The sequence below is a fragment of the Physcomitrium patens genome, chromosome 5 (genome assembly GCF_059467195.1).
Source record: "Physcomitrium patens ecotype Gransden chromosome 5, ASM5946719v1, whole genome shotgun sequence".
NCBI lineage: Eukaryota > Viridiplantae > Streptophyta > Bryopsida > Funariales > Funariaceae > Physcomitrium > Physcomitrium patens.
The window spans coordinates 12,968,914-13,041,002 of record NC_143414.1 but is presented as its reverse complement, the minus strand read 5'-3'; the positions used below and the strand labels follow the sequence as shown (position 1 = coordinate 13,041,002).

General features: G+C 35.4%; 2 protein-coding genes and 2 long non-coding RNA genes across 12 annotated transcripts; 2 read left to right on the top strand and 2 right to left on the bottom strand.

Annotated features, from left to right (window-relative positions):
- Positions 1–15,856: 15,856 nt before the first annotated feature.
- Positions 15,857–16,809, bottom strand: LOC112282617 (uncharacterized). The gene is made up of 2 exons (XR_002969933.3): positions 16,186–16,809; positions 15,857–16,056 (listed from the first exon to the last, which is right to left on the bottom strand). It is a non-coding gene; the product is annotated as an uncharacterized LOC112282617 (long non-coding RNA).
- A 50-nt stretch (positions 16,810–16,859) lies between these two features.
- LOC112282616 (putative acyl-[acyl-carrier-protein]--UDP-N-acetylglucosamine O-acyltransferase, mitochondrial) lies at positions 16,860–21,619 on the top strand. Of its 7 annotated transcripts, none has more exons than XM_024520445.3 (12): positions 16,860–17,129; positions 17,864–18,193; positions 18,436–18,508; positions 18,600–18,775; positions 19,131–19,255; positions 19,434–19,542; positions 19,782–19,874; positions 19,992–20,108; positions 20,430–20,513; positions 20,802–20,906; positions 21,024–21,110; positions 21,217–21,619. In XM_024520445.3, the coding sequence occupies exons 1-12, from the start codon at positions 17,109–17,111 to the stop codon at positions 21,337–21,339; spliced, it is 1,443 nt and encodes a 480-aa protein (XP_024376213.1). In that variant the 5' UTR covers positions 16,860–17,108; the 3' UTR covers positions 21,340–21,619. The 7 variants fall into 7 exon arrangements, with proteins under 7 accessions (XP_024376213.1, XP_024376214.1, XP_024376212.1 ...); XM_024520446.3 differs by having other exon boundaries at positions 16,866–17,714; XM_024520444.2 differs by having other exon boundaries at positions 16,882–17,276.
- Positions 21,620–23,344: 1,725 nt separating this feature from the next.
- LOC112282071 (uncharacterized) lies at positions 23,345–27,973 on the bottom strand. Of its 3 annotated transcripts, none has more exons than XR_016503018.1 (3): positions 27,332–27,842; positions 24,353–26,967; positions 23,345–24,092 (listed from the first exon to the last, which is right to left on the bottom strand). XR_016503018.1 is itself a non-coding variant. In XM_024519252.3 (3 exons), the coding sequence occupies exon 3, from the start codon at positions 26,885–26,887 to the stop codon at positions 24,488–24,490; it is 2,400 nt and encodes a 799-aa protein (XP_024375020.1). In that variant the 5' UTR covers positions 26,888–26,967; positions 27,332–27,408; positions 27,851–27,973; the 3' UTR covers positions 24,170–24,487. The 3 variants fall into 3 exon arrangements, 2 of the variants coding, with proteins under 2 accessions (XP_024375020.1, XP_090106702.1); XM_024519252.3 differs by lacking the exon at positions 23,345–24,092 and adding an exon at positions 27,851–27,973 and having other exon boundaries at positions 24,170–26,967; positions 27,332–27,408; XM_090250576.1 differs by lacking the exon at positions 23,345–24,092 and adding an exon at positions 27,851–27,957 and having other exon boundaries at positions 24,170–26,967; positions 27,332–27,463.
- Positions 27,974–66,640: 38,667 nt separating this feature from the next.
- On the top strand, positions 66,641–70,206 carry LOC149989291 (uncharacterized). The gene is made up of 2 exons (XR_016503017.1): positions 66,641–67,023; positions 67,152–70,206. It is a non-coding gene; the product is annotated as an uncharacterized LOC149989291 (long non-coding RNA).
- The last annotated feature ends 1,883 nt before the right edge of the window (positions 70,207–72,089 follow it).

Here is a 72,089-nt window from a genome sequence, read left to right as displayed (position 1 = left end):
CCATCTAGTAGCTTTCTATTCCAAAAATATTTTAGTAACCAAGAATAATTATGAGATCCATGACAAAGAGCTCCTTGCAATCATAGATTCATTTCAAGAATGGCGTCACTATTTAGAAGGCGCTACAAGTCCAGTCACTATATACATAGGTCATAAGAATCTCAGGTACTTCATATCAACACATGTTTTGAATTGTCATCAAGTCCATTGAAGCATGTCTTTATCCAGATTCAATTTTAAGATTATTTATCAATCCAAAAACCAACAAGGTCTATCAGACGCCCTTTCTAGACGTTCTTATCTTACACCAAAAAAAAGAGATGCATCTTTTGATCAACAAAGAATGATTCTTTTGAAGCTCAAGTATTTTCATCTTCAAGTAATAAAATCAATATTGTTTGTTGATTCAACCTTTGTCAAGTAAATTCAATGCAATATGTCTTTTGATTATTTTGTTTATGATATTAAGGATACTTCTTCTAAATCCTATGACAATTCAAAGTTTGAATTCAAGAACAACCTACTATATTTCAAAGATTGCTTATACATTTTAGAAGGCGAGAGATGATTACATGTCATTCAAACTCGTCATGATTTTCTAGCTGCCAAACATTTTGGATACAATAAGATTTTGGAGCTAATATTAAGAAATTTTTGGTGGTCTCAAATGTAGAAGGCAGTCAAAGACTTTATACAATCATGTGATACTTATTCAAGAACCAAAACTCCTCCCTATTAACCTCATGGACTTCTTCAACTATTACTAATTCTAAAACAATCATGGTCTTCAGTTTCTCTAGATTTTATCATGGATCTTCTAGTCTCAAGTTTATATGACTCTACATTTGTAATCATAAATTGCTTCACCAAAATGGCATATTTTGTATCATGTATAAAATCTATTTTAAGTGAAGAAACAACTAAATTTTTCATTGATAATATCTATTGCTATCATGGATTGTTAAAAGATATTATATTAGATAAGAAGACTCAATTTGTATCAAGATTTTAGAAAATCCTATTCAAGCTTCTAAAAGTAGATATAAAGCTCTCTTTAGCTTTTCATCCTCAAATTGATGGACAAACAAAATGGATGAATTAAGTTTTGGAGCAATATTTTAGGTGTACTATCAATTATCATCAAGTTGATTAGACATCTCTTTTGCTATTAGTAAAATTTAGATACAATAATTCAATATATTTTTCTATTCAATAAATATCTTTTTTTACTAATTATATTTATTATCCATATCTTAATGCTTTTAAATTTTTAAAAGTTGATAATCTTAGGATAGAAGTTTTAGCAAATTGTTTATCAGAGCTACATGCAACAATGAAGATACAATTAAAGAAAGTTCAAGAATGACAAAAGACCAACGTATATATCTATTGTAAGGAGCAACCACAATTCAATATATATGATAAGGTATAGTTACTTCATCGCAATATTAAAACTACTCATCCTTGTAATAAATTGGACTATCGTAGGCTAAGACCTTTTATTATTTGTGAACAAATCAATCATGTTGCTTATTAATTACATCTATTAAAATCTATGAAGATCCACCTTATATTTTATATATCCCTTCTTAAGCCATATAAAATAATGAATATCTTGGAAAGAAGACAAATGCCACATCTTCCTATAGAAGTAGACAATAATCAAGACTTTGAAGTGAATGAAGTCTAAGATTGAAGGCAGTGCCAAAATAGGTTAGAATATCTTATTTATTGGCGTAGATATGATATTAATCAAAGCACATAGGAACCATTAAAGAATCTTGTAAATACAGCAAAGAGAGTAGAAGCCTTTCATCAACGACATCCATCAAAATCAAGATGAAGAATTGTAAAGATCCATGAAAGATGATGACCACTCCTCGTAGAACTCATTTCTTAAAGGAGAGGTAATGTTACAAACATATACATTTATCTCAATAATTACTTATATGATTGGGTAGAAGTAGATAAATATAAATAAATTTCATAAAGTCTTTTAGAAAAGCTTCTTAGAAGCTTCATAGATGTGGTTTTGACTTTAGATGTATTTGTAGATTAGAAACTTGGTCAACAAGTTAACCACATGTTGATAGCTTGTGGAACAAGCTAACAATGTAGTGCATACATAGGTAACTTACCTTGCAAGTTAAGACATGTGGCTAGCAAAGTAAATACATGTTGAAAATCCTATAGAATATTGCCATAGAGTTCTTAGTTAGAAAATATATATAGAGGCAAGAGTGAAGCTTTCTTCACTCTTGTCAATGCCTTTTTAGTCGTAGTCATGTTTCAAGACTTTCTAGTCTTCTTAGCAATAGTCATTCTAGTTTAATATTACATCACTTTTTGAATGAATTTTTAGTTCTCTTCAATGATATAAGAGTGTATAGAGGATTTTTTTTCTTCGAGATTCATGTCTTTGACACAATAAATAAAAATTTGATATTTAAAAAATCTTATATACAAGGCTATACTAAAATAGAATAGCATATCTTGTACATTTATATGAATATGATAATAGTCAATGCATATGAGAGTCAATCAAGAATCTTATAAGTACACCAAAAAAAATTGAGGTTATTTCTCAATAACATCCATAAAAACTAATATAAAGAATTGGGTACTTTTTTTCAATAAAGAAAACAATATTTAGTGAAGTTTTCATTCTATTTGCTATCTTTGTTTGTAATTTCAATGTATTTATAGCGCTAAGGAGAAAAAAAAACTGACAAGGAATAAATTCAACTTAGGAGATATTGTTATTGACTGATCAAACAAAGTAATAAGATTATCACAACATTGTAGAAAATGAAATAAAGATTAAGATCCTCAAGAATAACATATTATTTCTTGAATAGATGGTGAGATTCAATGTGCTTGATATTATGACCTTGGAAGAAACTTTTAAGTTTTAGTAATAATATTAAAAGTAGAATCTATCTCTAATAATATTTTAAATGTTTCTAATCTACAAATACATCTAAAGTCCTTGAAGGAAGTTACAAAGACTTTTACAAAGATCAAATATTAGGATAAAATATTTTTATTATTTATACATATTTTAAAAATCTTGAAGTTTTTTTATAGTGCTGATACATACTTTTTTTAGATTAGAATTAGATGTAGTATAAATTAAATATAATTTTTATTTTTTATAGCTTGAAAGAATTTTTTTAAATTAAATAAAGCTTTTTGGTTCTTAAGATAATATAAATTGATATAATTTATTTTTAAATATACTAATAAATTTTTTATTGATTTGGCTTTATTATTATTTAAACATAATTTATCTTTGTGTAATCAAGGTATTTCATAATATCTAATTTAATAATAATAAAGAAATTAAGATTTAATTCATAAATAAATAAATTAAATTTATAAATTATATTATTTTTAAAATTTTTAAAATAATTATAAAAAATAAAAGAAATATTTATATGATAATGTATAATCATAAAAATAATTATTTCATAAAAAATCTAGCTATATGATTATAATAAAAAAAAGTTTTTTTGAACAAATTTTTATTTTATTATTACTCAATTTTTTTTATAGTTTCATTATTTTTTAAAAAATATTAAATAATGAGTTTGATACATACAATTATTTCATTTTATTTCATATTTTAGAAATTTTCATTCTACAGTATACATATGCACATCTTTCTCGTTTGATTATTGTGAGTTATTGTCACGGACACAAAATACAGACTTGAAATCTAACAAGAAGTTCAAGAAGAAGTGGCAGAACTAGATTAAACAGATGAGTACAAGAACAACACCAGAAAAGTGAGCTAGAACTCCAAGGGATGTGTTGTCGAGACTGAAGAACTCTTCAGCCTCGATCCCTATATATACTCCTACTTAGGAAGCTTCTCGAGCTACTTCTATTAACTAGGAAGCTTCTAGAAGATTCCAGAGGCTTCCTTTTTAGAAGGTTCTAGAAACTTCTCGAGCTACTTCTATTAACTAGGAAGCTTCTAGAAAGTTCCAAGGGATTCCTTTCTAGAAGCTTCTAGAAACTTCTCTTCTAGAAGGTTCCAGAGACTTTCTTTCTAGAAGCTTCTAGAAACTTCTCTCTAAAAGGTTCCAGAGGCTTCTCTTCTAGAAGGTTCCAGAGGCTTGTTTTCTAGAAGGTTCTAGAAACTTCTCTCTAGAAAGTTCTAAGGAATATGTCCCTAACATCACCCCCTCCTTTAGCTTCGAGGTCTCTGAGAAGCAATGTTGTTGATCAGTACCAACGTAAGAAAATGAAGATCTGTCGCATAACTTTTGCTATGAACTCCAACTGTTGTTCACGAGGCAAGTGGTTCATCGACCCTTGGAGCCAACGGTAGTAGCCTATGCCTTCGACTTCTGACCAAGCATGAACTTCCGTGTCCTCATTGTGAAATTGTCCTACAAACATGCCTTCTGGTTGACCATCGTAAGTAGGCTCGATCTCAAATACGATCACCAGTGATCGGTTACTCGGTATCCTCCGTCGTCGTTGTGGTACATGTAGTTCTTCATCTCGGAGTCGCCTTCGTGAACTACTCGGTTGCGATACTCTGACTAGCATAGTATCTATCTCTTGGCTATCCATATCAAAAGACCAAACTACGATCTATCTTAGAGAAAATAACTACATCAACTATGAATTTTGCTGGTGCTCTCCCCTTTTCTTATATTGTTGGGAAAACAAGCTTTAGAAAGAAGCTATCATCGAATTGATTTAGGTTTATCGGGATGTCGTTGATGAAACTCCTGTACCTTTCGTAGCGCATTCGCAAGATTTTCAGCTGGCTCCCACGTTCGCTCATTAATGTCATAGCCGCACCAATGAACAAGATATTCTAACTTTCCCTACTTTCACCGTGAATCCAATACCTTTTCAACTTCGTATTCTTCGTGGTTCTCGATTTCAATACTAGGTGGCGGATATTGCACTCTTCCAGAAAAAGATGACTCTCGATAAGGTTCCAACAGAGAAACATGAAAGACTGGATGTACCTTCATAGAAGCCGGTAACTCGAGCCAGTATGCCACTGGATTAATTTGCTTCTGGATGATAAATGGTCCCAATCTTCGATAGTCCAACTTATCACATGGTCGCTTGGTCTTGATATTTCATCGAAGAAGCCAGGCTTTGTCTCCAACTTTGAAAGTAGGTGCTGGATTCCAAAATCTATCTGCAGACGTCTTATAGGATTCTTGAGCGGATTGTAATTGAAGCTTCAACATAGTTTGAAGCTCTGATAGTTGCTTTGCAAATCCTTCAGCTGCTGGATTGTTCTTTGTTGACGGACTCAATAAATCAAGCTTCGGATGATACCCATATTTGGAAAAGAATGGTGTTTGTTGAGTCGACGCATGGAGGGTGTTGTTATATGCAAACTTAGCTAGCGATAGATATGTAGTCCAATCGTCTTGCTGATAGTTGATGCTGCATCGTAAGTACTGCTCCAAGACTTGGTTCATCCGTTCCATTTGGCCATCAGTTTGAGGATGAAAAGCTGAAGAAAGCTTGATATCCACCTTCAATATCCCAAAGAGAGATCTCCAAAACTTTGACACGAACTGAGTACCTCGATCTGATACGATATCATCTGGTAGTCTATGATATCGATACACATTATCGAGAAAGAGTCTTGCTGTGACTTCACTGGACGATGTCTTCTTACAAGAAACAAAGTGTGCCATCTTCGTAAGCCGATCTACCACGACAAAGATGCTGTCAAATGAGTTTGATGATGGCAAGTCCGTGATGAAGTCCATAGAAATTGAAGACCATAGTCGACGTGGAATTGGCAATGGCTGTAGAAGTCCATAAGGGCGATGCCGAGGATTCTTAGATCTTGAACAGATGTCACAAGAGAGGACAAAATCTTTCACATCCTTCCACATTTGGGGCCACCAAAAATCTCGGGAAATAAGCTCCAAGGTCTTGTTGAATCCAAAATGTCCCGCAGTTGGAAAATCATGGCGAGATTGAAGAACTCCGAGTCGTGCTAGTCCTTTTGGAATGTACAATCGCTCTTTAAAGTATAAAAGATCTCCCTCCACCTTGAACTTGTCGTCATTGGTACGTTGCTTGATATCAATGGCTATTGAATCTTTAATGGTCACAGCACGTACCTGGTTTAGGAAGTCAGCATCAAATGATACAATAGTAGTACAAAGTTGAAATCTCTCTGGCTTCAATAACGTTGTACATTGTTGATCAAACGCTGCTTCTCCAGCCTTTGGTGCAAGATACGATCTCCTTGATAAAGCATCGGATAGTCCTTGCTGTCTTCCAGATCGATAAGTGATAACAAAATCGAATCTAGATAGCAACATATTCCATCGAGCTTGACGCCGATTTAAAACTCGAGCTGTCATGAAATACTCCAAATTCTTGTGATCCGTATATACGGTTACTGGATGTGCAACTCCTTCAAGAAAGTGACGCCATTCTTCGAAAGAATCCACTATAGCAAGAAGTTCCTTATCGTGGATCTCATAATTGATTTCAGCAGTACAGAACTTTCGAGAATAGAATGCAACTGGATGGAGCTTCTTATCTTCACTCATTTGTGAAAGCACAGCTCCCAAAGCAAAATCTGAAGCATCAGTTTCTAAATAGAAGGCCTTTGTAAAGTCTAGATGTACCAAAATTGGAGCTGTAGTAAATACTGTCTTCAAATCTTGAAACGCCTTCTCCGCCAAAGGTCCCCATTCCAACTTATCCTTGCATGTTAATCGAGTGAGAGGAGCAACAACTTGAGAATAATTCTTGATGAAGATCCGATAGAAGTTAGAAAAACCAAGAAAGCATTGTACATCTCTAACCGTCTTCGGAACCTCCCAAGACATGATTGCTTCTACTTTCTTGGGGTCCATCTTCAAACCTTCTGTAGTCGCAATGAACCCCAAAAATTCCATCTCCGTCTGGTGAAATAAACACTTTTCTAATTTGGCATATAGTCCTCGCTTGCGTAGTTTCTCCAAGACCAAACGAACATGCTTGTCATGCTCTTCCTTGTTTTTAGAGAATATTAGAATATCGTCCAAGTAGATGACAACAAAATCGTCGAGGTGTTCTCGAAAGATGTCATTCATCATATGTTGGAAAACTGCTGGAGCATTGGTAAGACCAAAAGGCATGACATTATATTCGAAATGACCATACCTTGTACGGAATGCTGTCTTCCACTCATCTCCTTCCTTGATTCGTACGAGATTATAAGCTCCCCTTAGATCAATTTTTGTAAAGATCTTCACACGTCCAAGTTATTCTAAGAGACTAGAAATCAAGGGTAATGGGTAACGATTTTTCTTTGTTACCTTGTTGAGGCCTCAATAGTCCACACACATCCGTAATGATCCATCTTTCTTCTTCACAAATAAGATGGATGCTCCAGCTGATGATTTTGAATGACGAATGAAGTTCTTGGCTAGATTCTCGTCGATGTACTTTCGTAACTCTGCCAACTCCATTTGCGATAGATTGTAGATTGGGCCAAAAGGTGGTTGTGCTCCTTTTTGCAAGTCTATGGCACAATCATATGGTCGGTGTTCCGGTAGTATGTCGGCGTTCTTCTTTTGAAACACGTCTTCAAAATCTTTACATTGCTCTGGTATACTTGCTGTTGAGATCTTCTCCTCGGTAGTTGGAGCCGCATAAATGACAAATGGAGTGCCTTCCTTAGATGATCTTATAAACGCTCTTGCTCCAATGAATAAGGATTTCTTTTTTCGAGGTTTTTTACTAGGTTTTTTCTTGGGTGGTTTTGTGGGAAAAGTCATCTTCCGCAACCTCCAATCTATCAATGGATTATGTTTTTCCAACCAAGAAAGACCAAGAATAATAGGATTTGATGGGGTTCTAATAATATTAAAAATAATATGACTACTATGGTCTTTAAACGTTACTTCTATAGGTTTTGATTCATGGATGATACTACCAGACAATAAAGGTCGCCCATCTATGACCTCAACATGAACAGGTTTTGATTTTTGTACTAAAGGGATCTTATGACGCTTTGCAAATTCTTCGTCTAAAAAACAAGCAGATGCTCCTGAGTCTAGTAGTGCTAAGGTTCTCAGTTTTTAAGGGCCGATAAACAGAGGGATTGTAAAACAAAGTGCAGGTTGGGCAGAAAGAAAGGAACCTGATTGTTGTTGGGATATTTCATTGTCCAGCCGCATGGTTCCTACTGTGGCTGGGCATCCTCGTTTTCCTGAACAAATACTCCCCTAGTCTTGACTATGCCTCGATTTTGCTTTTTGGGGCAGTTTTCGACTTTGTGGCCTTCTCCACCGCAATACAAGCATAAATTTTCCTCCATACGTCGCTTTTTTTCTTCTATAGTAAGAGATTTGATATGTATCGCATCAATTTGCATGTCTTCCATCTCTGAATGCGAATTCACACCGCTTGCCGACATAGTTGGAGCATGGCAAATTGTATGTTGTCTTGAGCGTTGGTCTTGGCGACGTTGGAATAGGTGATTATCGCACTTCACAGCTTGACTAATGGCTTCATTGAGCGTTCGTGGATCAGTAAGAGTTAACAGCAAATCCTTCACATCATCTCTTAAACCCCAATAGAATTGACTCATCAACGCTTCTTCATCCCAATTGATGTCGCATACTAATTGCCTGAAATCCGAAGCATAGACTGATGTAGAAAGCATCCCTTGTCGTAGCGACCGAATCTTTGTTGTAGCCCATCGAACCTTATCGTGTTCACCAAATGCTTCCGCAAATGCTTCCAAAAAGGTTTCGAAGTTGTTTAATATGGATGATCGTTTCTCAAACAAATGAGCAAACCATGATAGAGCTTGTCCCGTAAGTAAGGTTCCAACAAGCCCAACACGTGACTCCTCCGTTGGATATCGTTCGGGCTGTAAAACTGTTATCAACCTGATTTGATTGACGAATCCTCGAAACTTAGAACGTGTTCCATCAAACTTATCTGGAAGGCTAACTCGAGGCTCCTTATGTTGTAGAACTAGTGGTTCTTGTCGAACCTGAGGTAAAGTTGTTTCTCCAAGTGCCGAAATTTGAGGCTGGTGTAGTTTAGATTGTGCTATCCCAGATACTCCATCATTATGAAGCCTTGCCACCACTCCTTCAATCTCTGCAGTTCTTTGTGATAACGTAGCGAGGGCATTCATAATAGCATCTAACTTAGACTCCGAACTTTCTGTCATACTAATGTCTTGACCTCCGGCCATTCTAAAAGAAGGACAAAAATGACCCTATAAGAGGCAATATTGGTTTATAGGAGGGTAATCCACAACCTATAAAATGCCTTAAGAATTTCAAGAAGAGGGGTAATCCACTCTCTCCAAGAAGAATAAGACTCCAATATTGTAACAGAAGAAGTATCAATTTAGAGGAGGGTAATCTGCAACCTCTAAAAAATGCTAGTATACCTTCAAGTAGAGGGGTAATCCACACTCTACTAAGAAAGAACTAGCTCTGATATCTCAAGTTAGTGTAGTCTCGACAAACTGTCACGGACACAAAATACAGACTTAAAATCTAACAAGAAGTTCAAGAAGAAGTGGCAGAACTAGATTAAACAGATGAGTACAAGAACAACATCAGAAAGGTGAGCTAGAACTTCAAGAGATGTGTTGTCGAGACTGAAGAACTCTTCAGCCTCGATCCCTATATATACTCCTACTTAGGAAGCTTCTCGAGCTACTTCTATTAACTAGGAAGCTTCTAGAAGGTTCCAGAGGCTTCCTTTCTAGAAGGTTCTAGAAACTTCTCAAGCTACTTCTATTAACTAGGAAGCTTCTAGAAAGTTCCAGGGGATTCCTTTCTAGAAGCTTCTAGAAACTTCTCTTCTAGAAGGTTCCAGAGACTTCATTTCTAAAAGCTTCTAGAAACTTCTCTCTAAAAGGTTCCAGAGGCTTCTCTTCTAAAAGGTTCCAGAGGCTTGTTTTCTAGAAGGTTCTAGAAACTTCTCTCTAGAAAGTTCTAAGGAATATGTCCCTAACAGTTATAGAAATGAATTGCTGGTGTATTTTAGTACAAAAAATACACTTATGGTGCTTAAAATCACTAATTTAGTGAGTTTGTCTAGGAATTTTGAGACAAATAATAAAATATATATATATTTAAATATTTATATAGTTATATACATATATATATATATATATATATATAATAAAATATTATAAGAATAGGTCTCCTATAGAATTTCCTTTGAGAAGAAATTTTAAATTAAATATCTTTTCTTTAGTTTAGCAATATAAATCATGATTTTATAATAGTGGTCTTATCGTCATTAAATGTTTAATTGGGCTAGAAGTTGAATGGAACCTTTAATCTAAGTCAATTCAAAAAAGAAAAAAAAAAAAAAAAAAAAAAATGTGAAGAAAGGTAGGCAAATATTAGGAGAGAGTTGGGAGAGAAAAGAAAAAAATAGAAGAAAAAAGAAGAAGAAGAAGAAGAAGAAGTAAAGAAAAGCACAAAAGGAGAAGAAGAGAAGGAAAGAATAGAAGAGGAGAAAAGAAAAAGTAAAGAAAAGAAAAAGAGAAAGAAAGTAGAAGAGAAGATGAGAAGGGCTAGAGGCTGCCCAAGAATGGCAGTAGCCTCGTCGTTGATAGGGGTCTGGGCCGCTCTGGATCCCTGCCCCTGTCTTGTTTTTTTTGTGTTCTATCGGCTCCAAGTGTTACGGTGCTTCCGGTGTATTTCCTTACGGTGTGTACTTCTTCATCAAGGGGCATTGTGTGTTTTTTTCACGTTCTCGTCGGTTACATGTAGCGTTTTGTTTTTTGGCCCTCATACGCCGTGGAGCACTTGGGGTACTCTCAGGCGGCGGTCCTCGTTTTTCTCTCAAACTGTGCATGCGGCGGCGTGGCTGTCCACATCTGATCAGTGGCTGCGTCCAGGTTTGGCGTAGTGTATGGCAACTAGAAAAGTGTGGTTGCCGTTGCTGTGAGATCGGGTAGCTGGATCTTAATAGGTCATGGTGCGTTCGGAATTTGGTGCAAGCGTAACGTCGTTGCAGTGCGTGTGCGGCTGCATCTTTTCCTTCTCTTGTGCCGTTGAGGTGCGGTAGCAAAATTTCGAGGTTTTCGCGTTCGGCGACGTTGACGTTGGCGCTAGAAGCTGCTCTGCTGCGGTGTTCCGATGTTTGAGGAAACGTCTGCTGTGATCGTCTTACTCATTGCCTCCATACCTTGGAAGTGCATTCGCAGTTGCAGAAGTTGTGAGGGATCGCTGTTATCAAAGAATTTGCGGATTTGAACGTCCGCTTGTATTTTTATTGAGGGATTATTCTTCAATGAGCACAATTGGGCACATCGATCGGGCGTAGGTGTTGTTGAAGATTGCAGCGAAGGCACATAACATTCTCATGCACCGCATGTGAAGCGATGCGGCGCTGATGGCGTTGCTTGTGTTGTAAACGCGGAGTTTCCTTCTATCGGCCAGTTGCAAGCATTGTACAGGCCCTCGTTGAAGTCATGACAAAATGATCATGGTGTTGAGGCTTCTTGAACCACATAGCGCGATGTTCCAGACAAAACGTAATATGCATAGTGGGAGGATTGGTTGAGTTAAATCTAGGTTGTGTACTAGTTACAATTGACGGAAAGGTGATGATCCAGCGGCGCGGCCAGTTATGGCGTTTTGTGGTTGGCTTGTGTTTTGTGGTTGGCTTTTGTTTAAATTCTTAGATTTTTAAAGAGCTAAAGATTCTAAGAATTAAATAATTAATTCACTTATTGTGAACTAGAATAAGCTTTCAACTAGTTGAGGTTTATTTTAGCTCACAATTATATAATTTAATAAAAATAAATGTTTATTTATCAACTATGGAAGCATGGAAATTTAATTATTAAATATTACAAATAGAATTGTAAAAGTTAAATTCTTAAATCAGATACATGTTCATTTGTTTATTTATTAATACACATATTAAAAAGTTTATTTAAAAAATTCTTTGCATTGTATTGTGTTATATTGAAAAAATTATATTAATTTGTTTAGCATGATTATATTTAATAATCATTGTTAGTTGTTAAAATTTTAAAGCATGTATAGATTCATTTGTTTTTGCAACATACAAATGATGATTACAAATTATAATAATCATATTATAATTTTTGTAAAATCCAATTTTTTTAAAAAAATTCTCATCTATTTTAAATCCTTTAAAAATCTTTTTTTTTTTAAATCTTTTCAAGTATTTAATCTTGATTTTCTTTGTGCTGGTTTATAAAGATGATGTATTGCAAATTTTTATTTACTTATTTATTCTGAAAATTTTAGTAAGATAAGTTTTACTTTTATTAAATTTTCTAAATGTAAAGAATTTAAGACAAATTAAATTTTTTTTTACATAATATAAATTTCTAAAAACAATATATATATATATATATATATATATATATATACATAATATTTATTTTTTTCATATTAATTTAAAAAAGAATACTTTGAAACTTCAAAAAAAAACTATTACTTTTAAGAAAAGAAATGGTCTATTTTACATTAATAATAATAATAATAATAATAATAATAAAAGCTTCAATATTTTATATTTTAATTTTATTATACTCACAAGGACATAATTCTAATAAGATGTATTTATATATATATATATATATATATTAAACTTATGTGTATATATATATATATATATATATATAATATCTATTTGTTAGACTAAAAAAGTACTAGAATAGTTATTTCTAAGAACAAAGAAATTAAAGAGACTTGAATGGTGTTTTGAATATAAAATAGGAATTGGTAAGACCAACAATTTCTTCGATCTTACTTCTATATATTTGCTATCAAGAAGATTATGTGGAAGTTTTTTTAAAGACTATAAGTTTTGCAAGTCAAGTACCTTAGTTTTAATAATGCTCCTATAATGAATATTTAGACCTTAGAAACTTTTGAAAGAAATATCCATAGTTTTGTAACAAACTCATGAATATTTTTGGATCCTATTTTCATTTATGAATTTATTTTTTTATTTTTTTATTAAAAAAAAGGATATTTATTTAACCCGATTTTAGCTATTATAACTTACATTGGTTTATTTTAATGATGTAAGTGACTATAAAATTATGTACAGATATATATATATATATATATATATATATATATATATATATTGGAATTTAATAAAAATAGTTTTGACAAACGGTGGAAAAAAATATATTAAAGTTATTAGTTATTGGTTAAATAGATTAAAGTCTTATTTGCAATTCTTTGATATTCATTATAGTCAATTTTTAAGAAACTTATCAAATTTTCATTTGAGATCACTTCTTTAGATCCAATTTTTAAAATACAACTAATATTATATTTTTGATACCTTACAAAAACTTGTGTAGGCTAAAGCTAATTACTATCATACAATATAACTCAGCACCAATAAGATTTTAAATATTTTTGTAAAACATTTAATACGATTTATTTATCATGTAAATATATTTATCATACAACTATGTAAATAAAGTAACTATTATATCTTAAGATATGTTAACCAATGCATACAATGTTGCTCTTTAGATTTACAAAGGAGTGTGTTCATCTAAAATGAGTTAGTATCCATGTATGTACTTACTAACTATTGTCTAAAGTGTGTCAATAAAGATTATTTGTTAAAAAATAATCATAAACCAACGAAATTCTAGTAAGTATACTGAAAGTATATTATTTTTTAAAATGTTTTCAAAAGATTATACAAGTTGAATTTTTCATATTCTTTTACAACAAAGCTTTAAATGCTTATTAAATATATATTTAATTTTTGTATTCATTATATAAATAATTTATTTTTGAAATAGATATTTCTTGTTATAATTTTTTGATGCATTTACATTGTATATATATATATATATATATAGAAATACACCTCTTTGTAAATTGGCAAAAAATTAGAACCATTGAATGTAGCTTGTACCATTTTTTACAGCAAAAATGTAAAAAAAAGATTACAAATAAATTCATCTATTTTTAGTTATATTTATATTGATATTAATTAAAAATTTAATGCAAAAATTTAACCAAAAATCAAGGTGTGCTCTATAAAGTTAATCATAATTTTTTTTAATGGGTGAATGTAATTATGTTCTCTTAAAAATTAAAATTATTGTTATGTTTTATAATATTAGCATCAAAAAAATTAATTAAGAATTTCTTGTTAGGACGTTAAAATACTTTTTGTTTTATAATGTGATCACTAATTACATAATATATTTAGAAGATCTATATTTAAAAAAAATTGAATTACATTTAAAAATTTCATCCATATTGTAGCATTAAATAAAAATATTTAATTTTTATTTGTTTTTCCATATCTATCATTTTAAGTGTCTCTAAAGAATAAATTGGTTATGTGTGATAACTTTAAAGATAAAAAAACAATTGAGTTTTTAGTCTAAAGTCAATCTGAGATAGTGAAACTTTGTTTAATTGCATTTATATTAAAAGAGGCTAAAAGAATACATATTACAACATTCAATATTATTTTGGCACTGTTGCTACACGAAAGTATTTCTTCATTAATGTAAATGTCAATATTATGTTGGGATTTGTGATTAAAATTTATTTTAAGTAGATAATCTTGTAATAATTTGTACTACTTTAGTCTTATTACTTAATTCCAGGTACTATTTGAGAGTTTATATACATATATTGGAATTAAAGAACTCACCACTGATTGTTTTTAGACAATATACGAAATTCTTTCATGTGTTTGCTACTTCATGATGTTCTTTTATTTATTTTGTGAGTAATTTTATTGTAAACCTAACTTGTACTACATTGATTTTTTATTTTAAAAAACTACTTTAATCTAAATATAAATATGTTTATTTATCTTGTATCTTTTAATATTAAATAAGTATTTTTTCTTACAATTAGTCCTATATCTACAAGATCAAAATCTAGATTTTGGTTTAGATTTTTCTTTAATAACATATACTTTCATTCATCACCTTTTCCTTTATATTTAAAAAAAAAAAAAAAAAAAAAAAAACCTAAAACAAGGAGAAGTCAACTAAACAAGGCATTGTTTTTGGAGGAATCCATGACTTTTAGACTCATCCTTCTTTCCCTCAATTCATATCCTTCCAAAATTATGTAATATCTTCCCCTATCCCACTAAAAATTTATTTAATCCTATAATTTCACTTCTATGTTGACATTCTCTCATTAGCTTCTCTATGAAACTTACACTTTACTCATTCTCATATTATAATGCTTCCTATTGAGTTCTCCTTCTTAGTTTTGTATCACCCTTGTTGTTCATTTGTGTTGCAATGTCTTCTTCTCCTTCAGTGCCCAATCAGTGCCCAAGTAACCAGACTATGGGAGTCCCAGAGCCTCATGCTTTTATTCCTTGGACTGTGTGTGTGAGGCCGTTGTTTGCTCTTTTTCTAACTTCCTGTATAACTTGCCATATTTTTTTTCTATGAAGCGAGGACCAATAATTTGACAAGATTGCTATAGCCCACCTTGACATTCGACAAAGTTTTGGTAAGGGGAACTTCCTAATGTTGACTAAACCCTAACCCTATTTTCAACGTCACCCTCAACCTGTTTTTTTATTACAAGTTTCTTACTTCAGAGGTATTGTGACTCGTACAATTGAATATGTAAAAGAAACTCGATGCTTGTTGGAAGAGTGCTCACAATCATAACGATTCAGTTATCATGTATTGCAAGATGATTCAGAAATATGGTTAAGAATAACCACAAAAGTTGACCATTTGAGCAGAGGCTGGATTTGATTGTGCTATGATAGTCATACAATCTTAAAAAACCTAAGCTGACTCTAAAGCAGACTGGAAGGCTCAACGTAAATCGTCATGGCTGATACCAGAGTTGCATCATGAAAGTCTGCAAGAAGGTTGTTGCAACGAGAAAAAATTCAAGCACATTCATTTGTTTTCCAGGTTTTTGGAGCACATCAAGCATCTTGAGAGATGGCGGCCCGTCAGCACGTCACTTCACATTCGAATTTTCGTCGAGCCTATCAAATCCTACAAATTTATCTTATGCGACAATCATTCCCAACTTGTGAAATCCTCGCACCTTTTTGCACTGCGAGACACTGCATTCACCAGGTGTTGAATTCAATCTGAAGAGAATTCTGGAAGTAGCACGTCGCAAATTTACAATTTCAATCAGACTTTGGGTCGAATAATACAAACTGTGACCTAACAGAGAGACTGTAAGACACCTTGGTTTCCTTGAGCTCTCCCGCATCAGAAGAAGTCATCGCAGCTCCGTTGCAACCCCAAAGAACATGATTGAGATGCTTGGCTTCCCTACACTCGCTGCAGTGCATCTACAGCGTCTGAAAGTCACCTTCAACAAGCCTTCATCACTGTATTCTCTAATCTTACTCCACCTAGACGCAATTTCTGAAGAACAGTAGATCCCTCAAGAACTGTTCCACTTGTCATTGATTCCAAACAGAAATGCATATGCATCTGCATTGTTCCTCTTTCAAAGATCACGTTTACAAACCACGATCCAAAACATTCGTAGCCACTGTTCTCTTCAAGTGTTTAATTCCGGAGAACTCTCTACCCAAATTCTGTACTAATCTAACAGTGCTTGCACACACAAAATTCGTCTACCAGATTTTCAGAAATTGCATCCGCTAACGTCACATAATGTGTGTGTGTGTGTGTGTTTATCTATATATATATATATATATATATATATATATTTAAATTTATTTATTTTTGTTATGGCTTATCAATCAAACTCTGCGCACAAGCAATGTGAAACTCAATCAGCACTTGGCTATTTACACAGGACGCCGAACCCCGTGATTCCTCACGCCCCTTGAGCGAAGTAAATTTTATATCAGGACCACGTTCACCTCACACTTCCTAGATCTAGATCTATTTAACCTAGGCCATCGTGCATCCCGTGCCCTTGTGTCATTGGCCTTCCATAAACCTTTATGGATAGCTTTTCGGACTTCGTTACGCATAGTTGCAGGTCATTACAGCTTACGTAGAAGTTGGGTTGCCGGCAAGCAAAGTGAGATGGTTGCTCGAAAATATTTTTCTTAGTTTAGAAATGTATCTATGGACAGTGGGGTATAGAACCAGCGTGAATGCCGAGGGATGACGAATCTTATGGCGAAAGATGCGTTACAAGTGTAGGAAGGTAAAGTTGAGTGGGTTAGGGTTTGGATAGAGCCAGTACGGTGCGTGGAAACTTTGATCCTTTGGGATTAGCTGGAAATGTTGGACAGCTATGCAGGTTGTGAAAAAAGCGATTGGAGGTAGTATACTTAGGAGACGCAAGCATGAGGTCCGTGTTGCTAGCATGGTCTCGAAGACTTGCAGTCTCCTTTCTGATGTAGGCAATGCAAAGTGGAAATAGTCTAGTTCGTGACGTGATGCAGTCGGAAGCTGGTGAATCTGCATTCATGATTCACTGTGTAAAGGATTTAAGGTTTGGGGGATGTGAACGTTAGCTCTAAATAGGGGCGTGTGTAATTGGGAGCTGAGGTTTCAGGGGGTATGCGAACTCTGTTTTATAGCATGAAGATTTTCATATGAGTGTTAGTTTCTTGTGGTGTTGCCTCATGACTGATTGCTGAAGGTCGTGGTGTTGCTTGCAAATTACAAGTGATGGTGTGGTCTTCAAAAGAGTCAGTCACCTGCCCAGTGATAATTGGAAGCGCTAATTAGTTGCTAGTTTGATCATACATAATTTGGAAGTTTTAAGGTCCTCCCAAACTATGCAGTGAGCCGCTCGAACCTATATGACGTTCAGTACAGTATTGCACGTTATTCTTGTGTATCTTTTTCAACGCTGCGAATCTTAGCAAATATTAAATGTGGGGGAATTATTTGACCAAGGGGTCCCAATAATCCAGTTCAACCTTCTTGCAGGTCTCCCAATTGCTTGAGGTTCAGTTTTGGGTATCGAGTATCTGGGGTATCGATTTCTGCGGCGCATTTAGTCAGGACTACCACTGGTCTGGTCGGAATCAATACCGCACCGCAAATATTACGGGTCTGGAAAATCCACCAGGAGCACATTGTTGTTTGCCTCACGTAGAAAATCTGCTGGACGCTCGTAGTCCCATGGCCGCCCAAGTATTTTTCAATGGCAGTTTGCTGGGAGGCATTAGTTGCACTTCAACACCCAGTTCACTTTCTGTGCCTCGATCTTCGCTGACACTACCTGTGCCAACTTCCTTGCGCAAGAGTCTTTACTCTGTATGTTATGCATTTCTCCAGCTGTTTTTCAGGGTTGATTCTTACTTAATTTGCAGTAATGGAACTGTTGCTTAGAGTAATGCTCATACAACTGATAAAATAGGAACACGAACTTTATGCAATTTGGGGTTTCACTCCTAGTAGGTAGAGTGTTTTCTCTGTTAGTCGTAGCAGTTTAGTATGTGCAGGCCTTGAGGCAGAATACTGAAATCCCACTGAGCGTGATTTGCCATGACTCGCAGATGGTAAGCTGGAAGGATTTGCTTTCTAGGCACCGTTCTTTTAAGAGGGGTATGAGGTCAAGCGCTTTAGCTGGTATGTTTTTCATTTAACTTTCTCCAAACAATTTGACAAGGTTTCGTTGGTTTGATAACTGTAATGATCTCCACTGAACTATGTCTTACAGATTCAGACTTTTCAGTGAAGAAAGATGAGATGCAAACGCAAAGTATGTTTCCAGCTGCAAGACGTGGCAAGGAGAATGCGGTTTCTACGACCACTGTGAACGCTACAAGTGTACTTCCGGAACGCAAAATCATTCATGAGACAGCGGTAGTTCATCCGGACGCCTTCATAGGTGAGGTGAGTGTCCATCTTATTTTGCCGCTAGTTGAATTCTATATCAAGTAGGTATGATGTTTATATTGTCCGTTTATAAGACTTAAGATTCCGAAACTTCTGGAAGAGGTTTATGATAGAAGTGGAAGTCTCCCACATCCAACGGCTGGATCGACAGTCGGCTGATCCCCTGTTATTTGTTTTCAGAACGCGGAGAAATATACCCTAGACATGCATGTGTAGCAGTGAAGCTCGTAGTGGGATCGTGTCGCGAACTATTCTATTGAAGGCCAAGTTGCCGTCATATTTTTGGAAGCTAAACGTAGTGCTTTAGGAAGCTATTGTACTCGCCTTTGAATGTTGATAATTCGTAATGCAGGGTGTTGTCATCAGCGCATTTTGTACAGTGGGACCTGGTGTTTCAATAGGAAATGGCTGCAAGTTACATCCTAGTAGTCACGTCTGTGGGAACACGGAACTTGGCGAAGGCTGTGAAATCATGAAGTATGTTCTCATCTTTTTATGCTGTTTCTTGCACTAAATCTCTTAATAATTTTTTGGTCCCAAGATAAGTAGGTGATGAACTGTGTATGGTATGATTAATCTTGTATCTCTTATAGATACGCCAGTTACTAAGTTAGCAATAATGTTCACATTAAGTCTGAGAAATGTCGGACAACAGTGGTGCAGTGGTTGGTTCAGATTTACCTGGGCGCACAGTTATTGGCAACCATAACACTATTGGTTATCATGCTGTTGTTGGGGTGAAGGCTCAGGACTTAAAATATAAGGTGTGATTCTATCACGTTAATTACATTCATGATTATCTTTGAGTGATTTGATCCAAAATAGTAATCCCAAACGACATTCTGGCTGCCTATGTTGGTCGGTATATTATTCAGGTTTTTTGGCTTAAAATTTTCCGCGACTGTTTTTATCTGATGGTTTGATGATGCAAAGTGGTCTTTCTGGAGTTATTGCATATTGAGAGGGCATCCTCTCACTCTCATGTTTGTGTAACATGCTGCAGGAGGGAGATGAATGTTTTCTTCACATTGGTAACAATAATGATATCCGGGAGTACGTTAGCATACATAGGTCCTCTAAACCAAACGATTGTACGGTATGTGATCAGTTTTCTCCTCATACCACTTAACATCAACTTTTTCTGTGACTCTGCTGATGGATTGTTTATAGTGATGATTGAATGCTCTTTTGAATTTTTTATTATTCCCTGCAGGTCATAGGCGATCATAATCTGTTCATGGCTACTTCTCATGTTGCACACGATTGCAAGTTGGGGAATCACAATATACTAGCCAATGGCACCCTCGTCGGAGGCCATGTCATAATTGGGGTAAATCTAACTTCTCATTAGAACTTATGTCTTTGGCAAATGTCTTTCTTGTTAAAGGTATAGTTTCTGGTAGAAAAGTGTCTGAAGCCAAATGTTCATGTGTTTTAATTAAATCAGATTGTTGTTGTAATTGTGATAAATACGAGACATATGAGTTGGTAAATGGCTAGCTTTATCAGCTCTGTCTGGTTTGTTATAGGTACTGCTATTACTAGCACAATTAAATGCACTAGGCGTCACAGGATATGAAATGTTCTGCCTTTGTAAAGCTACCTAGTATGCGATCTATTGTGATCGAATGATTTAATGTTCTCTATGCAGGACTACATACACACTGGTGGGGCGGTTGGAATACATCAATTTTGTCACATTGATTCTTACTCTTTTCTCGCCGCTGGTGCCATGGTACTCCATCCTTAAACATCATTTAACATTTCGTTAGTTTTGTTGTTGCCATGTTCATGCCTCGGTATCTACTCTCTCGTACTGCAAATGAATGAGGATTGGTAATCAATCATGTCGGAAAGATGATTGGTGTGTTATAATGCAACTAAATTCTGTAATGTAAAAATTTGCTCTCTTTTCCTTGAATATAAGACGGATACCTCTTTGAAACTTTATCAAATTGCTTACATGTTCCATCTCGGAGTTAATGAAAATGTAGTTTCACACTGAATGTCACATCTCCACCAGGTTACTAGGGACGTCCCCATGTACATTATGGTCTCAGGGAATCGTGCCGAATTGAGGGGATTGAATTTAGAGGGCATGCGGCGCCTCGGATTTTCTGATTTGGAGGTGATCTTCGACCAACTATTTTAAAGGCTTAGCAACTAATGCAGTTGACTTATTTATTGTTTCAATTTATGAATTTTGTCAACCCTCTCCTGGCTTAGACTCCAATGCCGTTTGCAGATTAAAAGTATTCGACGGGCATATCAAAAGCTGTTTATGAACAGAGATGTAGGAGCAGGGGGTCTTGAGGATCGCCTTGCTGACTTGGTATGTACTTACACTTGGCACAGTGGCCCTTGTTATTCGCATCGTCCTTGAGCGATCGTTGTCCTAACCTCTGAAATTCTTACGTAGATTACTCGTTCGTGTGCAGGAAGCTAATGAGGATTTGGCAAATGTTCCAGCTGCTGTGGCCTTGCTCCGGTCTGTGCGCAACTGCTTAGGGGAGAACCGTAGAGGAATTTGCACGTACAGACTGTGGAATAGTGGGAGTTGAGAGTTATAGAAAGAACCTTCTTTAAATTCAACTGCATCTTCGACGTGACCTTTTCTATAGCAAATATCAATACATGCCTGTCTAAAGTTCACCTGGGCATTCAAATAATGGTTTTACATTTCAAGGACAGAGAACTTGTGTGGGGCCAGATATAATCACTCCTCACCTGCAAATGAAGCAGTGGGAGCAAAGTAATGTCTATCAAATAGAGACAGTAGCCTCCAGAAAGGGCCTCTGTATTACGAGTTCTGAATTATGAGTCAGAATCACAAGTTTTGAATAGCTGGGTTCGGTCACTCATCCACCTACACAGATAGTACGCATTCATCTGCTCTTTTTGTGCCAATCTTTTTCAGAGATGCTGAATTTTCATCTATATTACAGTGTGCATTCCACTCGACTTCGTGGCCCTGAGGCAACTCATGGTTTCCAGTAGCAGTGGCTGTAAACAACGTGTTAAGACAGGATGTCTTGAAAGATGCATAAATTTGTCCTTCAAGTTTGTGTGGCAAAATCCTCCTCAAACGAATATGTTCATGATGTAAAACAATCTTCATCAAAGGCAGGCAGAACGTGTCACAGAAGTTTCAATTATCAGTTTGATTTAATTCTAGCTTTGTATACATACTTCGCCTAATTTTTCTTAAGTTAATAGACTGTCATCATCGTATGGCTTTAAATAGAATAAAATTCAAAACATAACTTCTAAAACGTGCATAAAGTTCTTATATAATTATCATTCAAGTAATAAAAAATATGTGTTTGAATGTTTGGGAAGAAATATTTTATAAATAATTATTTATGTATTTTGAATCAAATACGTCTACCATCTCATATGGTTATTAATTTCAGCAAGAGTAACAAGTTTTTATTTATTTATATTCTTCTTTATTATTTCCCAACAAAGAGCATTTTTTGTTTTGCACAGACACGCACCCCACCCCCACCCCCCCACACACACATTATATATTCTCCCGTGGATAGAAATGCTAACCATGAGGAAAATATATGACTTCCCCGTACTGACCATAAGACTCAATAGTGAAATTTGTAGCTGTTGAAATTTCTTAATTCAAACTTCGGATTGTTAGAAACACACAATCAACATTTCAAGAGAATAAGAAATAGAAAACATAATAATACAAGACCTCAGTTTGAAAAGGAAATCGAAGTTTTCAGATCTACTTCATGTGGACGTTTTTTGAAGACTTGAAATTTGGGTTCAATTGAGAAGCGCACAGAAAAGCATTAAATACTATGTTGTTGCCTCAGTGATGCATATATTCCGATCACGATTCAAGCAGGTCCTCGTTTCTCATATTTCTATGCGCATTTTCCAGGTTTTTCTGGGCAATGCTACTACAGAACTGATGAAATCATAGTGATCTGAGCCTCATCGTCATATCTTCGTACTCTGAAAAAAATATCAAACTGTTCCCTTAGCATTGTCTTAACACCAGAAGTAATGTTGAACTGCTTGTTCTTAACATCCTCAACTGCACCACTTGCCTCCTCTACATCTTGATCATCAAGACAAAAGTTGGAATGAGGAAGAATTTTGCCTGCTATTCATCAGAAAAGTCTAGTATCAGGTTCTGATGAGTAGGATCGTGTTACACAATGCGCGTAGCTTATAAATCAAGAATTGTTCAAAGAAATGGTGATGCTTACCATCACAGCCACCTTCACAGCACTATTTCTGTAGGTATGTGGTTGTATGAACGAAAAGCCATGTGCTTTCGTAGGCTTATGTGCTTCACCTGGTTGTGTTGGTAAAGTTTACCATCAGTTCCACTATCCGCATTTTCTAAGCGAGCATGTTGAGACGCCACTAGGTATGAGGTGACCCATTATATCATATGACAACCCCCTTTGATCTCCTTGATTGTAATTTCACCAAAACAGTTCTACAAGGACAAGGACTACGATTAGGATCGTGAAACAAACTAGACTGCACACTCAGCTGCTGGAGGAAGCAATAATATAAGATATGTCAACACGGCCATTTTTGAAGAAAATTCAATTATCGCTTGTGCCTATAATCATTAACACTGGGTACACCTTCTGAGACCTAAATTTTAGGGCAAAACGAGTTCCCTGTGATGGATGAGCGAGCCCTAGCTCCCACTTTGGCAGATGCAAAAACAGCAAGGATAAAAGTTGGCAATCGTGCAGACATAATGTACCCTCAGATGCAAGCCAGGGCTTGATTACAACCACTCCAAAGCTTCGGTAAGGTATTGCTTGCGGAAACCTATAAGTGGTTACTACAAGTTGATAATGCAAATGGTTGAAACACAGAACCCCAAAATGTCTACTTAACGTAACGAGTTCTGTGGAACCGAAGGTACTGATAGTCACGAGGCTGCATTTGCATGAAGATAGTCCAACCACGCAGTCAGAAACCTTCAGGTGAGGAGCGTGGTCTCAGGACCTTCGCCCCATCTCCACATGCGAACATCTTTGGTAGTGGAAAGAAATCCCCTCGCCACCATTTATGTCTTACGACGCTTCGCCCACCAGGGGGCAAAGCCTCTCTTAATAATGATAAATGAGGCCGCCTCCGGTCCTTGGGCCACCAATTATTACGATGGTTGAAACCATAGTCCTAGAGTGGCAGGACTGAAAGCGCCCTACTCTAGGTGTGGAATTTCAATAACGTGACAGTGGCAGCAGATGAGATGACATAGTTCTTCCAAGAGCAGAGCCTCAAGGTCCTCTAATGCTCGTGATTCGGGAGAGAATTTAACCCCCTGTTGCAGAAGAGGTTGAGCTAGGTTCTACTGTTTCCTCTTATCCAAGTGATGCAGATGTTTCCACGGCTTCAATATACAAATTCACTAGGAATGTATTCAAAGGCATTATACCAAGATACATGGATTAGGTAGCTACGGATCTACTCTAGATCGAAAAATACTGTTTGTTTGTGGCACATTTCAGTAAAGAAACTCTTACACACGGAATTAAAATGTGACAACAATGTACACTAGAAACACCTGCAATGATAAATTACCTTCAACACTTGCACTTCTGATCCCTCAACACCTCGCTAAGCATGGAATCTTGACAGCTTTTCTTTTTCACTTAAAACCTCGAGCTTGAATCTCCCTTGTCCGTACGTCAAACACGAGTGTACTTTCCCAAAACTTCAACATTTGAGCCATTTTTTGAAATGAGCCTCCATACTCTCTCTATGAGCAGCTCTTCCTACATTGACAGTAGCAAGAACCTTTTGAGGCCTCAAGAACTTAACAAATTCTTGAAGCTCTGAGTAGCTGGAATGTTCACTGTAAGGAACTCCGTAAATAGTGACAACTCCACTACGCTGGGGCTTTAGTTCTGATAAATTGGAACCTATTTTCTCTGAGTAAGTCCAACCTGTAGGCCGAAAAGCTAGTACTGCACTGTAAGTGGGATGTAAGGACTGCATGTAAGCCCTCAACTTTGTAGCATTCAAGTGTGAGATCGGTAGCACATGCAGTCTGCTACTGCTTGCATCTGAACATAACCTGTCAGTCAAATCAGGCCAATCAAGGGCTCGCAAAGTCCGTACACGACGTTTGTCTGCATAAATCCTTAAGCTAAGTGCCTTGGCTATCCCTAGATACACGCGCTCTTTGCCAATACTATATGCGCCAACTGTAACTAATGTCTTTGGATTTCGGGACAATGCTGCTGATGTCAGTTTAACAACATGATTGATCACATCTTCCTGGAGGGGGAAGTTATATTTAGGATTACAATAAGTGGTGTCTAAGTAGAGAGATGTGATGCGAGCACCAAGGAGCTCGGGGTAATCTTGCATACTTTTGCAAGCCCGAAAATCACCTGTGTGTAGGATAAGCTGCCCACAAGACGTTTGAAAAAGTATAAGCGCAGCGCCAGGGCAGTGATTTGCTTCCAGAAACTGTACCTTGACGCCTTCAACTATGGACACACAACCGAGCTTCATTGGACGCAGCCAATGTGAATCAACACCTAAATGCATCGACACAAGGCGGGCTGTAATTTCAGTGCAAAATATAGGGCCATGAGACCACGATCTGGTAAGTCCTCCGTAGTGATCGCTGTGAAAATGTGTGAGGAAGTAAGCTTTGCATCCCTCTACAGCTCCAAACTTAAACGCATCAACTGTAAAAGGTGTCCCTGGCATTTTCTTGTAAAATGGGCAATTCTTGACGGTCTCACGGTTACTTTTCCAGCCATTATTGCCCGTCCTTTGCCCATCCTCTATACTTGCTCGTCCAGGGGTTGGGAATCTTGGTCGTAACTTGGCAAAGAAGCTTGCTGCTGTAGAGGCCTGCTTCGCAAGGGGAGCCAATCCGAAGTACGTGCCTATATCTTGCTGATGGGTCTTCTTTTGAGGCACTTTCGCATCAACAGGTGATTTGCGCTTAAATCCTAGAAAGGATGAGAGGTCGCCTTGCTTAAGTTTTGAAGAACGACTCAAAAGATTAGCATTATTCTCTTCCTTGAAGCTCGGCCCTAACGATGTGATTTGAGATTTTACGGCCTCGGATATTGTTTCCGGTCTCACTATCTTACACTGTATCCTGCTGTCCACATTCATAAGTTTTTCAGCATCGATCGATGCGCAATCATGCTCAGAGCTCAATTGCGGACTACTTGCACATGGGAATCCATACTCGTCAACTTCATGCAGTGCACTCCAGTCAGTTCCCCCGGCGTAGAAAGCGTTCTTAAAGCTTAGATCTGCACTTCCCGAGATCTCACATGGTGTCTCATTCAATTGAGGATCTGACAGTTCATGTGTACCTAGCAATACGGCAATACTTGCACCCTTATTGTCCTCACATAAGAATAAATCGTCTCTGAAAGCTGAAGAATCATCAAAGGCGTCTTGAGTACTACTCGATCCACCTGAAATTGAACATGATCGATTCGCTTTACCGAACCCTGGTTTGCAGCCTTGAACCATTCTCCCTGAAACGTCACATTCCTCAAAACGAAAGTGCTTCCTGTCGATGGCACTCTCCGCATATGTGTATTTGGTATCCTCAAGCTCTTCTCTTAGTGCTGCAGATTCTTGTGGAACCACTTTAGTATCGAAGAAAGAACCAGAAGAGTTGTCGCTTTTGCTGCACGGTGCCAGGGGCCTGTCGTACTGACTTAGAACCTCTTCCAACACATCCAACGGCAACTCTTCTTCTGCATCACAAAATCCATCTAAAAGGGCTTGCTCAACCGTTGTGATCAAGTCTCTATCATTCTGCAATCCTTCGGAAATTCCTGATACAAGCTGTGTGTCCTCCTGAAGTGGGATTCTTTCATTACCATTCCTAGTGATTATGGTACAATCCTGATCGTCAAATTGCTCTATGTTGCTTCCCGTAGTCCCGCTGCCAAAATTTACCTGCTGAATGCTTATCTTCAAATCTCCTTCTGCACCAATATCTGCCAGAGTTTTCTGTGAACTTGCGTTCCTAGATGGCTGCTGCGGTACACCATGGCCTCGAAGCGATAATCTCTTTTTCTTTGCAAGAGGGAACTTGCACTTGATGTCCAAAGTGCAAGCCGCCTCCTCCATCGCTCTGGCGCTGAAAGACGGAAGCTCGATTTCACGACCACAATTGGCAGTTCATTACCCTCATGCTGCCAGAAATTGCCCTAATACGTACAAAGAGTATATCATTCTTTAAAAGCATTCGTCTTTCCAGTACAAGCTTTTGCAATTTGAAAACAATTGGTCAGAAACGAGGACTTCTTAAAAATGATACAAGAATCGTGTCGATGAGACGACTTGCAAAATTTTCACGAGACCAGTAGCAACAACTCGGTAGGCAAGGGGTCCGCTCCAACTTTCATAAGCTCTCAACAGACTCAGAACTTACGACAATTTGCAAGAGAACCACACTGCGGAGCGTATTAACATGAAATTTCCGGTGCCTTCACCTTATCAGAATCACTTCACAGTTGAATGATAACACATCCAAACTAAAATCCACGCTTATTGAACACTCACACACCATACCTGACATCCCTCGCAATCTCGTAACACCAAAGCCGCTCGGCAAAATTCCACTTCGAAGTCCCATTGCAAAAAATCTCCTGTTGAAACCCAATCTCATTTGAGACGCCGAATGAAATCATCATGTATTCAGGGCTTTGCAAGCTCCCCGAAGTCGCGCAAGCAGTAGAATGAGTTTCGTGAGAGACAGGTTGACATAGGGCAAAAGAGAAAAATCTATGGCATTATCCAGTTCATCCAGGCAGATCTGAAACACCTTGTAGTTCAACAAGACCACTACAATGGTTCATCTTCAAAAAATGGGTAATTGAAAAGGGAACCACACTGCGCATCAGAGGTAGATAAAAAAGCACACGGACTGGAAATAACAAACTCAACGCGCAACTCATCGCACGCACAAAGGCAACACAACGTAAGCACACAAACAAAGCGCAATGCGAGCTTCCGTGGCATGCAAACTTGCCGGAACCACCATCCCCTACCACGTGATACAACAACAGAGTACTGGGATAAACTACCCACCAAGAGACTCGGTGAGAAGCTCGTGCGGAGCACACAGATTCGCTTGTCCAAAACCTTGCTTCCTTCCTTCCATAGCTTCAAAGCTTCTTCGCGACGACGCTGGCAACGGAAGCGTCTCGTTACGTTTCAAAAACTGGCGGGTGAACTCCCCCATCCTTTCTCATCCACGAACTATTTTCTCGTTTGTTCGTCCGTTTTGTAAACATCGTTCATTATTCGCTGTTCGTTCGTTCGTCAAATTTTTTATCTGTTCGTTGTAAATTCGTTCGCTAGTTCGTCCATTGATTGGTTCGTTAGTTGGTTCACTTGTTCGTTCGTCTGTTGCCCCTTCATCGTTCGCTTGTCCCGACATCAATACAATAGTGACGCCAACTCATTGTGGGTCACTTTCGGCACCATCTCATACTAGTTTTTGTGATACTCTATGTTAATTATTTTTTTAAATTATTTTAAAAAATTACTCGAGTATGCTAGGAGGATGGGATATTGGGAGAAAATATCTCAAAGAATCTTAGATTAAGGAGAGGTCTATAGATTTGGATTTACAACTTCTAAAAACTTCTTTTTTTTGGGTGCATGCAAACATGGAGTCGTGCTGCAAAGTAGGGAACCCCTACAATGTCAAATCTTAATCTTATTCTTCTTCCCTATTTTCATTATTTTAAATAGTTTTTTACAATTTTTTCTTTTGTTTGTTATTGTAAATTTGAAGGTTCTTAGGTACCAAGTGGATACTACAAAAGAATAAACAGGTAGAGGATTTATATTCAAAACTTCTACATAGATGAGTCTAATCCTTTATGTAACAATTAAAAATAATAGAATCAGTTGCACTTGCATTTTGTGTTTGATTATTGGTCTATATTATGTTCTACTAGTTTTAGAATTTTTATATTTATAAATATATATAGGTATATACATATAAAAATATGCTAAAAATATGTGTATTTTAATCAATTATTTTGATTATTTTTTTAATCAATAATAATTGAGATATAAGATTGTTGAATAAATCTATGTTTAATATTTTATTTAAATAAATATTCGTATATAAAAATCAAAATAATCTAATTTAAAAAATGCATAAAATGCTTAGTAAAAATCATATGGGACACAGTGAGAATCCCATTAAGATTTGATAAGCATCTTAAATAAAGCATACAGATTTGCTTGTTCAAGTCATTCTTTCTTTTTGAAACCTTTAAAGCTACTTACAAAGTTTCTACAAGGACTACACTTTTTTTCTAGTATATAGAATAGAAGCCATTCTACCTATAAAATTATTGAAATTGTTTTAAAGAATATAAGAAGTAAACATTAATTACAACATGAATGTACTTAGTTATTTTTATAGTGGTCCTAAGCCAAATATATAGATTACTTCTAAACTTATGATATTGTAAGGTTGTGTCCAATGCATAGGCAACAAACTTTATTAAGTATTCTTTTATATAAGTCATTGTTGCTTCCATTGTGGCTAGTTGAATATGGCAAAGTTGTTATCAAATTATGTATCAAATAGTCTTTAGTTTGAATCTCAATACAAGTATAGATATTATCCAATATTAAACTAATAAACTAAATAGGAAGTTGCTACATGTAGAGACATATTGAGTTAAATCTAAAAAATTATTATTATTTATTTTTTAGTAACAATCTTAAAGTTCTTATGAATTCTTATGAATTCTAATAAATAATCAAATAAGAATTATAAGAATCTTATTAGAAAAAAAGTCATATAAATGGTGTCTTAATAAGTCTTTAAAGAAATTATCTTAGTTGGTTTAGTATTTTTTTAATGGTAAAAATTAGTACTTAGTTATTCAAACCAATATCTACATTGGTCTTCTATCAATATATACTATTTATTCAAAGCCTATAAATTTTAGTAAGTAGGTAGAAGAAGCATAAAAAAAAATCATATATTATTAATTATTTATTTTAAAAATAATATTTTTGGTTGATTTAAATTAATTCTATTATTATAAAAAACTAAAAAGATTTTTAAAAGTATCTTTTAATTGATATTAGCATTATAAAAATATTAAAAGTATTTTTATAATTTATTTATAATTTATTTACGAATTTTTAGAATATATTTTTAAAACTTTGATAAAAATAATTTTACCACCTTAGAATTCTATTGTAAAACATTTGAGTAAGGATTGAAGACATTATGAGTTTTGTTATTCAATACCATGGTGTAGTCAAATTGCATAAAAAGTGGTTTTACTAATAGAAAATAAGAAGACCAATAGTTAATGTAGTAGTTATAGGAAGGAAGGTACACATGTGTCATGTGGATTGTAGCACCTTAGATATAAATAAGAGTATAAGACTAAGGCTTTGTGGCATCTCTATAAGAAGTTTAAAATAGGATGCAAGATTTAGTGGTAGTATTAGACATGTATTTGATGGTCTAAAGTAAAGTAATATAACTATAATATTTCTGTTATAACTAGATAACTTTACATTTTAGTTTTGTATATTTAAATTTACATTTATTTCTTTGTATCCTTTTGACTTCATGTAACAATATTGTATCTTATGACTTTCTTTTTTATAATATAAATACAAGTTTTTACAACAATATTTGTTTGTTTGTTTGTTTGTTTATTTGTTTGTTTTTTTCTTGATATTAATCACTTGAATTGACTTGTATCAATTTTTGTACATTATAGTCTTAATAAATAATTTAAAAATATATATATTTGTTATCATCACTTCATTTGTTTCTCATTAATCATATCTTTGTTCTTAATATCTTTTAAAGAATTTATTATGCATGTAATGGCTTAAGCAATAAATTATTTTAATAATTTTTTATTTTTCTATAATTAATAATAAATATTTAAGACTAACTTTTAACTATATAAAAAATAATTGATAAGGACTTTATCATTTCAATCCACAATAGAAGCAAGATTTTAGACTTTGGCAATATTGCTATAAATTAATTAAGATTCTTATCGTAAAGATTGGAATTTTTAATTTTTCTATTTTTTTAAAAATATGGCCATAAATACTTCTTAGAATAAATTTTGATCGTATAAAAATTACAAATCTTTTTTTAATATAGTGTCAAGGATATACATATTTATTTAAATTTTAAAAATTAAATAGACATAAATAAAAGTATATAAATAATATCTTATTAGAAAAGCTTCTTAAAAGTTATATAGATTTGGATTTAAATTTATATATATTTATAGGTGATTATTAAATTGAAAACTTGACCAATAAGTTGGCCATGTATTGCACATGATGACAACTTATGATAAAAGGTGGGCATGTGGCGTTGTCATAGACATACATATTTATTTTAATATTTACTTATATTATTAAGTAAAAGTAGATAAAATTAGATTTATTTTATAATATTTTCTAAAAAAGCTACCTAAAAGCTTTATAAATATTGTTTTATTTTTATATGTATTTATAGTTGATTCGTAGGTTAGAAACTTGATCAACAAGTTAACTATGTGTTGATAGCTTATGAAACAAGCTAACTATGTGATGCACATATAGAAAACTTGCCTTGCAAGTTAAGATATGTGTCTTATAAAGTCAACACGTTTTGGAGGTCATATAGGACATTGCTACATAGCTCCTAATTAAGAATATTTATAGAGACAAGAGTGAAGTCTTCTTCACGCTTCTCAATGTATAATAAGGTATAAATAAAATATTTATATTATTTATACATAAGGATAGATAGTTAGAATCATGTTTGAAAAGTTATGGATGTTTTTAGAATTATGATTAGATTAGTGGACCAAGTAGGATCCATTGTGGAACATTCTAAAAAGAATTTAGGGTGTTTATTTAGGTAGGATCTACCATAGTAGCTTCTAAAAAAGACTTAGGGTAGTTATTTAAGTCAGGCCCACCATCGAACCTTCTAAAAGGAGTTTAAGGCGGTTATCAAAGTAGAGTCTATGATCTGAGAACATTCTAGAAAGTCTAGGGTGATAGAAAAAAGTATAAATAGGATTGATTAGGACCTTATGAGGAATCTAGTTAGATATGGCTTTGGACCTTCTCTCTTAATAAAGTTTAATTTTGCATCTTTCTATTCTATTTTATTTATTTTTATTTCCATTTGTACAATTTTGACTTTTATCTCTTATTTTGTTTAGTTATGTTAAGTTTTATTTTGATCTATTTTATTCTACCTTGTGATGAGATTTTATATTGTTGTTGGTTAGAAGAGTCTTAGGCTCTCTAGATAGACAGGTCCCATTTCATTGGTATCAGAGCAAGTGTTAGACTGTTCTTTGGTAGTCTGTCGATAGTCATTATTTAATCCAAAGGTCAATCGTTGTGGTTACAGCGGATATTATGTTGAAGCTACCACAAGCTACTCTTAAAAAGTCAACCGCAAGTGAAAAGGCATTACAATAGTCAAGTCTAGCAAAGAAATTACAACATGAGAGATATGACAGAGCAATTTCAAATAGAGGCTCAAATACAACACCTCTTAGATCATATAGCTATTTTACAAGGACAAATAAAAGCTTCGAGGACAAGAAACTTGACATCTGCTAGGTTGAAATTGAGTAAGCCTACTATATACTTTAAGTCTTAAAGATAAGAAGATGTATATCGATGATTCTTCAATATGCAACAATACCTCCAATTATGTGAGGCAAATATCATTGAAGAAATTATGTATGCAGCCAACTATTTGAAAGATGCAACAGCCATTTGATAGCAACATTGAGTACAAAACTATAAAACTTAAGGTAGATTTTGTTATTGGAAGGAATTTGAGACTGAGTTTAGGAATCAATTTCGGCCCATCAATGCAAAGAAGATAGTATACAATCACTTGATAAGTCTTATACAATTTAGATTGGTGCAAGATTATGTCTCTTAATTCAAGTCCCTTTGTCTCTAAATTAGTAATATTTTGGAAGTGGAGATGATGGATCAATTCCTATGAGGTTTGAAACCTAGGATCAAGCGAGAAGTAGATCTAAAGGATCCATAAACATTTGAAGAGGCAATTTGGATTGTAGAGAGAGTCAATGCTATAGATTTTAGAAATCATGGAGCACGATCTATAGCACAAAGTCCTATGCCGCTACCTATTATTATGATACAACAACTAACGTCAATGGAAATTAATGTCCTATAGTGATCATTGACATTACAAAGACAAAAAATATTGATACAAAAGGGATTATAATTCTATTGTCAAGAGCCAAGCTATTAGATTGGAGGTTCTTTGAAATGCTAAATTTCAAGCACCAATAAAACAAATCTAGTTTATAGTCTCAAAATTCATGAAGTTGATAATGAAACTGAGTAGGAAAATGGAGCTCATCAATAAAATTCCCGAGAATCAATATTGAAAATAGCTACTATCTCTCAAAGACAAATGGCATGGCCTCAAAAAACTATAAAAAGAGTTGATTGGCACATCTAATGAGACTACTAAGAGGACAATCATGTCAAATATTTATAGATTGTAGCTCTACAAAAAATTATATCTCAATTAAAATTGTTGATTGACTTGGAATTAAAACTAATGCAATCAAAGGAAGAAGTATATACGTTGGAGATGATTGAGAGAACATATTAAATGATACATGTGAAGAAGAAACCTTGAAGTTGATTTACACCTACATCTTAAGAAAGAGATTCAAGGTAACAAAAGTAGGGTATGATATTATCGTTGGTATGCTATGGCTAGAGATAAAAAATAAACAAGTTGATTGAATAGTGTAGATAATCTCCTTTACAAGTAGTAGAGACAAGGTGACTCTTTGTACCTTGGCATCAAGTGAAGAAGAAAGATAATTTACAACAAAAAACTTACTCATAGGAATGACCTTTAAGAAGAAGCAAATACAACATAAGCAACTGATATATATGATGGTTCCAAATCTTCCATTAGTGGTAGGAAAAATAATCGAAGGAGTACAACGTGTAGATCAATTCATACAAAAATATCAAATTGTCTTCCCAACCAACCTACCTAATGGTGTGCCTTGCAATCGAGGTATCTCTTTTCAAATAGAACTATTGCATAGAATCAAACTAGCAAGTTCATTAATTTATTGTCTAATACCAAAATAATTTAAACAACTATGGAAGGCAATGGATGAACTCTTAGAAAAACGCCTCATTTGAGAAAGCGCATCACTATTGGAAGCACCTATACTCTTTGAACCTAAGAAAGATGGTAGACTTTGCTTTTGCATCAACTATCAAGGCCTCAATAAGTAGACCATTAAAAATGCATATTTACTTTCATGCGTGGATGATCTTCTTGATCAAATTTAAGGTACAACAATCTTTAATAAACTAGATTTTTAGAGCACCTATTGGTAGACACCAATTGCAAGAGAGGATGTAGAAAAGATGGCATTTTGTACATGCTATGGAAATTTTGAATGGCTTATTTTATCTTTTGGCCTTACCAATGTTCCAGCCTCTTTCATGGGTCACATGAATAAATTATTTTGAGACCTTTAAGACAAATATGTAGTTGTCTTTAATAATAATATCCTTATATATAATAAAATCCTTGAAGAGCATGAGCAACACTTAGAAAAAGTGTTGCGTTAACTACAAGACAGTTGTTTCTATTGCAAGCAATCAAAATATGAACTTTGGAAGTCGAAAGTCACCTTTTTAGAGCATTTGGTGTCCTTTGAAGATGTGCATATGGAACAAGATAAGGTAAAAGCGGTAGAGGATTGGCCAACCTCCAAGGATGCTTCTAAAATTTTTTCATTTTTAGGCCTCTCTAGATATTATTGCTATTTTATTCGACAATTTGTACTTATTGCTGCCTCATCAATAAACCTATTGGAGAAGGATGTCCTATTTGAATGGAAACTAGAGAATCAAATTGCCTTTAATAGATTGAAAGAAGTACTCATTATTGCTCCAATATTGCAACCGTATGATCCCAATCTTCTTTATGCACTTAACATTGATGCTTTTGACTTTGCTATTTGAGCAGTCTTACAACAAAACTTTGGTAGGGACCTTCAATTTGTGGCATATAAATCATGCAAGTTGAAAAAGATAGAGTGCAATTACTCTATATGCAATGAAGAAGAATTAGCAATTGTATATGCCACAAAGGTATAGTAATACTATTTGTTGAAAAAGCTAATAGTTGTTTAGACTGACCATCAATCTTTGCTACATAATTTGTATTTAAAAAATATGAAATCATGACATCATCATTAGAAAGAATAGTTGGAGCTTTTTTATATCTAGCTTAAGTACAACCAAACGTAACAATATATTATACTAAATAATTTATTATGGAGATCAAACTTGAAGGATGAATTGAGACACAAGACAAAAATTACTACTATTAGTAGTGTCATTTCAAATCTAATTAAAGAGACAAAATAGAAAGAAGTATGTATCAAGATGCTTATTTTAGAATGATTAGCAATCAATTAAAGGTGGACAATATATTGTATTAAGATTACAACCTTAGTGATAGCTTGTTCTATTTCAAAAAGTGGATTTATGTACCTAATAGTGCTATACTATGGACATGTATATTTCAAGAAGCATATGACATCCTTATATCTAGACATCTAAAATGAAAAAGGACTCTAGAATAGATCTCAAGGACATAATTTTAGATAGGTTTGGATTGTGATGTTCAAGCTTTTATATGCTCGTGTGAATCATTTCAATGTAATAAAGCGTACAATACAGCATCTCTTGAACTATTGTAGCCAATTTTAGTACCTATTGCACATTAAAAATAAGTGACTATAGATCTTATTATGTGTTTGTCGTAGACACCTCATAATCATATTGTAGTTGCTGTCTTTGTAGATTGAGTTTTGAAGCAACTTTATTTGGTCACGATGTACTCGAATATTAATGTCTTAGCACTTGCATGAGTCTTCTTTGATACTATCTTTTATTACCATAGATTACCTCGTGTCATCATTTAGATTGAGATTCCCGCTTTACGAGAAGTTTTTGGGAAGCTTTGTATAAGCTATGAGGGATACGACTTGCCATGCCTATAGCCTTCAATCTTCAAATAGATGGATAAAAAAAGAATGAAAATTGGACCTTGGAAGATATGTTGCAAGCATTTGTAGTGGTTCATCATAATAATCGGGATGAATACTTGACATTTTTAGAATTTGCTTACAATGATAAAATTCAAGCAAATATTGGTCATTCACCATTTTTTTTTTAACATTGGTCAACATCCAATTACATTAGCAACTCTTCAACATCCCATCAATACAACAATCCAATAACATAGGAATTTATACAACAGCTTATAACAACCTTATAAGAGGCACGACAATGCCTCATTATCATACAAAATCAATAAAAGTAATATACAGATAACCACCAACAACATAAGACTTTTTGGGAGGATGAATAGGTATTACTTTCTAATGCCAACTTTCCACTTATTACATCAACTCAAATCCGTAAACTAGCACCTCGACAGCTTGAGCTTTTTTGCATTTTTACAATGATTTTTGATGTTACATATTGCCTCGAGCTTCTGCCACATATTTGAGTCTATCCAATCTTCCATGTTTGTAATTGAAGGAATTTCATACTAAACCAAAGCGCTTTTTGGATCAATATCAATCACCAATTATAATTGGTGCTTGTATCGACATTTTAGTTATTTAAAATTCATGTCCTTGATAGGCACACATGTAAAAAACTTGTCCTATAAGTTGCTTACATATTGGATGTTCTATAAAATATTAACATGTAACTTCTAATTAGATAGTATATATAGAAGCAAGAGTGAAGCCTTCTTTATTCTTGTTAATATCTTTTTTATTCTTTGTCATATTTCAAGAATCTCTAATCTACTTGTTTTTAGCAATAGCCATTTTAGTCTTAATATTATACCATCTTTAAGTGAATATCTATTTTTTTAGTAACACAAGAGTATATTGATCCTTTAATTTTTTGTAATTCATGTCTTGTACAATTTGGCAAGAGTGTTAATTTTCTATTCTTTTTTTGTTTTAAAAGTGGACAAATTATCTCATTTTTTTTCTTGTATATTGAAGGTTGCTAACTACACATATTTAAATTAATTTTTTTAATTTTTTTGATATTGATTCTTTTCTTAAAGAGAGTAGTCTACTCTTTTTTGTAGAAATTTTATTTAATATTAGAGATTGCAATATTTTTCTATTTTAGACTTATAAATTTGTCAAAGTTGTTTGTTATAAAGATGAAAGAATAAATTATGGACGCTATACTTAATAAAAATAAGAAAAAACTTACAACTATTGTAGATCTTTATGAGCTTGTTATATTTATTAAGATCAAAATTTCACATATTACCAATATTGATTATAAAAATATTATTTTTATAACTATTAAAGAATAAATATTAAAAAATAAAAAATATTAGTTTAAAAATAAATAGTCTACAATCTATAAAATATAACAATAAAAGTAGAATATTCTACTTACTTCTAAAAAAAATTATTATTCTTATTGAACTATTAATGATATAAATCACAAAAAAATCTAAAAATGATAATACACTCTTATATCACTAAAAAAAAAAAAAAGTAAATAACCAAAAGTCTAAAAAATCTTGAACTAAGATAGAGTATAAAAAATGTGATGATAAGAGTGAAAAAAGCTTCACATATATATATATATATATATATATATATATATATATATATAATATACTAAAGAATTATATGGAAATTTCCTATAGGCCATATAACATATGTTCAATTTATAGAATACATATGTAATTTGTAGGATGAATTTTTGATATGTATGCCACATATCCAATCTGTAAAACAAGTTACTAAATATGCAACATGAATCCAACATGTTAGCCAAATTACAAATCTACCAATTACTTATAACATGTGAAAAGTCTATAAAGCTTTTAGTAAGTATCTCAATAAGATTTAAATAATTTAACCTACTTCTATTTATTTCTACTTAATGCAACTTATTTAAGCAAACATATTAGTAAATATGGCTATCCTTTATACATCTCACCTTCATATAAATTAGCTATGAAAAATGTTTCGTAAAAGCTTCTTAGCAACCACAAGTTTTATTGCATAAGCGTCAAGTTATAGGTTACTTCTAATATAACTCTCTTAAAGTAAAAAAATTACAAAGAAGTTTTAATAGCCATATAGAAAATTTGTAAAAATCGAAATATCTAATCCATGTCTAAAAAAACTTCAACAAAGATTCTTAAATATTATATTATTTTTTCAGCATATTTCTATATACTTCTATTTTTTATATTTACTTTGATTTATTTAAGATATATAAATATTTATTATATTACCAACTCTTCCAAACAAAAATTTTCACAAAGAATGATCAAATTGCTTCATAATTTTTTAAATTCCAAGATTCAACAAATTGTATTAGCAACAAACTTTGATCTATATTTTAAATAAAGATGGTTACTATGTTCTTTTAATAATTTATTATTAATTGATTCTAAGGTAAATATTTTACACCACTTGAAAAATCAGATTAAGATCCATACCTTGCTATAATTTGTTGTCAAGGTTTAGAATTTATAATTGAAATTTGAAGTTGCAAAAGGATAAAAGTTACTGAGCAATTAAAATTTATATGTACTTGTGGTTATTAAGAAAGTATTTTTGATCACTTTACATTGGAATTAAAATATCTTAAGTTAAAAATTGATAATATTATTCTTGATTAGTCAAAACCTATTTAGATTCTTACATAGTTATAAAATTTAAGTTTACCTTCCATAGCCAAGTAGAATTTATTTTCAAAGAAGACAATACATAATATAAAAAAAAACTTAATAATGATTTAAAACACATATTAACATGAAATACTCAAGATTCTCATAAATAATATAAATTATAATTGGATTAAATGCATTTTTTATGCAATGATACTATTATTTTTATTGAATCTATAATAATAAAAATTCTTTGTTACAAATCTTATAATTAATGTCAATTGCTTAGTAATTTTTTAAATAAAAGAAAATAAAATATAGTCTATCATCTTCATTTATTTTTAATAAAATTATATTTAATAAAAAAATCTAGAATTTAATAAAAGAGCTTTAATATCTAAAGTTATTTAAATTTAAAATAATTGATTTTAAATTGTATCAAATATAGGTTTAAAATAAGTATATAAGTTTAAAAAAAGATCAAAGATTTGGTGGTAGTATGATACTTTTATTTGATATTTGAACTTTAAATTTATCTAACCATAAGGTCCCTATTATAATTGAATGTCTTTGCTTTTTGATTTTTTTATATTTGAACTTTTAATCTTTTTCTTAAATTTTTTTAAATTAATACAAAAGTTTTGTATTTTATGACTTTTTTTTTAAATATATATATATATTTTTACAATGACATTTTTTTTCTAATATCTATTGCATGAATTAAATTGCATCAATTTGTATTAATTTTTGCCTTAATAGATAGAATTTTGGGAACTTAAAAACTATTGGTATTATTTAACTTTTTTTTCTAAAAAGTATTATTTTTAAATCTTTCAAAGAATCTATTGATATATGTAATTATTGAATAATAAATTATTATAATTTTTTAATATTGTCAATAATAGATCTTTGATATTATTTTTTAAATCATATTAAAAGTAATTGATAAGAACCTTATTGTTATATTCTTTATTATAAACAAGTTATTAGAATATACTAAATATGACCTATGTTGAAAAGATTGGAATTTTTTTTAAACACTCTTTTTCTATGGCTACCTCCAAATATAGTTGTAATTACTTTCAAATTTAAATCTGGATTATACAAAAGTTATGAATTTTTTTCCATCAAAGATAAAAATTAAGTAAAAATAACTTCAATATAAAGTGTATCAATAAATCCTACTTAAGTAATTTTATCAAGATATTATAAAGAATATAATCTCAAAAAAATATTTACTTATTGTAAAAGTCTTTATAAATTAAAATTTACTTTATTAAAAAAATAGAATATTAATCTTTTATTTATTTATACTTGTAGTAATAATAAATATAGGATATGTAGAATAGATATTAATTCGTTTTTGAAAGTTATTAGTAAAATATATTAATAGTCCATATAATAGAAAATTTAGGAGGACGGATGAGTGATTTAATTATTAAAAGTGGTTAATTATAGAATTATGGTTAGAATCTGGAGAATCAGGGAAAAGTATATAGGAGTTGTAGAAGTTAATTAAGGTGCCATTGCTGTGATAGTTGTGAGCCAGGGTAAGCTTGGTGCTACCTCTTTTCTTTTGTTTGTTATTTTCTTTGAATAAGAGGATTGAGAGTTTTTGAATATTATGAAGTGAATTATGGAATGGAAATGTGATTGGTATTATTTGAAAAGAAGAAAGATTGAATGTTGAAATCTGATTGTAGTTCAGCAGAGAGAATGAGTCTGTGTTTGTATGAAACACCGTAATGTGAATGGCAGTTTTGTGTGAAGAATTCCAGTGATTGGAATGAGGGTAATTGTGTGCTGAAAGCTGTGAGGGCGCAGTATTACAGTTGGAGATTATGAGGGTGAATATATTGGTGGAAATAACAATTACTCAAACGATTGAATTGTTATAAGGAAGAGATCGATAAGGTGAAGGAGGAGATTATAGTTTCCTTGTGTGTTTAGATATTGGAAATAGAGACGATACATTTAGGAGATAATTGATTGTGTGACCCTAATGTGAATACTTAAGCAACTAGTCATTCTCAGTGTTCGAATCTCCTTATACAGGTTTATTCCCATTAGATTTATTTGAAATAAGTAAAACGAGCAATCACATTTTGGCACCGATGTCGGGGAGTGATAATAGCTTTGAATGTTAGGAATTAATTACCATACGTATCAAAAAATTGGCAATGGAAGACGATTTCAGTAGTGTTTGAAGCAAGATTATGGTTAATAAGAACGAGAGTATTGCATCGAAGAAAATAAATGAGTTGAGAGAAAGACAAAGAAGAGCGCAAGGAAGGAACTTGCTTAGAGAGGAGCAAGAACGTAATCTTAACAGGAAGCATCAACAAAATTGGATTAAACCATGGTTGTAAGCTTGTCGGTGCATCCAAACATATCAAGAACCGGATAGCCTATTAATTTTGCAGTTGTATGTACCATTAGAAAAACTGCCAAGAGTACTCGGGGGAAATTTTGTTAACATTCCAGTGGAAATCTTGAGGCCGTTAACTGAAAGAGAAGGAGGCATAGAAGAATTTGGTACTCCATTGGATATTTTTTCAGTAAGGGATACCGCTGAAACGAGCAATAGTAGTTCTTCAGATTGGCACAAATTGGTCGCCAATAAAGATAACTATATTGCATTTTAAAATCTAATATTTTCACTTGCAATTCAACCAATAAAAATATTTGCAAAAAATAGCAGTAAATTGAGGAGCACTGAGAGCTCAGAAATTAGAATAAGGGAAAGCAGAGATTATTTTAAAACAGAGTTTAATGGAACAAGAAATTTAATGGCGTTGTAGTGTTGTAGCACGAGTATACCGTGAAAATAAAAAGAAAGGGAAATTTTATTAATGTTTAGTTACCTCGAATATTGGGAGCAACGACCAACTCGAGTACAAATACTGAGAAGCCAGGTTCAGTCACCCCGTTACAGTCAGCCGGGGCATACTGAAATGCTCCGTTCGATTCCAATAACGGGAGTGAGCTGGAAGGGAAAGGACCAATTCACGCGATTGGTGAGCCTGGTTCGAAGAGCCAATTGGATCTAATTTCGAGAATCCAATCCGGGTCCTCTTACCCAATATGAGACCTGAATTGGTCGGGCGACCCAATGCAGTCTAATTACGGAAAAATCCAGGTCTTACCCCGGATCCTCTTATCCAATATGAGACCTGTATTGATCGGGCAACCCAATGCAGTCTGATTACGGGAAAATCCGGGTCTTAATACTAGAATCTTATCCAATATGAGACCTGAATTGGTCGAGCGACTCAATGTGGTCCCGATTACGGGGTTCGATTCTGTTTCAGGCTGTCCTATTCTCTGTTTCAGAGAACGTTGTTTTCGATAAATGGATCTTTTAAAGATAAAAATGGAGGAGAAAGCTTTGATGGCGAGAGCCAATTTCGAATCTAAGCTTTGACAGCGGGAGCCAATTCCGGATCCAAGATGGAAGATTAAAAAAATTCAGAGGATAAGGTTAGGAGGGAAATAAGATTTTGGGGTGGTTTTTTGTTTTCAGAGCAGAGAGGGGGGGGAGGGGGGGTGTTTTTGGATCAAGGAGCTAGTTTCAAGCTTTTTTCAAGGTTACTAGTTCGGTTTTCATTGGAGGTTTTTGGAGATTAAAGAGATTGAAGAGGAGCTTCATGCTTCGGATCGGGGAGGAAAAGACAGAGAATTGGATTTTTCTTCTTCATAGAGTTTTGAGAAGACTGAGGCAATTGTTGCTGAAGTCAGTATTGTAATGGTGAATCGGGATTTTTAATGAAGTGGATGTGATCACTCCTAACTGTTTTGTGAAATCGAGTTACGTCTGTGATTGAAGGATTTAAAGGGTGTCTATAGGATTGAGTATGTGGAGTGAATGAAATTTATTGGGTTAATCTAACAAGACAGTCAGTGGATACAAGATTGTAAGTACAAAGCGGTATCGGAGATTAGCAGATTGAGTTGTTCGGGGTTCTTTGTAACGTCTAGAGACCTACCGGCTGGGGCAAAAGGGACTTCAACAAGCAGTTGAAGGGCATCCGTATAGATTTACGGTGTATTCTTGTAGTCGTTTATATTCCAGCACTCAAAAACTAATAGACTGCTTGACTATTGGCGAATGTCCATACTACCTTCTACAGCCAGAGGCCCAGCGCGTTCTCGAGCAAGGAAGCATGTAATATGACAACGTCAGGAGGACCAGCCATTCCAATTGCAGTACAAATGGGTGTAGTAGGTGATCGTATGACTAGTGTCGCACCACTACTTACTTTTTGGGGATTTTTGAATATGGATCTCGATCAACATTTGTCTCAGTTTCTTATACCGTGTGTAGCTAATAATGGCAAAATTGAAGATATTTGGTTGCAATGGCTGCCAACGACCTTAAAAGATATGATGTTTGAATGGTACAATCGCCAACCAGTGGATCAATTTTTGAATTGGGAAGCATTGAAGAATACATTTTTATCTCATTTTCGGCCAATTGGTTTTGAAGACCACCTTCGAGAGAGGTTAATGAACAGCAAAATGATCCTAGGGGAGGCGGTGGAATCGTACTATGGTCGAGTGGCTAATATACTCAATAAGTGGCTAAATCACCAAATGCCAAAGGCATTTATCTTATCCATATTAATCAATGATTTGCACCCACTAGAGCTAAAAATGTTTGTAAAGGAAGCTCAAACCGTTACGATGGCTGCGTCCCTTAATAGAGCCAAGGTTTGGGAGAAATGCCATTATGATCAGTTTTTAACTACGAGAGCCACGATGATTCCAGTTCAAGGAAGATATCAAAATCCGACTTGAAACGAATCAGTGGATAGTTATCCACGGATATTAGAAACAGGGGCCAATTCCAATACCAATATTCAAGGGCCAGTTAATGTCACCCCATTGCAAGCTATACCATCAAACGTGACAATAACGTAAGCTCCATATTTTTCGTATCAACAACAAGCATTAAATACGGCAGAGATACCAATAATGCTAGTCCTAGAAGATTTCAATGAAACCTTGTTATTAAATTTGACGAAGAAAATGGAAGAAATGGCCATCAATATGGACAAAGATAAGGAGAAGAGGCAAAAGCCTACCAATACTAGGACCAATGTATGGTGCAGTAATTGTAAGGGTCACAGTCATTCTGTAATAGAATGCCCCTCACTCTCATAAATAATGGGTCAATGTACATTTTGCGGAGAAAAGCACCTAACAGCAAATTGTTGGAATTGGCAAAGACAACAACAACAATTTAGTAATCAGACCATGATCCCACCAACCTAGTGGAACGTCAATCAAGTACAAATGGAAAATATGTTTGGATGGAATGGAAATCGATTTAATCGATAAAATCAATAACTTTCAAAGTTCCAATTTTAATCAAGGATCTGCATCGAACCCCCAAAACTATGGTAAGGAGCAGTAGAGGTATCAACAATATGCTCCATCGATGTCATCAAATCAAATTTCCTCAATACCAATGGGACAACTAAGATCATTTTCTAACCCTACATGGAACAAACCTAATAGGTATATACCGGTGGAGATACCCAATATGCTTGATGGAGGTGTAAAAAGACCACTTCATTATTTCTATTGCAGACAGATTGATCATTATGCCAATGAATGTCCCAATTCCAGAGCCAGTAACAATTATGTGCCAGGTTGTGGAAATTGCAAGCAATCGGGGCATACATATCAGCAATATAATGCTCCGTTCAATTTCAATAATCGGGATCAACAGATTCAAAGCCAAGGAAAAATTGAGGAGATAAATCGAGGTCTTCAAGATTCTCTGATAAATCAGATAGAATGTGTCCAAGTCGTTCTTACCCATAGTCAGCAAAAGGGAAAAGGACCAATTCAATATTTGGATAATCCCAATGTGAAAGACCAATTTGACCCAATTAGGAGACCATCCAATCTAAGTTCTGTTACGGGCCTTGTATCCAGTATGAGACCTGACTGAGTGGTACAACTCAATGAAGTCCCAATTATGGAGGCTTCGATTCCGTTCCAAGCAGTTTCGATCTCTACGCAATTCCAAGAAATGTCCTATCCGTTGAAAGATCATCTTGGAGGCGAGAATTCCAAGGAAGCCTCGGCTGCTCTTTCAATTTCGAGTCCAAGGCGGAAGAATATCTTACCTCACGGAGTTAAACTCAAACTAATGAAAAGAAAGAGGGCATTAGAAATTATCCTAAATATGAAATCCTATGATATTTTGAAGGATTTGGATGCTATTTGGCCTTCTATTTCTATGAAGCAACTTCTCGCGGTCGTACCAGAGTGTCGTTCTACATTAAATTCATTGTTAACACGATATAGGCACTGTAATAAAGAAGTTTGTGAAGTCAGTTTGAATTGTGACCTATGTGCACCAACCATCGATGTTTCGATTAATAATGTTATGATCTCGAGTGTTCAGGTAGATGGTGGTTCCAGCGTCAATTTAATGAACACTGATGCAATGGATGCTTTAGATTTGGAACACTTAGTACCCACGACATTGGTATTACGGATGGCAGATCATAACCGGGTTAAACCAATGGGTATCTTACGGAGTGTTCAAATTATGATTGCCGGTATTGCATATGAAATCAACTATATCATCTTTTGGTTACAACGTTCAACTTTATCATATCCAATTTTATTGAGACGACACTGGCTTTATCAAGCAAAGGCCAAGAACGATTGGAGTCGAGGTACTTTGACAATTGGCAAGAGCGGAGACAAAATGGTGTTACAAATGTATCCAATACACTATCACGAGGAGTCTCAATTGCCAGCATCTAAATTAACGTCGAACAATGAGCTTAGTTTTGATGACGACGCAGTAGCACCAATTACGAAGGCGCCCATGGAGGCAGCACTACATCCTGGAGTGGTGTACCAATGTGGAGGTCCAAGAGAGTACTTGATATACCCGAGGGACTCAAAAAACTCGAATTATGTTAGTACTAATTCGATGCCAAGTATGATGTGCACCATATTAGTGCCCTTGACACAGGATTTAGTACTTCGTACATGTCAAACTTACTGATTGACTTTAAACCAGCACGAGAGTTGAAACAGAACATCACCATTGTACCTTTATGTCAAACTATCAACTTGGCGACCACAACAGAACCTTAGATAATTAAGGTCTATAAAGGTATTAAGGAACAAGAGTTGACCTGCTGGACCAAATTTTTCTTACATCATAAATCTTCTTTTGCTTGGACTTATGATGATTTAAAAGGTATTTTTGCTGAAGTCTGTGAGCATCGTATCATTTTAGAGGAGAACGCTAAACCGATACGACAGAGGCAACATCGCCTTAATCCTAAATATTCTCTCATGGTGAAGGAGGAATTGGACAAGCTTCTTGTGGTTGGTTTTATTTACCCAGTACCAAATAGTGAGTGGATTTCTCCAATCTTGATGGTACCAAAAAAAAATGGAAAAATCCAAATTTGTCAAGATTTCTGGAAACTTAATACGGCCACCAAGAAAGATTACTTCCGATTGCTCTTCACGGATAGTATATTGGATGCTGTAGCAGGTCATGAATGTTATTCGTTCCTAGATGGATTTTCGGATATAATCAGGTTCAAATTGCAATGGAAGTTCAACTCAAGATGACCTTTACTATGGATTGGGGCACATTCGCTTATCACGTGATGCCTTTTGGGTTATGTAACGCCCCAGCCACATTTCAGAGAGTGATGACTCATGCCTTCCAAGACTATCTCCAGTTGTTTATGGAAATTTTTTTAGATGACTTCTGTGCATTCAGTAGAAAGGAAGATCATCTTAATTGTCTCGGCAAATGCTTGGCTCAGTGCGCTAAGTTTGAGATATCATTGAACTCAGATAAGTGTCAATTCGGTGTTCCATCAGGGAAATTATTGTGACATATCGTCTCTAGCTATGGTATCGCTACGGATCCGGACAAAGTGACACATATAATGAACTTGTCCAGACTAGAGACGGTCTTCGATGTTCGAGGGTTTGTCAGCCATGTCAGTTATTATTGACGATTTATTCATTCGTTTGTAGTTATTTGTCAACCTTTAACAAACTTACTGAAGAAACCTCTGTTAAATGGGACTAGTCCCATCTGGACCATGGAGTGTACTGTGGCCTTTGAAGCATTGAAGTCAAAATTCGTCTCTGCATCAATATTGGTGGCCTTTTGTTGGACAGAGCCCTTTCATGTGTATGTTGATGTGGTGCTAAGTCAGAAAGATGACCAGGATCTGGATAATCCTATCTATTATGCTAGTCGGCAATTGGTAGAACTCAAGAAACGACAGATTTTAAAAAGTGCACTGTATATGATGATGGGAGACGCCTTGTATAAGCAAGGCCGGGATGGAATTCTACGCCGTTGCATCTTTCCCAGTGAAGTACAATCGATACTAGAGGGATGTCATTTGGATAGTTGTGGTGGGTATTTTGCGTGAGACAGTACTGCTCGCAAGGCTTTAATGGCCGGATATTGGTGGCATACAATGTTTTTCAATGCACACAAATTTGTTCGTCATTGTGATCCCTGTCAACAAATTGGTTGACCCACGAGTACTTCAGCGATGCCGTTAGTACCAATCTTGGCACAAGCACCATTTGAGAAATGAAGAATTGATTTTGTTGGACCCATTGCACCAGCATTGAGACATGGACAAAAGCGATATATTTTAGTCGCCACAGACTATATAACCAAATGGACGGAGGCTATTGCTACCCGCAATGATAATGCCACTATAGTAGCCACTTTTATATACGAAAATATTATTACTCAATTTGGATGTCTGAAGGAATTGGTTAGCGATCGCGGCACCCATTTCATAAATGCTACCATAGCAGCCTTGACAAACACATACGAAATCAAGCACAGGAAAACAACACCATATCATCCTCGGGCCAATGGGTAGATGGAAAAGACCAATGGTATTCTATGTAAGATTTTAACCAAAACATATTTGGGTGCGAGTGTCACAGACATAGAAATACAGACTTGAGATCTAACAAGAAGTTCAAGAAGTACTGGCAAGAACTAGATTAATCAGATGAATACAAGAACAACACCAGCAAGGTGAGCTAGAGCTCTAAGAGATGTGTTGTCGAGACTGAAGAACTCTTCAGCCTCGATTCCAATATATACTCCTATTTAGAAAGCTTCTCAAGCAACTTCTACCAACTAAGAAGCTTCTAGAAGGTTCCAAAGACTTACTTCTAGAAGGTTCTAAAAACTTGTCTCTAGAAGGTTCTAAGAACTATGTCCCTAACATCACCCCCTCCTTTAGTTTCGAGGTCTCTGAGAAGCAATGTTGTTGTTAATCAGTACCAACACAAAAAAATGAAGATCTGTCGCATAACATCTGCTATGAATTCCAACTGTTGTTCATGAGGCAAGTGGTTCATTGGCCCTTGAAGTCAATGGTAGTAGCCCACGCCTTCGACTTCTGACCAAGCATAAACTTTTGTGTCCTCATTGTGAAATTGTCCTACAAACACGCCTTCTTGCTGACCATCGTAACTAGGCTCGGACTCAAATACAATCACCAATGATTGGTTACTCGATATCCTCCATCGTCGTTGTGGTGTAGGCAGTTCTTCATCTCGTGGTCGCCTTCGTGAGCTAGTTGGTTGAGATAATCTGACTGGCATAGTATCTATCTCTTGGCTATCCATATCAGAAGACCAAACTATGGCTATTGAAAAAATTCTACTTTATCTTGGAGAAAATAACTACATCAATTATGAATTTTGATGGTGCTCTCATCCTTTCTTATATTCTTAGGTGATCAAGCTTCAGAAGGAAGCTATCATCAAACCGGCTTAGGTTTTTGAGGATGTTGTTGATGAAACTCCTATACCTTTTGTGGCCCATTGGCAAGATTTTCAACTGGCTCCCACGTTCGCTCATTAATGTCATAACCGCTTCAATGAAGAAGATACTCCAACTTGTTCCACCTTTGCCGTGAATCTACCACTTTTTCAACCTCGTATTCCTTGTGGTTCTCGATCTCAATATTAGGTGGAGGACGTTGCACTCTTCTAGAAAAAGACGACTCTCGATAAGGCTCCAACAGAGAAACATGAAAGACTGGATGTACCTTCATAGAAGCCGATAATTCTAGACGGTACGCCACTGGATTGATTTACTTCTGGATGATAAATGGTCCCAATCTTCGATAGTCTAACTTATCACATGGTCGCTTGGTCTTGATATTCCATCGAAGAAGCCATGCTTTATCTCCAATTTTGAAAGTAGGTGCTTGATTCCAAAATCTATCTGCAGACGCCTTGTAGGATTCTTGAGCAGATTGTAATTGAAGCTTCAACATATTTTGAAGCTCTGATAGTTGTTTCGCAAATCCTTCAGCTGTTGGATTGTTATTTTTTGATGGACTCAATAAATCAAGCTTCGGATGATACCCATAGTTGGAAAAGAATGGTGTGTATTGAGTCGATGCATGGAGGGTGTTGTTATATGCAAACTCGGCTAGTGGCAGATATGTGGTCCAATCGTCTTGCTGATAGTTGATGCTGCATCGTAAGTATTGTTCTAAGACTCGGTTCATCCATTGTCGTATTATGTGCTTTCCTGCTCGAGAACGCATCGGGCGTCTGGCTGTAGAAGGTAGTATGGAGATTCGCTAATATTCAAGCAGTTTATCAGTTTTTGACTGTTGGAATATAAACAACTACAAGAATATACCATAAATCTATGCGGATGTCCTTCGACTGCTCGCCGAAATCCTTTTTGCCCCAGCCGGTAGATCTCTAGATGTTACAAAGAACCCCGAACAACCCAAACTGCTAATCTTCGATACCGCTTTATACTCACGATCTTGTATCCACTGACTGTCTCGTTAGATTAACCCAATAAATTTTATTCACTCCGCATACTCAATCCTATAGACACCCTTTTGATTCTTCATCATAGATGTAACTCAATTTCATAAAAAAATCAAGAATAATCACATCCACTTCATTAAAATCCCGATTCACTAATACAACACTGACTTCAGCAACGATTGCCTCAGTCTTCCCAAAACCCTATGAAGAAAAAAAATCCCAATTCTCTATCTTTTTTCCCCGCCCCAAAGCATGAAGCTCTCTCTCTGACCCTTCTCCTCCAAAACCTTATTCTCTCCCCTTCCATTTCTTAACCTATCCTCCCCTTTAACCCAAATTCTCCCCTCTTTCAAATCCTAGCCTCTGAATTTCTTCAATCTTCCGTCTTCGATCCGAAATTGGCTCCGTCGACAGAGCTTTCTCCTCCATTTTTACCTTTAAGAGATCTTTTTACCGAAAAGACGTTCTTAGAACGGCACACAGGACGGAACAGCCTGAAACAAAATCGGAGCCCTGTAATCGGAACCACATTGAGTCGCCCGACTAATTCAAGTCTCATATTCGCTAAGAGACCCGTAGTAAAACTTGGATGTTCTCGTAATTGAGTCAAATTGGTCCTTCGCGTCAGATTGGCTAAGAGGCCCGTAGTAAGACCTAGATTGGATGTCTTGAAATTGGATCCAATTGGCTCTTTGAACCAGGCTCACCTGTCATTGAATTGGTCCTTTCCTTTCTTGCTGACTCCCGTTATTGGAATCGAATGGAGCATTTCAGTATGCCCCGGCCGATTGTAACGGGGAGAGTAAACCTGGCCTCTCAGTATTTGTACTGGAATTGGCCATTGCTCCCAATATTCGAGGTAATTGAACATTAATAAAAGTCCCCTTTCTTTATATTTTCACGGTATATTCGTATTACAACACGACATCCACTTCCTCTAAACCTATGCATCCTTCGGTATGCACCAATTTATCCAATTGCTGTTTGATTTAGAATATATTCTCTACGTCTTCGTCCAGTTTGTCTTTGTCACCTTCATTATCCAAATCACTTTCATCTTCTTGCTGCAAAATCTCTATACTTTCATTAAGGTCTTCCATATTCATCTCCGCGTGTCTTCGTTTAAATATTTTTACTCGCTTCCCTGCAATTGGTATTTTCAATTTTGTACCATCTAACTCCCGTAATGAGTAAGTCGCATTATCATGAACTCTTGTTACCACATATGGTCCAAACCAACGTTTTGAAAATTTTCGTAAAGTACTATGTTGATTATCCAGACTATTGTCATAAACAAGTACCCAGTCACCTTCCTCGATTGCTTTTGGTCTCAATCGATGTTGCTTATCGAATCGCACCTTGTTTTATAATCTTGCTCTTTTTAACCTTTCCAATGCTATCTGCACATCTTCCGATCTTTGCTCCAATTATCGAATCCTAATAGCCAGAAGTTCTTCTCTTGTCAATCCATCTTCCCATGGTAGCATACTCCAAGTAAGTACCTTTTCTTCAATCAGCATAATTGATTTTCGACCTGTCATAAGTTCTACTAGCATATATACTGTTACCGAACTATGAATTGTTCGATCAGTCCATAATACAAATGACAAAAGCCGTGGCCACTCTTTAACTTTTCCATTACAAGCTTTAACTAATGCTTTCACAATGGGTGGGTGACCGCGTTCGCTTTTTGCATTCCCTTCTGGATTATAAGCAATAGTCAGTGATAGTTTAATTCCACATTTTTCAAAGAACTTACGAGCTTCTTGTGCATTTAATTCTCCATGATCTGCAATGATTTTTCCTACGCACCCGTAACGGCAAATAACATCTTCAAGCAAAAACCTACAAATCCCCTCTGTAGATTTTGTCCTCAATGCTCTTCCTTCTACTTGATTTGATAAATCTTCACGAGCTAAAACCAAATATCTCATCTGCCATAACCCAATTGGCATAATAACCAAATCAACAACCCATTTAAAATGAATAGCCAGAGGATACGTAGGATAAAGACCATCTCGATGTCGGATATTAGAATACGATTGACAGATTTCATATGACTCTACAAATGAGAGCACATCTCGATACATATTTTTCCACCAATATCGTTCCTTGAGTTTAACAAAAGTAGCCCAGATTCCTCTATGCCCTGCCCATAAACTATCATGAAACTCCTATAATAATTTTAGCCTTTCTTCCTTTTTGCCTATCACTCGCTGTGGCATCCCAATTCCTTTCTTTGGTCTCTTCCATAAGAATCCATCTTGAAGTAAAAATCCATATGCTTTTTTTCTTATTTGTTTGAATTTTTCTGTAGACCAATTTCCCTGCTTAGTCAAGGTATTCAAGTAATGATCATTATCCAATAATTCTCCTTCATAAGATTCTTCAAGAAATAGCTTGTCTTCTCTGTTGAGATTTGATATTGAATAGAATTTCAATCCGACGTCATTAATGTCTTCAACCATTTTGTCCTCCCTCTCGTATCTTGCTCGAGATAGCATGTCTACTACTAAATTATCCTTTCCAGTGATATGCTTAAATTCTGGATTTAGTGACTTAATATAAGCAATCCATCTCAACATTGCAATATCTGGCGTTGAACAGTTAATAATCATTCCAAGCAATGGCAAGCAATCTGTTTCAATTACTACTACAACCCCAATCAAATAGTCCTTTTCAGCTTTCATAGCCGAAATGACTCCCCAAAGTTCTCTTTTGACTTGCGAATATGCACGCTGACGAATACTTAAAACTTTAGCCCCAAATCGAACTGCAAATCTACTCCCATTCGAATCATCTTGACCCACCGCCCATCCAACGGCAATTGGACTAGCGTCTACAGTAAGAATCACTGGTCTATTGCACTTATAATCAACCTTCCTCAATATTGGAGGTGACATCAATAATTTCTTCAATCTTTGCATTGCCTGAATATGCCTTTCTTTCCATTCAAATTGACAACCCTTGCGTAACAGTTCATATAATGGATCCGCTATGTGAGCAAAATGAGGGATCCAGATTCGATAAAATACACATGCACCTAAAAACCTGCGAACCTTTGTTAAAGAATCACAATCCTCTTTCATCCTTCTAATTGCATCAACTTTAGTCGGATCTGGTTTTCTTCTGTAAGATCCACATAAATGTCCAACAATCACAACCTCTCGTACTCCAAATATGGACTTCATACCCGATAATGTAAGATGAACTTCTCCAAGCCGAGTTAAAATCTTTTCACAATCTTGTATATGATCAACAACATATTTGCGACACCCCCTCTTATCTAAAGTTTCATCCTTGTCTCCTTCTCTGCACCCTTTCATAGGAACATCATCCAGAAAAGGCATAGTCTTTTTCGGAATAAAATCTCTCAATACCTTATTCATCCCATTCATCATATGCGCAACTGAGTTGGTCGCGCCTTGAGGAAGAGTGCACATTCTAACCAATCCAAGTGGTGTCGTCATTGTTGTCATATCTCTACTTTCTTCGGTAAGTTGAAATTGATCATAACCTGAATACAAGTCATCCATTGAATAGATCGCCCTTCCTGTAAACGCCTCAGTAAATTCATCCACAATAGGTCCAATTCCTACATTCCTAACAGTTACTGCATTCACCGGTTGCATATCTTGAATAAATCGTAGTGACCCATTCTTCTTAGGTACCGTAAACCATCGACTAGAATACGGCGCAAATGAAGGTTCCAATATTTTCATCTTTATCTTTTCCTTTAATAGTTCAACCAATTTAGGTAAATTTGCCCTCGGTATTGGAATCGGTCTTAGATTCTAAGGTACATGCGGTATAGTGAAGATAACCATAGGTGTTATAATATTTGGATCCACCCATCCAATTTCATAAGATTCGAAGGCAAACGATCTACCTTGTTTAGCCAACATCTTTTTGAAGCAAGTAATTTCCTCTGGCAACAAAGAACCATCAGAACCAATCTTCAATTCTTTAAAAGTCTCTTTAGTAAACTAATGTCTAATACTCATTAGATCTCTTAAACTTGCTTCTTTTGATGTTTTTCCCATTTGTTCCTTAGAATCTTTTAGTAATGGTCTAGCAATAAGCTTTACCTTCTTATCTGCCATTTTATATCTCGTCTCTATAGTGACTTCTGGTGCTTGAAAAGATTCAAGTATGGTATAAACCTCTCTTGAATGAATCTCAACAATCTTATCATTATCCCCTAACCCAATAGATGTAATCAATTCCAATGAATCTTCCAATCCATTTTCTTCATAAACACCTAAAATCCTCTCATCATCTTGTAATGTACCTAACTTGCGTAATGTCCTTCAATATTATATAATCTTTTTCTTTCTTTTCTTTTAAAATCATCAACTTTCTTATACATAATATCTCCATTCTCCAAAATACCAATAAAACTCGTATCAAAGGCACCTTCATCTCGCGAGAGTACCTCCTCTTTTGTACCTCCATAATCTCGCTTTACAATGGTACCTCCCCAAAATCCTTAAATCCTTCAACAATCTTTGACAATAGTTTCTCCCTCAACCTATCTCGATTCCGTTCATGGTTAGGAGGTACTGTTAGAAATTGTACAGCTTTCCTTCCATCTTCCCTATGTACCCTTGCATAAGCAGAACCATCGTCAAGTACTTTTGTTTCCATCCGTGTTGCCATAATATAAGGTTGTCCTAAAATCAACGGATAAGATGTTGTATCTTGAACAAAGAAATGTTGTTCCATCGCAATATCCCCAATCCGAATTTTGACATCTGGACTAGCTCCATATAATTCGTCCCGTGTGTTATTAGCTGTTCATATTGCCCATCCATGTTCCATATCAATTGGCCATTTTTGCTTCTTATAAAGATCTTTAGACATGAGATTCATTTCAGAACCATGGTCGACTAAAGCAACAATTGGTTCTTCTATATCTCCTACTTTTACCAATACATTAGTAGTTGCCCTTGCCCAATGCTTTCGAGTATAATGACTCAAAGTTTTCATTTCCTTATCACTATAATCTTCGAAACATACTCGTTGATTATACCCATTCTTTTCATTTGTTGATTGCTTGTAACCAATATCAACCTCTTCTTCATCTTTATATATTCTTGAATCAATAGCATGACTCATTCCAGTTTCGTCCGTTAATTGCCTCTTTCGCTTAATGCTGTCAATGATAACATCATGAAACTCCTTCTTTGCAATTCCCAAGTCTTCTTTCAATGTGAATTCCACCTTAGCGTTTAATATACGTTCTTCCAACATCCCTTTCAAATTTGTTGCCGCTTCAATGTCAAAAAGTAGCTTATAAGCAATTGATTTGCCCTTATCTTTTGTCTCCCTTGTTTTTTCTTCCAATGATGCTGAGGTATCTTTTACATGCAATTCTTGTGAAGCTGCCTCCCGAGCCTTGTCTCCTCGAGTTTGTCTCTTAGAAGAATTTCCTTCTCTCGTATCTTTAAAATTTCCTCGTCTCTTTTCTTCCATCAAAGCTTCATATTGGCTCTTAGCAATATATGTATGAACTGAAAGAGACTCAACAGGATCCTCTCAACCTGTTCTACCTCGTATTGTAGCTGCAGTCCTCAATAACGCTTCTCGAGGTAATTTCCCTTCTTGCATTGTAGAAACGGCAGAAGCCCAAAACTCACTAGTTTCCGTACTTCCACCAAGGTCATCATCTACTCTAGCACCATAACTTGTACTTCTCGTACTGCTGCTTCGTGCTCTTTTAAGTAATCTTGAACCAATGCTCTCATTCCTCCCTTGCCAAAATTGGTTTGAAGAAGATCCTCCCTATCTATTAATGCTATCTTCCCATCTTTCCAGCAAATAATTCCTTGCCGTATCATATTATTAAATGTATTGCAATCTTTCCTAGCGTGTGAAGCGTCATTACACCAAATGCATCTTTGTACATATCCTTGTTTTGAAATATTCTTCAAATTGTTTGTAGAAGTATTCTCTTCAAGTCTTGCCAATTTGATTTGAAGATCTCGCATTCCTCGTATAATTTCTTCCATCCCCATATTTGCTTTCTTTGATAAGGATGTCGAAGGTTGAACTGTAGGCATTGTTGGTGGTGTTGTACGTATTGGAGCTTTGGGTGCTTGTACTGTTTTCGGAATATTGCTCCTATCCTTCTTCCTTTCTCTTTTTGTAAGCAACTCCACCGCATCTTCAACGTTCTTCCACTTTGTTGTCAATCCTTCATCTTCTTCTTTGTCTTCAAGAAGGAGTTCTAATTTCCCTTGCAATTCTCCATCAGCAGCTTGAAGAAATAGATCAACTTTGTTCGGCTCCAATGTCAATTTTTCTACCTTCGATAATTGAGAGTACTGCCTTTCAAATTCTCTTAGTAGCTCTGTTGCTTGCAAATTCTTATTAGGCTGTTCAATCCATTCCAAAAACAACTTCTTAGTAACGCGATCAGCATCTTCCAAGAAATATTCGTCTTTCAATGCATGTAAAAAATCCTCCCATGAATTCCCATAATGATCCGTAATCGATGTAATGTGGTCTCTAATCTCCGGTATCGTGGCAAGTCCAAATAGTGCAACCATTTTCTTCTCAGAAACCCGATTTAATTCCATTTCACGAACATAACATCTTAAATACCTTGAAATATTTCTTCCATCAAATTGATCAATTTTATTGACCACTGCTTGCAATGCTTTGGTTGCCAAAGCTTCCTTTCGATCATTGCTTTATTGTTGCTGTATTAATAATGAAAAGGCTTGAAACATACTAGCAATAGACAGATCCATGTGCATACCTTGTCCTTTAGAAGAAACTCTATCAAAAACTCCTCCCAAAGATCCTTCAAAATTTTTATTTTCATTTTCCATAAAAAAAAAAATAAAACCAAACGAAATCCAATACCTTCCAGTTCAAGCTTTCACGTCAGGTTCACCACTTATGTCGTATTACGTGCTTTCTTGCTCGAGAACGCATCGGGCGTCTGGCTGTAGAAAGTAGTATGGAGATTCGCCAATATTCAAGCAGTTTATCGGTTTTTGACTGTTGGAATATAAACAACTACAAGAATATATCGTAAATCTATACGAATGTCCTTCGACAGCTCGCCAAAATCCTTTTTGCCCTAGTCGGTAGGTCTCTAGACGTTACAGATAACCCCGAACAACTTAAACTGCTAATCTTCGATACCGCTTTATACTCACAATCTTATATCCACTAATTGTCTCGTTAGATTAACCCAATAAATTTCATTCACTCCGCATATTCAATCCTATAGACACTCTTTTAATTCTTCATCACAAATATAATTCAATTTCAAAAAACAGTTAAGAGTAATCTCATCGACTTCATTAAAATCCCGATTCACCAGTACAATACTGACTTCAGCAACGAGTGCCTCAGTCTTCCCAAAACCCTATGAAGAAAAAAAATCCCAATTCTTTGTCTTTTTTCCCTGCCCCGAAGCATGAAGCTCTCTCTCTGACCCTTCTCCCCCAAAACCTTATTCTCTCCCCTTCCATTTCTTAACCTATCCTCCTCTTTAACCCTAATTCTCCCCTCTTTCAAATCCTAGCCTCTGAATTTCTTCAATCTTCCATCTTCGATCCGGAATTGGCTCTGCCGTGAGAGCTTTTTCCTCCGTTTTTACCTTTAAGAGATCCTTTTACCGAAAGGACGTTCCCGGAATGGCACAAAGGACGGAACAGCCTGAAACGAAATCGGAGCCCTGTAATCGGAACCACATTGAGTCGCCCGACCAATTCAAGTCTCATATTGGCTAAGAGACCCGTAATAAAACTTGGATGTTCTCATAATTGGGTCAAATTGGTCCTTCACGTCAGATTGGCTAAGAGGCCCATAGTAAGACCTAGATTGGATGTCTTGAAATTGGATCCAATTGGCTCTTCGACCCAGGCTCACCCATCATTGAATTAGTCCTTTCCTTTCTTGCTGACTCCCGTTATTGGAATCGAATGGAGAATTTCAGTATGCCCCGGCCGATTGTAACGGGGTGACTAAACCTGGCCTCTCAGTATTTGCACTGAAATTGGCCATTGCTTCCAATATTTGACGTAATTGAACATTAATAAAAGTCTCCTTTCTTTATATTTTCATGGTATACTCGTGTTACAACACAACACCGTTTCGTTTGGCCGTCAGTTTGAGGATGGAAAGCCGAAGAAAGCTTGATATCCACCTTCAATATCTCAAAGAGAGATCTCCAAAACTTTGATACGAACTGGGTTCCTCAATCTGATACGATATCATCTGGTAGTCTATGATATCGATACACATTATTGAGAAAGAGCCTTGCTGTGACTTCACTGGATGATGTCTTCTTGCAAAGGACAAAGTGCGCCATCTTTGTAAGCTGATCTACCACGACAAAGATGTTGTCAAATGAGTTCGATGATGGCAGGTCCGTGATGAAGTCCATGGAAACTGAAGACCATGGTTGACGTGGAATCGGCAATAGCTGTAGGAGTCCATAAGGGCGATGTCGAGGATTCTTGGATCTTGAACAGATGTCGCAGAAGAGGAAAAATTCTTTCACATCCTTCTACATTTGACGCCACCAAAAATCTCGAGAAATAAGTTCCAAGGTCTTGTTGAATCCAAAATGTCCCGCACTTGGAAAATCGTGGCGAGATTGAAGAACTCGAAGCTATGCTGGTCTTTTTGGGATATACAATCACTCCTCAAAGTATAAAAGATCTCCCTCCACCTTAAACTTGTCATCATTGGCATGCTGCTTGATATCAATGGCTACTGAATCTTCAATGGTCACGGCACGTACCTGAATTAAGAAGTCAGCATCAATTAGTACAATAATAGCATAAAGCCAAAATTGCTCTGGCTTCAACAACGTCGTACATTGTTGATCATACGTTGCTTCTCCAACCTTTGGTACAAGATACGATCTCCTCGATAAGGCATCAGATAGTCTTTACTGCTTTTCAGATTGATAAGTGATAACAAAATCGAACCTAGATAGCAACATACTCCACCAAGCTTGATGTCGATTTAGAACTCGAGCCGACATGAAATACTCCAAATTCTTATGATCTGTGTATACGGTCACTGGATGTGTAGCTCTTTCAAGAAAGTGATACCATTCTTGGAAAGAATCTACTATAACAAGAAGTTTCTTATCGTGGATCTCATAATTGATTTTAGTAGCAGAGAACTTTTGAGAATAGAATGCAACTGGATGGAGCTTCTTATCTTCTCTTATTTGTGAAAGTACAGCTTCTAAAGCAAAATCCGAAGCATCAATTTCTAAATAAAAGGCTTTTGTAAAGTCTGGATGTATCAAGATTGGAGCCATAGTAAATGTGATCTTCAGGGCTTAAAATGCCTTCTCCGCTAGAGGTCCCCATTCCAGCTTATCCTTGCATGTTAACCGAGTGAGAGGAGCAGCAACTTGAGAGTAATTCTTGATGAAGATCCGATAGAAGTTGGCAAAATCAAGAAAGCATTGTACGTTTCTAACTGTCTTCGGAACCTCCCACGACACGATTACTTCCACCTTCTTGGGGTCCATCTTCAAGCCTTCCGTAGTCGCAACGAACCCCAAAAACTCCATCTCTATTTGGTGAAATAAATACTTCTCCAACTTGGCATATAGTCCTCGCTCACGTAGTTTCTCCAAGACCAAACGAACATGCTTTTCATGCTCTTTCTCATTTTTGGAGAATATCAGAATATCATCTAAAAAGATGACAAAAAAATCATCAAGGTACTCTCGGAAAATGTCATTCATCATATGTTGAAAGACTGCTGGAGCATTGGTAAGACCAAAGGGCATGACATTATACTCAAAATGGCCATACCTTGTACGGAACGCTGTCTTCCACTCATCTCCTTCCTTGATTCGTATGAGGTTATAAGCTCCCCTTAGATCAATTTTTGTAAAGATCCTTGCACGTCCAAGTTGTTCTAAGAGACCAAAAATCAAGGGTAACAGATAACGATTCTTCTTTGTTACTTTGTTGAGGCCTCGATAGTCCATGCACATTCGCAACAAGCCATCTTTCTTCTTCACAAATAAGATGGGTGCTCCAGCTGACGATTTTGAATGACGGATGAAGTTCTTGGCTAGATTCTCGTCAATGTACTTTTGCAACTCCGCCAACTCCATCTGTGATAGATTGTAGATTGGGCCAAAAGGCGGTTGTGCTCCTTCCTACAAGTCTATGGCACAATCATATGGTCTGTGTTCCGGTAGCATGTCGGCATTCTTCTTTTAAAACACGTCTTTAAAATCTTTATATTGTTCAGGTATACTTGCTATCGAGATCTTCTCTCCGGTAGTTGGAGCCGTATAAATGACAAACGGTGTGCCTTCCTTGGACAATCTTATAAATGCTCTTGCTCCAATGAATAAGGATTTCTCTATTTGTGGTTTTCTACTAGGCTTGCTCTTGGGTGGTTTTGTGGGAAAGGTCATCTTTTGCAACCTCCAATCTATGGATGGATTATGCTTTTCCAAGCAAGAAAGACCAAGAATAACAGGATTTCATGGAGTTCTAATAATATTAAAAATAATATGACTACTATGGCCTTTAAACGTCACTTTTATAGGTTCTGATTCATGGGTGACACTACCAGACAATAAAAGTCACCCATCTATGACCTCAATGTGAACAGGTTTGGATTTTTGTACTAAAGGGATCTTATGATGCTTTGTCTAAGAAACAAGCAAATGCTCCTGAATCTAATAATGTTAAGGTTCTCAGTTTTTGAGGGCCAATAAGCAAAAAGATTGTAAAGCAAAGGACAGATTGAGCAGAAAGAAAGGAACCTGGTTGTTGTTGCGATATTTTACTACAAGTCGCATGGTTCATATTATGGCTGGGCATTCTCGTCTTCCTGAACAAACGTGCCCCTAGTCCTGACAATACATCGATTTTGCTTCTTGGAGTAGTTTCCAACTTTATGGCCTTCTTCACCACAATGTAAGCATAGACCTTCCTCCATATGCCGCTTTTTTTCTTCTAGAGTAAGGGATTTGACACGTACCGCATCAATTTGCATGTCTTCTACCTCTGAATGTATATTCACACTACTTGCCGATATAATTGGGACGTGGCGAATCGTATGTTGTCTTCAACGTTGATCTTGGCAGCGTTGAAATAGGCGATAATCGCACTTCACAGCTTGGCTAATAGCTTCGTTGAGCGTTTGTGGATCAGGAAGAATTAACAGCAAATCCTACACATCGTCCCTTAAACTCCAATAGAATTGACTCATCAATGCTTCTTTGTCCTAATTGATATCGCATGCTAATTGCTTGAAGTCCGATGCATAGACTCATATAGAGCGCATTCCTTGTCGTAGTGACCAGATCTTTGTTGTAGCCCATCAAACCTTGTCGTATTCACCAAATGCTTCCGCAAATGCCTCCAAAAAGGTTTCAAAGTTGTTTAGTATAGACGATTATTTCTCAAAAAAAGGAGCAAGCCATGATAGAACTTGCCTTATAAGTAAGGTTCCAACAAGCCCAACACGTGACTCCTTCGTTGGATAGCGTTCGGGCTGTAAAACTGTTATCAACCTGATTTGGTTGACGAATCCTCAAAACTTGGAACGCGTACCATCGAACTTGTCCGGAAGGCTAACTAGGAGCTCCTTATGTTGTAGAATCAGCTGTGCTTGTCGAACTTGAGGCAAAGTTGCTTCTCCAAGTGTAGAAGTTTGAGGTTGGTACAACCTAGATTGTGCCATTCCAGATGCTCCATCATTATGAAGCCTTGCCACAACTCCTTCAATCTGTGTAGTTCTTTGCGATAACGTAGCAAAGGCATTCATGATAGCATCCAACTTGGACTCCGAACTTTTTGTCATACTAATGTCTTGGCCTCTGGCCATTCTAAGAGAAGGACAGAAATGACTCTACAAGAAGACAATATTGGTTTAAAGGAGGGTACTCCGCAACCTCTAAAATGCCTTAAGAGCTTCAAGAAAAGGGATAATCCATTCTCTCCAAGAAGAATAAGACTCCAATATTATAACAAAAGAAGTATCAGTTTAGAGGAGGGTAATCCGCAACCTCTAAAATGCTAGTACACTTCCAAGCAGAGGGGTAATCCACACTCTAACAAGAAAGAAACTAGCTATGATATCTGAGGTGAGTGAACTCTTGACAAACTATCATGGACACAAAAATACAGACTCGAGATCTAACAAGAAGTTCAAGAAGTACTAGCAAGAACTAGATTAATCAAATGAATACAAGAACAATACCAGAGAGGTGAGCTAGAGCTCCAAGAGATGTGTTGTCGAGACTGAAGAACTCTTCAGCCTCGATTCCAATATATACTCCTATTTAGGAAGCTTCTCAAGCAACTTCTACCAACTAGGAAGCTTCTAGAAGGTTCTAGAGACTTGCTTCTAGAAGGTTCTAGAAACTTGTCTCTAGAAGGTTCTCAAGACTATGTCCCTAATAGCGGGAACGGATTGGGATACTAAATTATTTGCGACATTGTGGGCGTATTGTATTGCATATAAAGTGACTATTAATTCCACACCATTCCAATTGGTGTACGGGCAAGAAGCAACATTACCAATTGAATTGGAAGTTCAGAGTTTACGCATTGCGTTCGATGAACGTCTTAAAGATAAAGAATCACTCCAATATCGGTTGGCAGAGTTGGACAAATTGGATGAAATACGGGCTACAACTCTCTTCAACATGGAAGCAACTCAAAAACGACGAAAGAATTATTATGATAATAAACTGCATCTGAAGAGTTTTATGCCCAATGATTTGATATTGTTGTATGATAGCAGGTTTAATCATTTTTCGGACAAATTTTAAGTTTGTTGGCATGGGTCATCGATTCAGTACTCGCATTAACTGGAACCAATTACGATTATATCATACATAAAATCGGGGACGGGTTTTCAATTTCTGGAAGAGGTCACGTCGAATGTACTTAGGATAGACCTAATTAAGTGCGTTAGGATGTAGAGGCAGCTGAAAAGTTAGTTAGTAATTACTAATGTGTCAGATGGGACGGAGGTGAGAAACGGACAATAGGGGTAACATGTTGTCGTTATTACCACTAGGTAAAAGAATAAGAGTGGGGCACCTATTTACGATCATTCTCAAGTGTCGCATTCTGTTATTGTTTCTTTTCGATGTTACAATTTTGGGTGTTTCGGAGTACTGGAGCATAGTATTGACGGTTAAAGCTTGAAAGAGTGTGCATCATGGCGATTGAAAGTGCAAAGAGAGCTACGGACAGAGAGAAAAGTGGCCGAAATATGAAAGCTAAATGTAATTTAGGACCACCATCCGTAGTAATCGTTATCAATATGGAGCCTATGAAGTTGGAGATTTGGTGGACGCCAAGGAGAATACGAGATTTTTGAAACGCACAAATGTTTCAATTTTTGCGAAGGTCAGATAATTTGCCTTCAATTAATGTGGCATTAGTGGAATAATACATTGTGAATTATGATCCACAGGATGGATCGAGCATAGTACAAGGGCGCATTATCGATATTAATGAGAAGATCCTCAAAAAAGTACTGTTTCTTCCAGTTAGAGAGATTGCGATGGGTGTTGAGGAGTCCAGTGACTTCCGACCAAGAAGTTATTTCAAAGGTGGCATGTCATCATTTGAGAAGAACCAAGGTTGGCAGACGGCTGAGGCAATTACACCAGAGCTCATAGAATGGTTGCGCTTTGTACTGAGGCGTCTAGGGTTGTATTAACACAACACATATATGTCAAGATAGTTAATGTTTGCAGTGGTAGGGACGTTTGAAGGGATGGTATTCAATTGGGCAGCTTATGTAGCAACCTGTATTCATGCAGAAATGGGAGCCAAGCACAAAATAGCAAAGTTTACAATATTGCTATGTTCTAATTATAAGTATGTTGTGATTGCATATACATTGCAACAAACATCACCAGTAGAGAGAAGTTCTGAACCAGTGCCAGTGCCTCCGTAGTGAGAATGGAATTTGTTGGCACAGAATATCAATACAACGGAGATAATACATGAAATTGGAGAATCCAATTATCCAATGGCACCGAAAATGGATCCGATTCGTTTGGTGGTGGAAGAGGAGAATGAAGTCCCGACGTTGTTAGATATCAATCAGTTAGCATTTCTACAGGGCCGACTACCGAAAGGCATACATCTTAAAAATGCTCTATTGAAGTACATTTCACAAATACATTGCATGGTACGAGCATTGGATGTAGAGCGTAGTAGTAAACAGGAATTAGAGGCAAGCAAAAAGGTGATATCAGAGCACACGTGAAGAATTGAAGAGCAAGAACGGATCATCCAGGCGAATATAAAATCCAAGCTGCTATTGGAGCAAAAAATTGGAAAATAACAGGAAGCTTGGGATAAAGAAAGAGAATGCATGGTGGAGACCAACAAGCAAGAACTATTCCGGGCTCGCAGTCATTCAATTTTGGAATTAAAAAAAGTGAAGGGTCAGTTGGTAATGGAACGAGAAAGGCCGAGTTATTGGCGCAAGAGAAATTGGTATTGAGTGACCAGATAATGGAGCAATTAAGGGCTAAAATTGAGGCCTTGAATGCCGAGGTAATAAGATTGGTAGAGGATTTAGTCAATATTGGTCAAGCACTAGTATCGACGTTGCTAGTTCTCGAAGTTCCAGAAGAAAGGAGTCACTTTCAGTGCTAGTTGGAATTGAGAGATGCTAAGATCTTGAAATTGGAAGCTCAAGTCCGTAAACTGGGCGAGTACAATGAAGACCTTTCAGTTCAGTTGAGGTAGGAGCCGATAGAAGGATTGGAGGAGGACGAAGATTTGCAGTTGGAACTGGAATCGATGGAACCAATAACAGATACTGCGGCAATTGATTAATTAGATAGGCCAGAGGGATCGCAATTTTTGTAGAGTTTTGTTAGATAATTTTTAGATAGGTATCAATTGAATATTTGTGAGGACGTTGCAGAGATAGGAGTGGGGCTATATAGAATAGATATTAATTTGTTTTTGAAAGATATTGGTAAAATATATTAATAGTCCATATAATAAGAAATTCAAGAGGACGGATGAGTGATTTAATTATTAAAAGTGGTTAATTATAGAATTACGATTAGAATTTGGAGAATCAGGGGAAAGTATATAGGAGTTGTAGAAGTTAATTAAGGTGCCATTGCTGTGATAGTTGTGAGCCAGGGTAAGCTTGGTGCTACCTCTTTTCTTTTGTTTGTTATTTTCTTTGAATAAGAGGATTGAGAGTTTTTGAATATTATGAAGTGAATTATGGAATGGAAATGTGATTGGTATTATTTGAAAAGAAAAAAGATTGAATGTTGAAATCTGATTGTAGTTCAGCAGAGAGAATGAGTCTGTGTTTGTGTGAAACACCGTAATGTGAATGGCAGTTTTGTGTGAAGAATTCCAGTGATTGGAATGAGGGTAATTGTGTGCTGAAAGCTGTGAGGGCGCAGTATTACAGTTGGAGATTATGAGGGTGAATATATTGGTGGAAATAGCAATTACTCGTATGATTGAATTGTTATAAGAAAGAGATCGATAAGGTGAAGGAGGAGATTATAGTTTCCTTGTGTGTTTAGATATTGGAAATAGAGACGATACATTTAGGAGGTAATTGATTGTGTGACCCTAATGTGAATACTTAAGCAACTAGTCATTCCCCGTGTTCGAATCTCCTTATACGGGTTTATTTTCATTAGATTAATTTGGAATAAGTAAAACGAGCAATCACAGGATATATTTCTACTTGTTTCTTTTAATTGTATAACTTCTTGATTTAAATATAAGACTTCATTATGACTTCTTTCATTAACATAGCAATAGTTCTTTTGTAATTAAGATTGCCAATACATACTACAAAGAAGATTTTGTAGAAGTATCCAAAAGATTGTAAGATTTAGGACCAAGGCTTAGTTATAGGTTGCTTCTAATGCAACTTTATAAAAATAAAAAAATTATGGCACAAGTTTCAATAGCTATATGATATATCTATAAAAGTCTAAATACCTAATTTATATTTAGAGAATTTATTAAAGCTTATTAAGAAAAATATTACCTTTCCAAAATGTTTCTATAAACTCCTATTTATTTCTATTTAATTAGATTGTATGGATATTTTTTATATGTTTTATTTACTCTATAAAATATTTCAATTTTTGTCCAAATTATATTTCTTTGAATTAATTTTCTTTCTTAAAAAGCACAAAGAATATATTTTTCTATCAAAAGCCATTTTAAATTGTGTTTTTTTCAATTTTTGAAAATATTTTTTTTTAAATCTTCAAAAAAATACATTATTCAATTACCTGTTATTTATCTTTTTTTATAAGTTTGTATATATATATATATATATATATATTTGGCTTGACTTTTAAACACATCTTTATTTTTTATTTTTTATTTTTCTCTCTCTCTCTAGACAATGGAAGTTTAATATATGCATGTAGCCAATAATGTAGAAATGATCTCTAAGAAGTATGTTATCTATATCTATTTTACATGCTTATACTAAATTTGCTGAATAAATGTGTATAAATTAGATAGTTGTATTAAGCACCAATTTCTTATTTGGAAAAACTGATCATACTTGTGTCATATTATAAACTTGATGACTCTTTTGAAGCATTATTACTAAACAATCCATTTTATTACTTTAAACAACATGCTTTCATGAATACCAAGAGTTTGCACCAATATTAGATGTGTTTGCTTAATTCCATATAATCATGTGAATAGCTGGGTCTAAAACTAAACTTGCAAGCCATACCACAATCTTATCATCACCTTCAAGTTCATATCACCTCAAACAACTTATTTTGTCGGTACCAACTTCCGTATAAGTATGAATGACTACCAAACTTTAGATGACGAATCCAGATTCTTTGGATGATTGCTCTAAATACTTGGAAAGCGAGAAGAGAGATCTTAACGCAAAAACTAACGACAGAGGGAAAGAAAGTAAGGGTGATGCAAGATGCAGATTCGAGTAGAGATCTCCTTGGTTTGTGGCGCAAGACATGTAAGGAAAGCACTGTGTGGGACCCCTGCAAACTAAGAACAATCTCACTCCAAGACGGAACCTGTCGGTCGTATATTCGTCCTTCCTCTTCACCGGGGACACCGCCCTGCAGGCTGGAGTTCGGTTCTCAGACAATTCTTGGTGTGCGGTCTTGCGTGTTGGCCCTGATTAGTTATTTGCGTATTAACAACACTACATTTTTTTGCTCAAGGGCTTTCTACAACAAGAATTTAAGACCGTTCTCCGACACGAGTGAGTTTTTATTAAGTAAAGAAGTCGCCACATCATCAGCTAGGTTGGGTTATTTTCTCATTGACTTGCATAGGCAAAACACCTTGTGTAAATTTAACTGGGTGCTGTTGTGTGACACCAGTGGAGAATTTGGCTCAATGCGAAGACAGATTGCATTATGTGGCCAGAAGCTCTCTGACATTGATGATGCTGTCTGGCACTGCCCAGCAAACTGGGGTCCACTTCGCTCTTGATTTCGGCAGGTTTCAGTCGAATAAAAGGCGCCGTGATAGCAAGATCTGATCAGAGTTTACTATCACCATGAAGAACAAAGTGGGTGTTTCGGCTCAAGCCTACCGAGAATGGGACATCGATGGAGGCTTGGGAGAACCGGTGACGATCGATCAGCCGATATATTTCTCCCCAGTCCCAGATCGTCAATGTACTTGGGGGTGTTTTCTGTCTCCTTGACAGCACTGCGTTATTTTCCTTCAATTTCATGATTTCCATTTTAGTTTATGTCAATTTTTACAAGTTGGGTACTGATGGTGGTTGACTTGATTCGAATAGGCATGGGGAATCCAGCCTCAAAAGGACGTCGCCGGACTGCTTAATGTGCTGGAGCAATACTGTATTCTGGAATGCAATTTGTTGCAGTGTCTAGATGTGTGCCTGTGCTTTTCTGGCGCACGATTTCCAACCACTTGTCGACAATCCTCTTCTGCGTCCTTTCCTGCGTTACTAATGATTAGATAGTGTATGGTAGTGTGTGAGCTTTCTCAGGTTATGGTGAGTCGCTCCCACTTCCTTGTATGCAACATGCCAGACCTGTCAGGAGGCTTCACAAAGCCGTTTGTGAACTTTTTATAAACGACAAGCAACGATTCACGTTGTACAGAGAATTCTGCTAATGGAGTGAATATAATCTTGGCTCTTGGCTGAACAATCTTGCTTGAGCTTTTGTTCGTTTTAGAGATTGTATCTTGTTTGGAACTCACTTCTCATCGAAGTCTACAGCTGCCTTCACCATTATTCTCCATTTTTGGGTGACATCTCACTCTCTGAGGCCTCACCGTCGTCTGCTTGTATTGTTGTGTGCATCTCCTTCCTCGCTCAATGACGCGCTTTCTATGTCCCGGTTAGAAAGGGATTAAGGTTCTACAAATCACAAATCTCCACACAATATATTCTCCTCCAACAAATATTGTCCCCATCGATTGACGGACTTAGTTAGTCGATCCACTGTTGAAGTGAAATTTCGTCATGAAGAAATGCGACATGATGGGGACGAGAAAGGAGATACTGTTGGGTATTGTCGATATGCGTGTGTCCGTCACAAATTTGCGGAACTTCTTCTGTTCTGGGAAGTCTACGTGAAAAGAAGGTGAAGGAATTTTTGGTTTCGGATTCTTCAGGTACGCCCTCGAGCTGACCATGAGCTATCAATTGCAGCTGTTTTTGCGGTGACCAACAGCGCAAGAGATGGAACACGTATTTGCAATCACAGAACCTTGGAAGGTCGGAAGGTATGAGATCAACAAGGTGCCTCGCAAGTAGAGAGTTTTGAGATGTTGGGTCATGCTCCATAAAATCATCAGTTTGAAAGAAACTTCGGGTCCGTGAGTAAACGTGGTCCTTTTGTGATGTGGATGATCTTCAAAGCTTTCCTTTCCACGCACATCTCTGATCTCATCAGCCAAGATTGCAGATCCAGTGGTTTGTCAGAGGTGAGCATTCAGTACGCGTTGTGTCTGGGTCGGAGAACTCTAGTTGGTACCAGAAAAGAGTAGGTGAAGAAAAGTAGTTCCTGATGGCAAGATTAAAGCTGGGAGAAGGTGCTACGCAGGAATTAGAGGAGCTTTAAAAGCATCTTCTCCACGATAATCGGACATGCGCTACTTGGATGATGTCTTGAAACTGGACCTGTTATGGAAATTTTCAACTAAGAAATTTTAGAACACAGTTGGAAGAATAAAATTGGCAAAAATTGTTGCAACCATGAGCATGGATTTGTAGTTAAGGGGAAAAGTTATCAGAGCTTCTTTACAGCAGGTGATTGAGTTGTGTGGGTGTAGTTGGGCTGATATTGACACAAACACCAAGTGAAGTTTCAAAAATAATCGATGGAGGCGTTATGCACTTCACAATCAGGCCTGTTTCAACCAACCGAGAGATGATGTTCTGGCTGCGTAAGAACTTCACCGCACTTCACTCCGGCTTGTGTTTTGACCTGGCATGGGTATGAAATCCTCGACATGATTTTTTGGAACATCGTGGAAGCTGATTTATATTTCACAACGTCAATTCACAGCCACTTGAACGGAAATTAATATGTATCAGTATGAGCTTGTCTGGTAGAGTATGTCATAAAAAGTAGATCAATCTCTGTTAGGAATTAAAGTAGATCTTAGAATCCGTTCTTCACAGAAGTTTTCATTTGCGAAAAAGTTGTCTGTAAACAGGTAAGAACGTCGACAAAGTCGTGCGAATGGTTCAACAAGTCGCTGAAAGATGTATGGACCAGGTTTTTGGATCCTAAACTTGTTCGGAGGCTGCTTCATGATGTTCATGTTCTTTTCTCACACCCTGTTTTTGTTAAAAGAGTGATACTGTTCCTTGTCATTGCATATATCCCCGATATGTAAGCTATTATGGACTCGTGTAGATTCAGCTTAAATTCTTAGACCTGCAAAGCAAAACTATGTTAAAAAGTTTGTAAATGTATGCAGATATGGTGTTCCCATCTCTAGAATGTACCTTGTCCAAGGATGATGTTAGTCTGAGTTTTTTGAAGGGTCGTTTCCTCTCACACAAGTGATCTTTGTGACATTCGGAGAAGAAAAACCCAAATTGCTATCGAAGTGTAACCTACAAAAGATAACATATTCTGATTGCTTGCTCTGGTTAAGTGAAACGGCCAGGTGCGGCAAACCTGTTCCTATATCCTATCTCCTTTTGAATTGTTATTGCCTCCGTCTGTGGCAATTGGGGTTGGTGATAGTTAACAATATTGCTTGCAAAAGTGGTGTCTATTGAGTTTCAGCAGTTACAGAATCTAGATTGGTCATTCTGGTTTCACAGTTTCATGTTGAGGTGCAGGCATTTTTGCTAGAAACAACTCACTGGTCGATGGAAGACGAGTAGATTTGTAATTTGCAACTGTTCGTGTCAAGTTTGATGCGTCTAATGCATGAACTTCATATTCTTTCTTTCATCAAGACACGTGCATTAGATCGAACTGAATGTATGCATGAGTGGTGTGTGCAGTACATTTATTTTTGCCTCTGTTCATGTACCACAGTTAGGAAGTCTCATGAATATTTTGGAGAAGATTCATTTAAGTTATGACTTCTTTTTTTGACCTTTGGCAGCAGATGTTGAAGATGGTCTATTAGCGGAATACTAATGCGATGAGCATGTTCATTGCTGCAAAACTGGGGAGTATACTGCTCAAACAATCGGTAGAATTGTTGTAAATAACATCCATGTTGAGGGTGATTTGCATGTATGTTTGGTCTATCTTGTGAATGTATTTTGGTAAAGACTCATTGGTTAGAAAGGGCTTTCTAACCCTTTTTTTTCATTAAAAAATGTTTTGTTTTGACTGGGTAATTTTCAGTTTTAATTGCAATAGTCTGTTGTTTTCTTATACCTTTTGAATTGGGGTTACTATATAAATTAGCAGCTTTTTAAGAAGAAGATTTTGTAAAAAAATTAAAATTGAAAGAGTTGAAATTTTTCCAAACAATTTGGAAACATTTATAATGAAAAGAGATATACAATGACAATGGATACTACATGTATTCAAGACATTGGATATGTAATGATGAGATGTCTAGAAATTTTTAAAAGTAGTTCTAAATTTTGTAACTTTTTTACAAATTGAGTTGTGGTATTGCATGTAGTATTATATGAAAGCAAAGAATTTGACAAACTAATCCAAGTTGAAACTTGTCAATGCTTTTGAAAGGAAGAACTTTTTTTTTAAAATTTCAATCACTTAGAATTTACCATTAATCAATCTATAGATATTTCAAGGATAAAAAGTTATTTTCTATAATTTTTGAGCTAATTATCATAATTAATTATCTAATTTTTATAAAAACCATAAGAAATACTAAATTAATTTGGTTCTAATATGAAAAATATAATTTTAAAAAATCTACTTATATTATGTTGGATGTATATTTGTAAGAATCAAGTTTGAATAGTATAATTTATTAAAAAATTATAATTAATAAGTATTGTTAATAAGTAATTACATTTTATTTTTATCACATGAAAATATTTATATAAATCCTTGTAATTTTTTTTAGAAAAATTAACATAAATATATTAATTATTATTTTTTATATTTTTCATAAAACTCAAAAATTAACTTATTTTTTTTAAAAGTTAATAATATTTTTACAAATTACATTCTTATATTTTTGTAGCAAAATCTTATATAAATTTTTTTAGAATAAAAAGATATCAAATAGTAAACTCATTAGAGATAATCCAAATTCTTACCATTGTACTTTTGAAAGAGATATGCAAAATAACATCAAATACAAGAAACACAAGTAAGAAGGACAATCACATTGTACACTAGAGATTGACATGATTTTTTCTCAATCTTAGAGCTACATCCACTTGCTCCTATAATGCTATACTTTTCAACATATTGTTATAACATTAAACTCAAGACAACAAAGATCACACATCCTACCTATATAACTTCTCTCTAAGCTCTATTTTTTAATACATATCAAAAAATTATAATTTTTTTTTGTTGAAGACTTTATTACTCAATTTCTAAAAATAAAAAAGAAGTTTATTATCAAATAAACTTTTCAATAAGAAACTATTATTTTAAAACAAAAAAAATATATTTTAAAGCTATAAAATAAATAATTAATATCAAATTTTTAATATTTTTTTAATTCAAGTATATCAACAAAGAATTTTATGTTAAAAACTTAAAATAATTTTAATTATAAATTTTTTAAAATTAATTAATTAATTAATTGATTAATATTTTTATATCTAAAAATCAAATATAACAATGTATGTTTTAAACATAAGGTGTCTTCTTTTTAATAAAATATTACAAATAAAAAATATTATTCAAATCTACTTGAAAGAAATATTTGTAATTTTTTTAAGTATAAACTTATTAATACAAACTTTCTTAAGATCCATCATAAGGCCATCATTTCAAATTATACTCTTTTATTTTCTTACAATAGATTAAAATGTTATTTAAATAATAAACAACAAAATCATATAATTTTTTTAAAAAAATATATCATTTTTTATATGTTCAAAAGCAGTTGGTGCATGTGTAAGTCTAATAAGCATGACATTATATTCAAAATGCCCATATCTCATTCAAAATGCAATCTTCTATTCATCTCCTTCTACAATTCATATCAGATTTTGTGCTTCTCATATATTTATTTTGAGATAGATATTTACTTGATTCAATAGATTAAGAAGTCATGATATTAAATATAAAAGCCAATT

Bases quoted from the DNA above. Each gene is read 5' to 3' on its own strand.
- LOC112282616 (XM_024520444.2), top strand. From the start codon at position 17,220: ATGCAGGTTGTGAAAAAAGCGATTGGAGGTAGTATACTTAGGAGACGC. The intron at 17,277-17,863 runs GTCCGTGTTGCT...ACCTTCTTGCAG, and splicing joins TTAGGAGACGCAAGCATGAG to GTCTCCCAATTGCTTGAGGT. The intron at 18,194-18,435 runs GTATGTTATGCA...CATGACTCGCAG, and splicing joins TGCGCAAGAGTCTTTACTCT to ATGGTAAGCTGGAAGGATTT.
- LOC112282071 (XM_024519252.3), bottom strand. From the start codon at position 26,887: ATGGAGGAGGCGGCTTGCACTTTGGACATCAAGTGCAAGTTCCCTCTT.